The sequence below is a fragment of the Sphaerodactylus townsendi genome, linkage group LG03 (assembly GCF_021028975.2).
Source record: "Sphaerodactylus townsendi isolate TG3544 linkage group LG03, MPM_Stown_v2.3, whole genome shotgun sequence".
NCBI classification, from domain to species: domain Eukaryota; kingdom Metazoa; phylum Chordata; class Lepidosauria; order Squamata; family Sphaerodactylidae; genus Sphaerodactylus; species Sphaerodactylus townsendi.
The window spans coordinates 22,777,046-22,844,961 of record NC_059427.1 but is presented as its reverse complement, the minus strand read 5'-3'; the positions used below and the strand labels follow the sequence as shown (position 1 = coordinate 22,844,961).

Here is a 67,916-nt window from a genome sequence, read left to right as displayed (position 1 = left end):
AACTGTTTGTTTGCAAGCACCATTTTAACAACTGGTTCTGCCGAGCCTGCTGAATCCCACCACTGCATACCGCCCAGGGGGACATATGAGGTCAAATCTCCCTGGGCTGTGGCCATTTACTCACGTGGGGACGGTAAATCATCCCCCCCCCACCTACATGCCCCTCCACCTCCCCCCCCCCCGAGTCCAGACACTAACTGGTGCAAAAAAACATTGTTTGGTCATGGTGGGGGAGGGGAGCCTCCCATGAGCCCCCCCCCCAAAAAAACCCCTCAGATTTTGCACCCGGCTACATTTTTCCTAAATACGCCTCTGTTCTTATCTGTCACATCCTGATAATCTAGACAAATGCAGCTACGGTGATGGAAAAGAGAACCTTGCGATGAAACAAGATAAATTGACAAAATAGGAGCTTTAAATTACTGTTACAGCCTGTTTAACAAACTGAGCCCCAGCCTCTTTTTAAGTCCCGAGAAGAAATAATGTGAGTGACGTTAAAGACTTCAATTCTCCGGAAGGCAAAAAGCTTAAGGACATACGCTATATAGCAGACTGATTTCTTCCAGTCACATTTGTTGTGTGTTAATAAATGAAAGTCTCCCTTCGCCCGACTTCAGGGGCAAATAAAGTCTTGTTTTTGAGATAAATGCAAGACTAGGAATCCAGCGCCTGACATTCCCTCTAAGCTCTAAGGAGCTGCGCTGTGAAAGAAGAGGAGAGAAGAGAATGCAGGTTAGCTGTCAAAGATGGCAATTAAGGGAGATATCCTCCTCTAATGAAATTTCCTTTCCTTGAATATAAACTCTCTGGAAATGTAAAATCTCATTTTCGTGGTCCCAGAGATCCAGCTGGCAATCTGTATAAAGCTCAGTCTTCACATGTGCCTCTGAAGCAGGAAGCATTCTGTGTAATAGCAGAAAATAACAGGACAAACGGATAACCAAATCTCCTCACAATTGTGCTCTGCCAAAGCAAATCACTGTTTCTCAACAAGGACGGAAACACAAACGCCAATGAGGCTTCAGAAGAGTTTTGAAGGATGAAATTGCCCGAGTTTTTGTCAAGGTCTGCAGGATGGTGATAAAATAATTTCAAATCATCATGAAGGCCCTTAATGTGTGTTGCTGTTGTTGTTGTTGCCCACAAAGGGGGAAAGAATAAAGGAAGGATAAAACCGCTTTGCGATACATATGCCGTGATTAAAGCATGCAATTCATAACTGTCAGGAAATCTGTCTTTTAAAAATCTTAATGGCAAAAAAAAAAAACCCACACATTTTTTCATGGCTGCAAAGAAAGGATAAGCAAATTGCAGGAAATTCTCAGTGAAGGCTTGGGGTGATTGACAGATTAGAAAATCAGTATATTAATATGTGGACTTTATAAAGCATGCATTGGATGTTCCCAGGTGGGATGTAATTCACATGTGTGTATGTGCCTTATCTGGATTGGGCCTGTGCACACAAGGTGCTTTAGCCCCCCCCCCCCGCCCCCCCGACACACACACACCTTTTTGCCAACCTGAACCCTTCATGGGGAACTGCTGTTTGTGTAACCTCAGTTTGTGGGTTCTGTGGGGCAGAACTTGAAAGGAGTTTGCAGCAACTAAATTTTTAAACAAAAAGGTTTACTTTTCTTAACAAAGAACACATATCAAACATTAACATTTAACACTAACACTTCACAGTCCTGTTAAGTTGCAGTTCAAGTCCTTCTATTTACAGTCTTGTAATGCCAAGTCCATTCTTCCTGCTGGTGGTTGGCTCGTGGAGACTTCAGAGGCTTGGTGAACTGGATTCAAGAGGATGAAGGTCCCCAGAACAACTCTCACCATTTACATACACAGAAACCTTGAAACAATAAATTCTAACATTTACAATTTAGCAAAAATAAACAACTCCCTTTCCACTAGTTCCCAACAACATTGCAGTTACCTTAAACAAGGTTTAAGGGCTTGTAAAATCAATCAAGGTCCCAGCCTGGTAGCCTTGCTTCCTCCAACCTCATGAGTTCTGCAGCCTTCTGCTTCTTTTCAGACTCCACCCTTTTCTGGGTCATCCCATTCTTAACATAGGGGTTACATTTGCTCATTGGTTAAAATTATCCAGTGTCCTAACGGCAACACATAAATTTTCTCATTGGGTCTAACAGCGTCTCCACTTTCAGAAAAACAACATTGGAAGTGGTGGTAATTGAAGCTCCTTCTCCTTTGGCCTTGGGGTCCTGATCCAAATCAGGCCCTCAAGCACCTGAACAGCATGGGATTCCAAATACGCATCTGATCCAAAATTCTCATGGCAGCCATGACAACCTGTGGTGGGCTGTTTCAAGATCTGCCCTCCGGGACTTTCAAATGGTGGACTGGAAAGTTGAAATGAAATAGGAGAAGCTTGGTAGTTTAACTGCTGGCCACTGACATAGTTGTGGGTTGTTGGATTTTCATGAGAGAAAAGTCCGGAGGTCTGCTGGTCATGCAGGGAGTCCCTTAAGGATTTAGATGTTTTGAAAATAGACAGGGTTTGGATAATGTTCCTGTCCAAAGCGTTTTCCCCACGGACAAAATATCCTGGAATAAACCCGGGATCACATATCCCAGGGTGTTTTTATCCTGGTTTCTCCCTTTGCACGGCTGCCCGTCAGTGTGCTCAGGCCGGGAGGAAGAACTCCAGTGAATTATGCACAAGCCCCTGGTTTATTTTCATTTTCCACATGAACATTTTCGTTTACATCGTTTACGTAGATTCCGTTTTTCCGACGTTCTGATTGGCTGCAGCTAAGGGGTGGGGAGAGCAGACGGCGAAGTCAGAAAAATAAACCGGCCCACCTCCTGTGGTGTTTGCGTGGGAGAGGGATCAGCGTGGGCTTTTTCAAAAGAACCATCAATTTCATCGTTTTTTTAAAGGCCCCGAGTTAGGCCCAGAAGCCATGCCCAAACTGGCATGTTTCACCTCCTTATCCTAGGATATTTTGTCCGTGGGGAAAACGCCAAAGACAGTTAAAAAAGGGAGTTAGATCTGATGCCAGCAGCAGCTTAAAAACCAAAAATATTTTCGGGGTATAAGCTTTTGGGTGTCAAAGCTCCCTTTGTCAGATATCTAACAAAGGACCCTTGAATCTTGAACCCAAAAAAAATCTTGTTCGTCTCTAAAGAATTATTGTACTGGTACTTGAATCAAATCTTCTACCACAGATCAACGGGCCCATCCTCCTGAAATTAAAAATGCAATCTGCTCATATTATAAAGGTCTGACTGCTGTTTCTGTCAATTACAGTTAAAAGATAAAAGCCAGACAATTCCATGTTATAAGTCTGAATCAGTCAAACAAAAAACCTACTTGTAACTGTTCTCAACCTGCCTGGCTCCCTTATGAAAGGCGAACAAACCTAATATGGGGTGTTGTGGGGTTTCCGGGCTGCATGGCCGTGTTCTAGTAGCATTTTCTCCTGATGTTTTGCCTGCATCTGTGGCTGGCATTTTCAGAGGATCAGACACAGATGCAGGCGAAACGTCAGGAGAAAATGCTACTAGAACACAGCCATGCAGCCCAGAAACCACACAACACCCCAGTGATTCCAGCTGTGAAAGCCTTCGACAAACCTAATATGCACTAACCAAGGGTAGCAAAATGGGCAAACTGTAAAAGACCCCGAAGGCACAGTATTGTAAGTAAGATAGTAAAACTGAACTTATTAAAAAGTTAATTAAAAAGGAAATGAAAATGTACATTTTTATAAAAAGTGTTTTTTTTAAGCTAGAAAACACAAAATTTTCTAAAAACAACAACAGAATGAAAAGTACCAAAAAGTGCCGAATATGAAGGCAGGTCCGGCAATATCTCACTTGTGTCCCAGACTGGGCTGTTGTTTAAAGCTTTCTCAAATTGGAGACAGCCACACAGTTGGGTTCCAGATAAAGACACAGGAGACACTAGAAGGCCAACCCATGTATCATCAACTTAAAATATCAACTGAAACCTACACATCACATCACTCAACTCTACTCAGCAGCAGATAATTATTTCTACATTTGAATTCCAGGGCCTCCTTCTCATGGGTGGTATAAAGAAGCCTTTTACCCAAGGAGAGAAAGATTGGCAAGAAAAATGAGACTCTCCTAAAGCATTTATGAGACCCTCACATGGAGTTACCATAATAGGTGGGCTTGAGGCTTCTGTTGTCAAGTAGCAGGAACAAAGGAAATTATACACTTGAATACAGCTGACAGGCTGAGAATGGGTTTATTTTTGGCCTTAAAATATAGTTCTTGTTAGCCAAACTTCAACAATCCTGCCAGTATAGACCTTTCCCTTATACCACACACGAAACTCCCCTGATTTGTGGTACCTGGATTTTTTTTTTAAATTCCCCTGAATGGCAAGGAAATTTATTTTTGAAACTAAAGCAATCAAATGGGTTTGCATGATTAGTATGGATAGTACAACAGTGTATTAGTTACTGTCTTGTTAGTGTGGTATTTATTCTGCCTCTGTTTGCTTTTAAACTCTTGGGAAAACAGCTTTTTGGAAGAGCTCAAGTTAAATCTTAAATTGGGCTTTTTCACAGATGAGGCCAATAATCTGCCTGTAATAGGAATGTAGCAAGAACTTTATATTCAATTTCTGCCCCACATTGACAAAATTCACATAGGGCACAAGTAGTAGGTCCATTGTCCAATCATTCCTAATATATCCTTCCTGCAAGGTACACAGTATGGCATACATAAATGAGAGAACACAATTTAAAAAACAAACAAAAACCTCACAGCAATCTTGTCACTTCAATTAAATTGAATGTGAATAACTGGCTAAAATCACCTGATGGAATTTAGATAAATGCTAGAAACTATCCTGAACCTGCTAGGGAAGGACAGTGCAAACAAACAAACAAATAAACAAACAAACAAACAAATAATGTCTCATCATCACAGTTGGATATGAGTAGTGATTATTCTCCCATTAGGATATGGGATACTCCCACTCAGTCATGGACGCTGGCTTCTCACTTTACTAGCCACCAGTGCCAACATCCTGACTCCATTCAGAGGCGTAGCTGGGCCATACTGCGCCCTGCCCCACCCCCACACACACTTACCTTAGTTCAGCCTGAAAGTGCAGGCTGGAAAAGCGGCCTGTTCACTTGAGGCTGAAAACGGCTTGGTGGGAAGTGTAGCTGGTGCAATGCCCCCCCGTCCCCTGGTAGCGCCGCCTCTGCCTTCATTAAACTGTGGTGTGGGATTTTTTTAAAAAAATGCCCTCATTATAGTGATACTGCAGGAATTTCTCCTATGTCACAGAGTGACATCACACCATCCCCAAATACCTCCTCTCAAATCCTCCAGGCACCACTCCCGCCCCAGTCTCCCGGCATTTGCTGAAGCAATGCTGGATATCCTATGTGGAAGATCATTGGATAAACTTGGGCTGGTCACTCTCTCTTAATCACACTGTGGTTGTTGTGAAGATAAAATCGAGGATGGGAGCACAGCTACGTAAGCCACTTTGGATTCTCATTGGGGAGAAAAGCTGGTTATAAATATCTAAATAAATAAATAAGATGTGAAAAGCATTAAAAACCCAGAATCTCCTCAGAGGCACGAGTATTGGGCGTTCTCCATAGCATCACCCTTGAGAAACTGCAATGTAAGAATTAATCAGCCTTAGCCACAGCATTAGCTTTGAAAGGGATTGATAACCACAAAACCAAATATTAGGGAAACTATTTTCCCCTCCCTTCAGCATTTTCCCCTCTTTAGCAAGATATTGAAACACTGAATAGCAAATGAGTCATTATTGCTGCATAGCCAAGGTTGAAAATCTTCCCTTGCAGAATGCCCCGCTCATGGATTATTTAAGCGGGACGAGGGGGAGAAGTGAGATCTCTGTAATTTCCTCACTAAGTGGAATCCCCAGGGTGTTTACACATTACGTATCTTGGCCTCATTTGCACATTATCATGCCCTTCTGATGGGACAAATACAGAAAGTTTAAGCATCCCAGTCCGGCATGTGATGGAAAGATATACTGCTTTCTTTCACTATTATGTCTTTTTAAGAAACCAGTTTCCAAGGCTTGTTTTGAGATAATGTTGAGATTGTGTAGCTGCAAGACTGTGGAACCCTCCTTTCTTTCATCCGTTGTAATTTTAAGATGCTCTTTGGGTAACCTTTCCTGCTTTGATTTTGCTCTTTGTGGAATAAGCAGAAGCTGGCAAGTGTGAAGATGTCAGGCATAAAATGTCCATTAGATGAGAGACCTGCTCAGAGCCTCCTCTTCTGCACTTAAAAGTACTAAAATTAAATTTGCTTTGCATAGCTTTGTTCTGCTCTTTGTCAGGACTACATAGCAAACCACTCCCTGTAACTGGATGAAAACAGAGTTGAAGGGCTGGACTGCGGGGCCTCAGATTAAAGTCATGTCTCATTAGAAAGCAATCAGTACAGTCCCATCCTAATCCTACTTAATAATTGCTGGGTGGAATAGGATTGCTCCTAAATCCCTGTTTTTGGAGGAACACAGTACTACACTAGCAGGAAAAAAAATTACATAAACTTCAGCCCTCGCACTTGGTGGGACACGGGCACTGCAAGTGAGGGAGCGAGGCAGTGTATTGTCGAAGGCTTTCACGGCCAGATTCAACTGATTGTTGTGGGTTGTGTGGCCGTGGTCTGGTAGATCTTGTTCCTAACTGGTTGTAGTGGGTTTTCCAGGCTGTGTGGCCATGGTCTGATGGATCTTGTTCCTAACGTTTCACCTGCATCTATGGCTGGCATCTTCAGAGGTGTATAACAGAGGGAAGTCTGTGGCTGTTACCGCGCTGCTCTTGGTAACTTTTACTAGCTCCGAAGTACCCAGCTCTCGGCAGCGCCCAGGAACCCAAGCAAGACCCGACACGGCAAGTATAATAAAAAGAAGGTTTATTGAGATGCTGACCTAAGTGTCAGCACCTCCGCTCCACACGGCCACTGCGCTGCCTAGCAGCCTTACAACATCTTAAATACACTCTCTCCCGTCAGGAGCCCGGGAGAGACCAAGACAGCCCACCACCATTCATTAACAGAATTCAAAACAACCAATCATGCATCTGCAACATACAGGAACCAATCAGAGTTCGATGGGTATCTCCTTCTTGGATTTCACGCCGGAGTAGGGCGAGGCGATGACGTATGCCCTGGCGGGAGAATCACAAAGGGTCCTTCAGGTGTTCAGGGTCAGGAAATGGAGCTTGATGACGATGGCCCCTTATCTGCCTGCTGACAGGATTTGGCAGGGCGAGGCGCTTTCTCCGAGGTCCTCTTTTGTGTGCGCCCATCAGGGACCTTTACACGTGAAAGGACAGGCTCAGGTGGGGCCGAGGTGGATTCCTGCCTTGAGCCAAGGAGGTTCCACGCAGTCACAGATACAGAGAAAACTATAAATCCTATTTCCTATCTAATACAGTTGGCTTCTACCTAACTAACACAAAAATAAAACATAGTTTAATCCTTAGTCAAACAAAAGTCCAGAAGTGGAACAGGTTTACTTCTGGCTCCGCTATCATGTCCAGGGGGAAGGGAATGTTTTAGTGGGGTATAAATTGTCAGGTCCCCAGGTGGGGAACCAATCAGTAAGTGTTTGGGTGGAACTTGCTATGCAAAGGTGTGGTTGATAGTATTGTATTGCGGGTGGTGTTATCAAACTGCACCTGGAAGCCATCAAAACTCAATTTATCCATAGTTTTCTTGGATAGAGACTGCCCCAGGGTGGGAAGGAGAAAGCTGAAAAGGAGGTAAGATAAAAGGTAGGTTCGCTGATATATGAGATGAGAGAGTGGGAAGCAGGAAAAGGAGAGAGGCTATGGGGGTTTCGGGAAAGGGGAAATGTTAGGGGAGGAAGAGATGTGTTGCCCCCTGCAAGTCCTTGTGGGAACTGTGCTTATAATACCTAACTGCAGCAGCAACAGAAAAAGCAACAGAAAAATCAACAGCCAGGGAGTGGCTGAAAAGTATTAAAAAATTATATGACACTAAAGGTTTAAACACACACACACTTTCATCTGATCAGTGGCATGGAGAGGAGACATGGCCACTGTTGTGGGACTGGAGCTGAAAAATTAGTAGAAATCCACGATCTGGAAGCCTTTTGCCACTGTGCTTAATTGTCGGCTGCAGTGACAATGAGGAAATCACCAAGAATCATTGCCCTATGGAAGTTCAGGCTCCATCCCTGAAGACTGGAAGATGGCCAATGTCACACCAATCTTTAAGAAAGGATCTAGGGGGGACCCGGGAAATTACAGGCCAGTCAGTTTGACATCTGTTCCTGGTAAATTAGTAGAATCTATCATTAAAGATAAAATTATAAAACATGTAGAAAAGCAAGGCCTGCTGAGAAAGAGTCAGCATGGCTTTTGCAGAGGCAAATCCTGTCTTACAAACTTACTAGAGTTCTTTGAGGGTGTAAACAGGCATGTGGACAGGGTGAAACTGTGACATTGTCTACTTGATTTCCAAAAGGCTTTTGACAAAGTTCCCTCACCAGAGACTGTTGAGAAAACTCAGCAATGAAGGAATAAGAGGGAAGTCCTCCTATGGATTAAAACTGGTTGAGGAACAGGAAACAAAGAGGGTGTAAATGGGAAGTTCTCACTACCGGAGTGGTGTCCCCAAGGATCCGTTTTGGGACCAGTGCTCTTTAACCCATTCATAAATGACCTGGAAGTAGGGGTGGGTAGCGTGGTGGGCCAAGTTTGCAAGATGATACCAAATTATGTAGGGTGGTGAGAACTACAAAGGGATTGCGAAGAGCTCCAAGCTGACCTTGATAAATTAGGTGAGTGGGCTCAGAAATGGCAAATGCAGTTCAATGTAGCAAAATGTAAAGTGATGCTAGGGGCAAAAAAATCCAAACTTCACATAAGACGCTTACAGGGTCAGTGCTATCAGTCACAGACCAGGAAAGGGATTTAGGCATCTTAGTTGATAGTTCCATGGAATGTCAACCCAATGCATGGCAGCTGTGAAAAAGGCAAACTCTATGCTGGGGATCATTAGAAAAGGAATTGATAATAAAACTGCAAAGATTGTCATGCCCTTATATAAAGCAGTGGTGCTGACCAAGACTTGGAGTACTGTGTCCAGTTCTGGTCACGCACCTCAAAAGGATATTGAGGAGATAGAAAAAGTGCAGAGAAGGGCAAATAAGGATGATTGAGGGACTAGGAGCACCTTCCCCTATGAGGAGGCTGCAGCCGCTTGGGACTCCTTTAGTTTGGAGAGTGAGGCGGCTGAGGGGATATGATTGAAGCTCCAAAATTATGCATGGGTAGAAAATGCTGACAGAGAAATTTTTTTTTTCTCTTTCCTACCAAATACTCAGAAACTTCAGGGCATTCATTGAAAATGCTGGGGAAAGAATGAGGGACTCAATAAGAAAGGAAACACTTCTTCCACGCTAACGCAGACAAGGTGTTTTGGAATATGCTGCCACAGGAGGTGGTGATGGCCACTAACCTGGATAGCTTTAAAAGAGGCTTGGACAGATTAATGGAGGAGAAGTCGATTTATGGCTACCAATCTTGATCCTCTTTGATCTGAGATTGCAAATGCCTTAACAGACCAGGTGATCAGGAGCAACAGCTGCAGAAGGCCATTGCGTTCACATCCTACATGTGAGCTCCCAAAGGCACCTGGTGGGCCACTGCGAGTAGCAGAGAGCTGGACTAGATGGACTTTGGTCTGATCCAGCTGGCTTGTTCTTATGTTCTTATGTTCTTATGTTCTTAAGTTACCTCAGTGCACACCAAACAAGCTGCACCATCTCTTGCCACTACTGTTCAATGTCCAATTATTTATCTTTGTAGGATACAAGACAAGACATACGGAACAGATCAAACAGAGCCTTGATTCTGAGGTCCAGCACAGTGTCCTACTCTGAATTTGCAACACTCCCCTTCCACAACAAATTACCTCTCAAAGGGGACATCAGGGGAACTGTCTGTAGTTGGGAGGATGGGGAGCTAGGCTGAGCCATTCAGAATGGAAGGTTACCTAGGTGTAGACTTTTACTTGTTCACTCCTGTAATGGGCATCAAGTTACTAGCAACCCTTTTTCAGCAGCTAATTCAAGTCTCTGTGGTGTCACAGTTACAGGTGTTCCTTAATCTACAGCACCAGTGGCAGCAGCAACAATCAGTGGAAAATGTCTCTGTGTGGATTTACCACCATTTATGGTTCTAGCATGAATGTTAGAACAATGTCTTTGTGGGTTTACCACCATTTTGGGTTCTAGCATGGATCCTAGAACAATGTTCAGCAATAATCTTCTGCCACCATCTTTCCTCAGGTGGTGAGTTAGGTCAGAAAGAAGAGGGACTTCCTGCAAAAGCAGCAGCAAGGAGGATAGGCTACCCAAAAAGCAGGGAGACTACTAGAGGTCATCTTGCTGAGAGTATTCTCAAAGTCTGATCTGGAGCTAGCCAGCCTGGTGACTATGGAACTTCCAGGAATCCTGTGGGAATATTGGTCAGTGTTGCTGTTTTAGCACATGCTTCTACATTGAATCTTTCACTATTTATATTGCAGTTGGGAATGATGACTACTTTGCGCTGGAATTACTGCTGGTGTAGTGGCCACCAAACTTAGTGAGACTATTAAGACTGGGTTCTATATATCTGAATGTAGAAAAACCTTGCAGTCAAAGTTGTGACATGCTCAATGTGGAAATTAACTTCTGTGAGTTTTCAAATGGACTTAAAACAAAAGTGACAAATATTCCTGCAGCTATTAAGGGCTGTTCGGCAGAAAGATAGGTGCATGAAAGATGGGCCTCTGAATCTTTCACTCAATTAAAATTGTTCCTACCAAGCTGCTTTTGTATCCACTAGGGCAGGGGTGGGCAATTATTTTTTCCATGGGGCCGCATAAGAGGCAGAAATGTGTGGAGGCGAGACCCAAGGCAGGGGCCCGGTAGCTTTTGAAAGCCCACTTGGGCGGCAATGAGGCAGCAGGCTGGGGCCTCAAGCGCTCTCTAACTAGGCTGAGGCAGTCAAGGTCATCAGTAGGGCCCGGATGTGGCCCATGGTGCATTATAATGCAGGTCTGCACTAGGCAGGTGCAATTATTTTTTCCATGGGGCCGCATAAGAAACAGAAAATATTGTGGAGGGCCGGGCCAAAAGGCAGGGGGGGCGCTGCAGGCGCTTTGAAAGCTCCCCGGCAGAAGCCGGCAGCCAAGGCAACCGGCTTCTGCGGGGCTTTCAAAGACGCCTCGCTCCCCAGCAAGGCAGGGGGGCCAGTCAGGGTCATCCGGCGGGCCGGATGTGGCCCGCGGGCCGTATAATGCCCAGGTCTGCACTAGGGGGTAATTACGGGTGCCCACATTTCTGTTCTCCATGATGGTTATTACTATTGTTCTGTTTTTCACATACACAACAAAAATAGCCAGGGAGTGGCTGAAAAGTACTTACAGTTTTTTTGTTTGCTGTCAAGTCACAGTTGACCTTTGGAAACACCACAGGGCTGGGGTCCACAACTTTTGGAACTCTGACATGGCATGGTGGGCCCACAAAATAACTGCTGCAGAAGGCAGAGCCAGCCACAAAGTGATTGCCACAGTTTAACTTCAGTAATACAGTGTATATCCTTGAGCTTTGGTGGCAGCTGCTGCCAAGCTACATTTTAAATAAAATATATACATAGCCAAATAAATCCCCCATAGTCAGTCAGAAGCTTTGCTGAGCAAAATCCCTACCTGTCCCCCATTTTCCTAAAAACATTTGGTGGGCACCAAAAAAAGTGTCTACAGGTGCCACGGTGCCCAGGGGCACTAAGTTGGATACCTCTGCTCAGGGGTTTTCAAGCAAAAATAGATTCAGGTGGTTTGCCAGTACCTGTCTCTGTGTCACAACCCTGCTACTAATTGAAAGTATTCCATCCAAACACTTACCAGGACCAACCCTGCTAAATTTCTTGGTGAGAACAAGATAGCCTGGGCTATGCAGGTCAGTCTTAAACTGGAATCATACATGCATGGTAAAATGTGAGAATCAACTCAGAAATCTAGTTTCAGAGGACTTCAATTCCCTATTTTTCACACGTCTACCCAACAGCAGTAGAAAGGTGAAAAGAACTGTGAGTGATGTGTGAATTGAGTCCTAGTCTTCACTTCTGCTGTCTTGACCTTGAACAACAACAAAAAGATTTCTCTGTGTGTGTGTGTGGGGGGGATGAATGAACTCTAAGTTGCCAGCTGCTGCTTGAATTAGGAAGATGATATTTATTTATATTAATAAACACTGGCCATTTCCCCCCTCTCTTGTAAAGAGGCCAGCTGTTTTGTGAGCATCTTGAGGGAGATGGATTGTTGAGGTCTTCCAAGGAAGGACGGAACAAAATGCACCCGTTGGGGGAACAGTGCCAAATCTTTGAGGGGAAATCAACTGCTGTGAGGGGAAGGGGTGAAGAACTTAAGTGTCTCTGACGGGGGCTGAAAGCCAATTCTTAGAAGTGGTGGTTTGTTGTTGGCGGAGTTCAAACATTTAAACCGCAGGTGTCAAACCCGCGGCCCTCCAGATGTTATGGACTACAATTCCCATCATCCCCTGCTAGGATCATGCTGGCAAGGGATGATGGGAACTGTAGTCCAAAACATCTGGAGGGCCGCGAGTTTGACACTTATGAATTTTAAACAAAACAACTATTTGATTACAAAACAAAATGTCAGAATGACAAGCTTCTAAATCTAAACAAAGTTAAGGCACTCTAGTGCTTCTTGGGGGAGGGCTATCTGCAGGATGCACCCTGCAAAGAGAAAATATCCTCTTTATAAGCACGTACATTTTTTTCCTATGTCTTCGGCTTATGGATTCTACCTAATTTGTAAAACTAAGGTGGTTTCTGTACTGCACATTAATAACGTATGCAACACATTATTAATGAACTCGGTTTCCCCTGTGTGCCTCCATAATGGAGATTTCACCCCTCCAGGAAGCAGTCTGGGTTGCTGTGGCTCCTTTGGTTGCTCCCAAAAGATTGGAAGTTTAGCAATTTTTGAGGGAAATATAACGGGCTGAGCCTGTTTTGGAGAAGAGCCCTGGGCAAAGTAAGTTCTTCCCCAAACGGGATAAATAGCTTCTTCAGCCCGTTATATTGGGTCTGTGTGAAAACCACCAAACACTAGTTGTTCAAAGGGGCGGGACTAGAAATGCCAAGCTGTCCATCAAGGGAGGCATCTGAGGGGGAACGTCGGGCGACGCTGCTGTGTGCCGAGGGGGCAAATTGAGCCCCCCTCCGCAACTCTCTGTGAAAATATAATGAGAGGTGAATACAACTGCAACGAAGCAGGACTAGAAGAGAGTGAAATTTCCTTAGGCCCCAAAGCCTGTCTAAAGTGCTTGCTGAGGTGCTGCTTGCTGAGGTGCTACCTCCAGGAGGAGGGGAATTGCTTCTTGGTTGTGCCTGTAGGAGGCGCTGCTGGTGAATGTTATTGTGTGAGGAAAGTCACAGGCAAGGGTGCGTGGCTCAGTGGGTAATTTGGGCTCTGTTAGAGAGGTGTGCGAGAAACCTCACTTGTGAGGGGAAAGGGCTAGAAGTCCTCTTTTGCTCAGCTGGAGGCGTGTGGAGAAGAAGGGAACGTCTCTGTTCCAGCAGCCCATCTTTCCCAAACGCAGGAACTGCCTCTTTTCTGAGCCCTGAAGGGGAAATGCCCTCCCCCAAAAGAGTTGTCTTCCTAAAGAAGTAGTAGGGATACTGCTTCCAAAGAGGGGTAGCTGTGGTAGTCGGTTGCAGCAGAAATAATGATTGCAAAGCAGTTAAAAGTAACAACAAACAGTAGACCAAAACTGAAGTGTCGAATAATGCGGAGGCTGCCTCCAGCGCTATCTTGAGACCTTGCCTGACCTTTTCTGCCGGCGGGGGCAGCAAATAACTCCCACAGGGATGGCCACAACTTTGAGCAGATTTTTTAAAATTTATTTGTATTTGTTTGACGCTTGTACACCTTTCAGTCCTGACTCCTGGCCTACAGCACTCATTCCAGGGGCAAGACTGTCGTGCAGAGCCAGTGCTGTAGACCTTACCATCTCTGATGCTTGCAACTTGAGACCCATCAAAAATTTCACAGCTGTGCCAAAAAAGGCGAGGGGGAACTGTTTCTTTTGTGGGTCGTCAAGAGCATTCCCCTCACTAAGTCACCATATGTCTTGACCAGCTAGGTTTTCCTCTAGATTGGTGCACTTTCCTTTTCCATATTAGTTTAATCCTGGAGTCTCTATGCTTCATTCCTTATGATGGTTTTTGTGCTGAATATGATCAGGATATCCTTTTCTTTTTACCCCGAGGTATTTTAAGAGTCCAACAGCAGAGTGATTTGGTTGCAAAACAACTTAAGAAGACCCCCACCCCCGCAAGCATTAAAGCAAGATTACAAACTGGAGGAAGCTTCAGTTTATCGTTGAGTGTTCAAAAGATTGTAGGAGTAATGGTTTGTAGTCCTCAATTACCTTTGTCAGACTATGCAAATATATGCAGCATCCCTTATATTGGGAGGCTTGGATGAGAAATTTCACTCTCTTGATTAAAGACGAGCAGAAGTGAAAATGTTTGGCCTAAGTCCTTTACGGCAAAAGTATATTTCTGGCACACTTTCAAAGCCCCATCAATTTGAAGTAAATAAACACAGAGTAATGATTACAATGCTGCTTCAATGTATTTAGCCAAAGCACTACAGAATACCAAATAGTAAGCACATTGCAAACCATAATAATACGGATGTTATGAAACTAGCCCTGTTCTTTACTGCAGAGTTTTCTTTCTGCATGATGTTCTTTAGTATGCAAATTGCCTGCTGGGTTTTTAGAAGCTTGGATTCTTGTCAATTAGCTAAAGAGTTCGATGGGCCCTTTCTGACAATCATTTTTAACATGGTAAATGCGCAGCTGTTATGAATTTGTGAGAGATCCTGACAGTTTCCCCCTGGGTAATGCTTCTGATTTGGGCATATCGTATTTCCAAAAGACTCAAAACAGACATATTCTGTTGCTGGAAAAAAATGCTAAACACATCCACGCTGTGCTTGATTGTGACTTATTTAAAATGGGTTTGTGCAAATTATTGCAATCACCTGTTTGATAGTTCCAGTAACGTCCATCATGATGAGTAACCCAACTCCCCACTTTGTTCCTTTACCATTTTGTGAACTGTTTACTGCACAGAGATCATACAAGGAAACTGTATTCCTCTTACCACCTATTCACTTTAAAGACTTGAGCAGAATGCTGTCTGGGTCCCCTCCCCATTGTAATAGAAGAAGATGACGAAGCGTTTGGATTTATGCCTCTCTCTTATAAACTGTGAAGTCTCAAAGGCCGTTATAAACTCCTTCCCTTCCTCTTCCCATAGCAGATACAATGGTGGGATTCAGCAGGTTCACACCACTTCGGCAGAACCGGTTGTTAAAATGGTGCTTGTAAACAACCAGTTGTTAAATTATTTGAATCCCACCACTGAGCTTGTGAATTAAGTGGGGTCGAGATAGTCCTGACAGAACTCCGATTAGCCCAATGTCACCCAGCAGGCTTCATGTGGAGAAGTGGGGAAACCAACCCAATTCACCAGATTAGAATCTACATGTGAAGGAGTGAGGAATCAAAACTGGTTCTCCAGATTAGATTATGCCGGTCTTAATCACCGCACCATGCTGAGTGTGGAATTGATTCTCTGTTTAATTAATTTCAGGCTCTCCTGACTGAGGTTTACCAGATGGCTTGCAATAATTAAAACAATGCAACACAATCCAATAAATTTTCGAAACCTAGCAAAAGTTGCTTTGAGGATACAGGGAGGAAACCTAGGGTGGCATGATATGTGGAAATGGGAAACTGGAGCTTTTAGGTAATGTGTTTGCTGCTGGTCAAACTGATAGTTCAAAAGTTTGTAACCCTAGGGGAACCTCATGTACAGGGATGGCGCGGAGTAACTAGCCCCCCCACACACACACACATATTGTACATCACCTTTCAAGGCTCCAAGCTGAATCCCAGTGATGCAAGAAATGCCAGAAGGACTTGCCTTTGACCCTGGTGTGTGGATTAGATCTGAGAAGTGACAATGTGCTTAGGACATGCCCTGCACTGCTTCTGACTAGAAGCCAATGGCATGTCAAAGCCCTTGCCCAGTGGTACTAAAGCAGACGTTTGGGACACTTGGGTAGTGAAGCAGCCCTGACCTGTTAACCACGCTGAGCCTATTAGAGCAGGGGTGTCAAACTCCAGATGTTCATGAACTACAATTCCCATCAGCACCTCCCAACATGAGCATTGGCTATACTGGCAAGGGCTGATCGGAATTGTAGTTCATGAACATCTGGAGGGCCATGAGTTTGACACCTGTGTATTAGAGGAAGAGCAGACTAGCTAATCATGTGTATAAGGCAGTGTTTTCCAACCTTTTTGATGTCATGGTACCCTTGACCTCACTCTTCATATCTCACGGTACTCCTGCCTTCCTCCCCCCACCTTCCCCTCCCAGGGTAAAGGGAAGCACGGGGTGGGGGGTGGGAAGTGGGTGCTGACCTTGTGGTAGGCCCTGCCCCCGGGCCAGATCCATATTCTTGCTGGGAGACACCGCAAAAGTGAGGGGGGCCGGTAGCGTTGCCACAGTACCCCTGGAACGTGCTCACGGCACCCCAGGGTACCACGGAACCCTGGTTGGGAATCGCTGGTATAAGGTCCCTTGATATTTCCTACATCTGTCCCACTGAAATTAACGGGACTTATTCAACTCTGGCTGGGTGTGCACAAAAAGTACTGACAAATCACCAGAAGGAAAGCAGTATCGTGGTTACAGTTTTGCACTAGCATCTGTGAGAACCAAGTTGGAATTCCTGCTCTGCCATGAAACCTTTGTTTAAAATAAGTTTTTTTTATCAATTAAAGAAATACAGAAACCAAGAAAAAGAACTGAGAGATGAAAACGAGTAAACATGTCAATCTTTGCAACTGAAAAAACTGATTATAATGAACACACAATCTTATACAGTCAGAGTCAAACATTATCTATATCAAAATTAAGTATAAAATGGATCTGCATTTAGAATCTTATTGCTAAAAAATAAACAAAGATTAAATGGTATACTGGATAAAAAGAACTTTAACAGTTAATCATTTAGGCAGCCTAATTTTAACTGCAATCTTATTGTATATTTTTTAAAAATAAATTAATAAACAAGTATATATACTTATGTATACATTTTTAAACCCTATTACAATGGCTTGAGGAGTCTCTGCCATGGAATCTTGTTGAGTGACTTTGAGCTCATTGCTCCCTTGGATCCTGGCTTACTCCACAGACTTATTGTTGTGATGATAAAACGAAAGAAAGAACAGCAATAGTGTAAACCATGCTGGGTCTCTGTTGGGTGGAAAAATATATAAGTAGCTTATAAATCAAATCAAATAATAATAATGTAAAAAAAATTAAGTTGAATTTTTCAACTACTCGTGTTGATCTATCCAACTGTGGCCATCTTGTACCTGCCGTTTATTTTTTTCTGTCCATTCTTTTTAATAAAAGAGGTATTTTTAAAAACATCCCACAAAAAACAATCTTCACATATTTGTCTTTGTTTTTTTTAAACAGACAAGCCTTAAAAAATGAACGGGAATGTCTGGAATATCAAAGACATGTTTACTACTTCTGCAGCCATGGGGTAAGTGATATAGAGGAATCCTAAGCAGAGGTATACCCTTCTAAGTCCACTGGGTTGTCCTGTTTATTGTAATATTATTATGTAATGTTATTATTCCTGTCATTGTGTTTTGACAGTTTTTGAATACCCTGGGATGAGGGAAATATTGTGGGGCAAACCCGCTTTAGGACTGGGAACCATGCGGAATTCTTGGCTGCACAGGGATATTTCTCTTGCTCAACCCAGGATATTTTGACCATGCAGAAATGACCACAGTGATCTCAGTCATAGTGCCAGTAGGCCCATGGAACCAACCCAATGTGTTCTCTGGTGCCCACTTCCTTCTTCCCCAAAGTGTCTCATTCCCCCAGAAAAGAGCCAGTCCTGGCTTTCCTCTGCCTCCTTGGTGCAGGAGATACTTTAGACAAGCTCAAAAGGCATTACCTTTTTGTCTCCAGGGTAATTGCCATCATCTGCCAGTCAAACAGATAGTTTGCAATTAATAGTTTCCCTTTGGGGAATAGATGTGTCTATCATACAGAGATGCTTGAGTTGGAACTTCGCTTTTGTTATTGGCCTCATCTTTAGTGATGACCATTTTCAGGTGGTACCTGGCACCTACTCTCAAAATTCCAACAGTGCCCACAGATTTGGGACCCCTGCCCTGGAATAAAAAATTAGCCCAGATTTGGACCAATAGCTGTTCACCTAAGTGCCCCATCCATGTCAGCATGTAATGTCAGAGAACTGTGAACACGTAAGAACTGGCTGGCTGCATCAGCATCTATCTAGTCCAGCACTTTGCTCAAAATCAAGGCACGAAACTGATGCCCTCCCCTGTTTTTGCTTTTGTTTTGATCTGAACAACTGTTCTTCAAAGGTGGTTGGAAATTCCATTGAAGTATTTGCCAAGGCTAATACTCAGCCAAAGGGTGCTGAGGTTAACTGAATCTAGGGCAGGTAGGAGGTAAGAAAACGGCTGTTTCCTGCTGCGTCGTCCATGAGTATGGCTTTTGAAATTAAGCTCATCTGAGCAATTGTTGTGCCTATTGAATTTAATATGTACTATCTGAATTTATTCTTAATGATCAGCCCTCTGTTCTTGATATTCAAATAAGAAGGGGCTGCTGCCTGGGTTCATTTTAATTGAAACCAGTTTATTAGATTATTTGAGACTTACAAACAAAAACACTACGTACAATTTATTCATCTTGAACCCCACAACCTTTTGATGTTTTCAACACATCATTTGCAGGCGAGGCTTCATTTATAAGGTTCATGCATCTAGAATTTATGGTAACATGCAAGTATTTGAATTTGAGGCGACATAATTGCTGAATTTGGGGCAATATAAAAATCGCTGCTTTGTTGGCAAATATCAGGCTGCAAGAATGCAAATCTGACGGCATACTTTAATTTTACTTGAGGAGCAATGTTAAAATGCACGTGAGATATTATTTGACTGCCAGATCGAATTATCAAAAACTTTACGAGCATTTTATCTCTGTGATTTCCCTTGTGCTGTTTATTGTAGAACTCATTATGTGAAAAGGCCTCTCTAGTAATGATAAAGACAGTGCAGAAATGAACCATGATGTTCAGAATCTAGTTATTATACAACCGTGCCTTATATTCCACTGCATTTATAAATATAGGCTTGAGTTCCTCATTAGAAAGCACAGAAGTGTCGTTTCCCCCAACTAGGATTGTAGCAAAATAACATTTTTTCTAAGGTTGTCATCATCCAGAGAAATCAGCGGCAGGGGAATTGAAGCAAAGTACCAATCTTTAGATCTGTTTCACTATCAAGTTGAATCAGATTAATCCCTCTCGCAGCTGCACTGCAGCTGAGTGAGGAAATTTTGGCCTACTGGGTTTATGTTGGCTAAATTAACCCTGTTAAACTGTCAGTAAAATTTTCTGCATTAGGTGCTGAATCATTTGCTGCTTTGCTTTTGGTGGTGGTGGATGAGGTGGAGATTTGTTTTAAATGGAAATAAATTAATAATAGTTTTCTTGCACATTAATGTACTCACCTCAGGCAAATGAGTTGATGTAATTTTGTAAGGCAGGAGGTATCCACAGAGCGCACATGCATAAGAGTAAGTTAAATTTTCTCTGGCATGATTTACTCTTTAAAGGAAAGCATGTTGCTTGATCGTATTATCTTCGAAGAGCTTTCAAAACAAATTTTACAGGTCTCTGGAATTTAGCTTATTTGATTTGTAACGTATCTGAACCAACTGTGTTGCTGATATTGTTCTTCCACAGTGAACTAATAACATAATTTGCATGGCACAAAATGCTGGTATTAGTTTTTTACAATGCAGCAACCCCCAGACTATTATCTGGGGTCAGTTATGAAAATATTGGATTTAGCCAGATTTTCAGCTGGTGAAAAGGGTTCCCCTTTGACCACCAAAAATACTATGCTGTGGATCAGTGGACCTGCACAGACAAAAGTTGCGAGAGATGGTAAGGAGAGAAACTGGGCAGTATTGAGTGACAAAGCTAATGCAGTGATACTCATGTGGCTCTTTAAAATGCCCCCTGTAACTCTTCTGAGCACTGTCCCCCAATGTTGTAGTGGTGTAGGAGGTTAAGAGCTCGTGTATCTAATCTGGAGGAACCGGGTTTGATTCCCAGCTCTGCCGCCTGAGCTGTGGAGGCTTATCTGGGGAATTCAGATTAGCCTGTGCACTCCCACACACGCCAGCTGGGTGACCTTGGGCAAGTCACAGCTTCTCGGAGCTCTCTCAGCCCCACCTACCTCACAGGGTGTTTGTTGTGAGGGGGGAAGGGCAAGGAGGTTGTAAGCCCCTTTGAGTCTCCTGCAGGAGAGAAAGGGGGGATATAAATCCAAACTCCCACTCCTCCTCCTCCTCTTCTTCTTCTTCTTCTTCTTCTTCTTCTTCTTCTTCTTCTTCTTCTTCTTCTTCTTCTTCTTCTTCTTCTTCTTCTTCTTCTTCTTCTTCGATGTCTCAGGAAAGTGGGTGAGGTCCTCTGCTGGTGGGTGGGTGGGTAGTACCCACCTAGAAAAAGCCACTACCAGAAGCTGCAAGCCACTCTGAGGTGCAAGCCAGGGATGGGTGTGTGGCCTTCTTAGTTGCTGGTAACTGCAAACGTGGCTCTTCAAGAGAGTGCTCCAAATAGGTACCACTGATCTAACCCATTGTGACAATTATGAAAGGACATCTAGGCTTAATTCAAGGCTCTGCTCATTATCTTTAAAGCTCTAAATGGGACCAGGAAACTTAAAGGACTGCCTTCACCAATATGTTCCTGTCCAACAATAAGTTTTGTCTTCCAACAAACCCTTCTCCCTGTGCCCTCACATTCTGAAATAATGAAGAGCACCTGGGTGTTACCCTACCATCATGTTCTGACATCACTCCATGGGTCAGTAATGACCCAATGCTTGCACAGGGGACTACCTTTTAACTCCAGGATTCACCTGACCTGACAAGACCTCACCTGGCCTTGCTAGATTGAGGTGCCAGGCCAGAATTTTTCATCTAGTTGCTGGGGTGGTTTTTTCCCTGTGGGATGAGGATGGTTGGTAGGGATGCCAGCCTCCAGGTGGGCTGTGGGGATCTTCTGCAATTACAGCTCATCTCCAGACTACAGAGGTCATTTCCCATAATGCATGCTTTGGAGGGTGGGCCCTGTCTCATTCTACCCCACTGAAATCCCTGTCCTTCCCAGGCTCCATCCCAAAATCTCTAGGAGTTTCCCAACTTAGATCTGGCAACCCTATCTCACAATCCCTTGCTGGTGGCCGGGATGGGACTTCACAATTCTGAGGGCTGGGGTTTTGAACTTTAGCCTGGTAAATTTCCATCAACTGACCTCTCTTTCCCTGACCTTAGTCCTTTCTTTCCTTTTCTCCTCCCTTTCTTTCCTTTATTCCCTAGTTAGGATAGTTTTTAGGTGCTATTGAGAAATTGGTAAAATGAGGCTGATTCCATGCAACATAAATAAAATGGGATGTTGTGTGGTTTCCGGCCTGTTCTAATTCTCTCCTGACATTTTGCCTGCATCTGTGCCTGGCATCTTCAGAGGATCTGATGGTAGTAAAGCAAGTGGAGTGTTCAGGGTGGGAGAAAGAACCATTTGCCTGTTTAACAAGCGTAAAGGGTGCAATTAGCAAGCTTGATTTGCCTTTGTTGGGTGGGATCATCCACCCATTTAGCATGTGAGTAACCATGAAGAAAGCATAATCAATTAGTGAGGGCATCTGCTTTATAGTAGCCTGGCCTTTTGATCCCTTTGATTTCTACTACAATGCAGATGCCCTCACTAACTGATTATGCTATCTTCATGGTTACTCACATGCTAAATGGGTGGGACATTACTAGGTTCTTGTTCTTTTAATGTGAAACTCAGTTTGTCACCTCTTGTGGGCAAGTGGAGAGGGCTTGTAGTAGAATATGCAGTAGAATATGCAGAAGGTCCCCTGTTCAATTCCTGGTGTCTCCAGCCAAAAGGATCAGGTAGCACATGATGTGGAAGACCTCTGCCCAAGACTGTCGAATGAGAACTGTGGCCAGTCAGAGGAGACCTATTGGCCATGGTAGAATAATCATAAGGAAACGTTATGTGTTCATAGTGATGGCTCTGTGGTAGAAAAGGTAGTTGTAATATACTTACTATGGGCATAAAAAAACCCATATGGAGTGTTGTAGCCATTTTGACCGTCTTGGGAATAATGTTGATGTGAATTCATTGCAGCTTTGCCTCTTTGAGCCTTTTCCACTCAATGCTTATAAATAAAAAATGTCCATAACAAATGTAGGAAAAGGACAGTTTCCAATCCCTTTTCAGATGTGGTTTGTGCACAGCATAAAGCTTTCTTTGCATCTGGTACACAGCAGAGCTCATAGCTGGATGTTATTAAATTTAAAATAACATTTGCATATGTATTGCGTTTCTACAGTCAAATGCTTCTCCATCTTTTCCCTTGTGATGTGTTCGTATTCATGTTCAGACATGGCTGGCACCCTATAAATTGACCAAAGAGAAAGAAAATCTACTGTTTTGTTGGAATAGGGTTGGTGATATCAAATAAGCATGTCAGTATTTGATTTGCAATAGAAAATGTGATCTGAAAGACTAGAAAAATTTATTTGGCACATACTAGACATCAACATTCAAAATGTTTCCTTAACCAGGGGACAGCTATGTGAAAGTGATTTCTTAAACTGAATGTTGTGTGGATCTTTGTCCTTTGTGTGTTAAAGCATCAAGTTGCAAAAGACAGGAGAATTCCACTGAATGTACAAAGGATGCACACACAGTTATGAACTCATATGGCCGTTTCCGCACAGCACAATTATTCCAGGATAGACCTGGGATTGTACATACCGGGGCTATTTTTTCCCGGTTTCTCCCTCCATCCGGCTCCCCACTTCTTTCCAGGAGCCAAGGCAGGACCAAAAGGTAATACTCCAGTTTGTACGGCCTGGGTCTTTTGTATTTACCCCATTGACAAAAGACAGAGGGACATTCCTCCCCCCGCCCTTTCCCCTGCACGATCCACATCGCCAGCTCCAAAGGCAAGAGGGAACGGGGAAAATATACTGGGTCTGCTCCTGTGGTGTTTGCACAGCAGCGGGGTCATCCTGGGATCTTTTAAAAGAACTGCCAAACTGGTGATTTTTGAAAGTTGCAGGGCAAAGGAAAAATGGTGGAGCAACACCAGGCAGCTTCGGGAACCGTGCGCAACAGCTTCGGGAACCATGCGGAATTCCCAGCTGCACAGGGATATTTCTGTGCTCACCCTGGGATATTTTGACCGTGCAAAAATGGCCATATACTGCTAGCTTCTAGGAGGTGTAAGTTAAGATATGTCTCGGTTCACTCCTGCTTTTTGAGGAAGAAAGTGTATTGCTGCAGATGGTAATGCAGACTGGTTCTGGTTAGGGTTGCTAGTTCTGACTTGGCACCAAATCCCTGGAGATTTGGGCATGGGCAGGGTTTGGGGAGAAGATCCATAGCAAGGTTTAGGGTCCACTTTCCATGGGAACTGATCTTTGTCATCTGGAGATCAGTTGTAATTCTGGGAAATCTCCAGACCCCTGGGGTTGGCAACCCTAGTCGAATCATGCACGTAATTACAGTAGAAACTTCCAACCAACCTATTGTTATACGCAAATCCTGCAAAATATGAATCCCATTATACGCAAATCCTGCGAAATAAAATAGTCTGGTGAAGCCAGTTATGGGTTACATGCAGGGCTGTGTATACGCTTTGCCCATTCCAGTCAAAATGACGTGCAAAGGCAACTAATACATTACATTTTCCTTGCACCGTCATAGGGTTTGTTTATTTGTTTGTTTGTTTGTTTATTGTTTGGATTTGTAGACTGCCCCATCCCCGAAGGACTTGCAATCAGACATACATTGCTTGTTCTGTGCTTGATACTCAGTTCAGCTTCTGGCTATGGAGCACAGGGAGAAGCCCTCAGCCCCACATTATTTTCCTGAACTGAAAGACCCGCATTTGCTCTGTTTTCCAATCGCAATTCCTCAATCTTGTTTCACATTGGCAAAACTGGGGTGGGGTAGTGGGGATGGACTTAAGCCCCGCATGATGTGATCCCAGTCAAAACTGAGCTCTCATTGTGCTTATGAACCGAACACTGAGCATACACTTGCAAAGCGTGTCTGATTGACCTGTATCAGGATTTGAGGATTTCTGACATTTCAACCAGACAGGTGCAAAGCCTTTCTTAACAACCACAAAATGCAGACACTGCTTTTATTTTGTTTTTGAAATTAGCTTTTCAGGGTGCTGGATTCAGTGATTTTTACTATCTTCTGTTCTCCCATTGAATCATTAAATATCTACACCTCTTGTCCGTTTGAAGAAACATCAGCGACAGTATTGTTGCAACTGTTCTATATACTATCAAGAGCTCTGAAAATATGTCCTACTCCCAAGTTGTTTCAGATGAGGGTCTCCAAATATGTAGATTGGTTGGAAGAAGAAGGGGTATTGCTGGTAATACTGGTGACTGTGGCTTTTCAGAATTGTCTAAGAAAAAAAGTCTCCTATATTAAGTTTGGAAATGTTTGCTGGTTTTATTATGATGAATGGTGAAAGGTCTTTTGCTTCCAAATGACATTTTATCCACGGAATATTTTCAGATATTTAATATTGCTCAATAATAATTTACTGGTGGTCTCCGGCCCTAAGGACATTTAGCCGATTTCCGCCAGGGCCTTTTCAGTGCTGGCATCCAGAGTCGTAGCTCCAAGGGGGTGGGGTGTGTGATGCACCGGGCACGCGCCCCTGTGGGGGTGTGGCGAGGGCATTCTGGGGGGGTTCTGGGGCGGGACGGGGCGGGACGGGGGTGGAGGACGGACCAGTGCACCCCTTGCTACACCTCTGCTGGCCCCTATTTGGTGGAACTCCCTCTCGGTAAACATTGGGCCCTGCAAGACTACAACCAGTTCCACAGGGCTTGTAAAGACCGAAATGTTCCGCTGGCTGACAACTGAAGACATCAGTCCAAATTTTTTATCTAGTCCTGGAGTCCACTTCCCCTGCCTCTTCTACCATAAGACTGGAGAGAGCGGGGATTAACATATGGGTAATATGGGTGATCCATACATAATGTCACCATCTTTGTAATTTCTATATGGGAAATATTTTAATTATTATTTATTAATGTGAAATTTTAACTATTGTGTTTTTGAGATGTGTGTTAGTTGCCCTGTCCCAGCTCAGACTGGGGAGTGCAGGGTATCGAGTTGAATTTTTAAAAAAATACTGTTCTGTTGTGGGATTTGGACAGTTTCAGCAGTGATGCAAAAGCAAAAAAAATGGCTATCGTATATATTTAATTGTATTCGTTATAGTTGCTCAGGGCTCATTTTTATCCACTTTCTTGTTACAGATCTCATAAGCCATCCGGCTGGGCCAGTGCAACTACCGATTACAACAGCATGAGTGATTCTCAGTTCCTTTTTGGTTCCCAGTTTTGTCCAGAGAACTCGCAGTCAGGATCCACACCGCTTGAAGTCAGATCAAGCAAAAGCTCCCAGCAAAATTCTCAGGAGGTGAGTCTGATATGCAGAGTCCCTGCGCTGTCGCCAGTGCAAACTTAAGCAGGTCTAATCAGAAGCAAGTCTCATTGAGCTCAATGGCACTTCCTTGCTACTAAGTTCGCTTAGGATTGCAGCCGACATTGTCTTTTAGAAAGCAGTCACAATTGAAATATTAATTTAGGGTTTATTGTTACATTTATCAATCTGTATCTCACTCTTCCTCTGTGGGATTTATAAACTTTGGGGCAGGATAGTCTGGGAAACAGCAGTTCAAGAATTTCTGGACCACACCCTCAGGTCTGGTTTGGAAGGATCTTTCAGGGTTATTCATAACAGAGCCTGTGAGTCAGAGCCATAGTGAGGGGGAACAGCGCCCGGGGCACATGCCATGCCCCGCCTTCCACACCACACCCTGGAACGCCCCTCACCGCCCCTGCACTAGCGCGCATCCAATGCAAGACGCCCCCCCGTCCCGTGAGTGCTACACCATGCTGTGAGTGACAGAAGTTCGGCCTTACCCCTCTCTTCTACTTACTGTCACTGAGTTCCGGTTCTTCATGGATTTTTCTTCCAGCTCAGCTTTAATACTGCACATGGGCCAGACCCAAAGAAAAAATGTGCACATATCGCCCCCTCCAATTTCATTTGGTCAGAATCATAATAAGTGTGTCTAACAATAATGAAATGTATTTTATTACATTGTTCTCACTCATAAGAAATGCTGGTGAAAACTCCTCTTCCTACCCCTCCCCCCTTCATTGCCGATAAACAGTGAGTTGGATCTCCCCGCCCCCACTGTTCCTGGGGGTCATTTCCCTGCTGAAGATTAGCACTGCAGGTATCATTTGGGGATGTGGTGGGGTGTGTATGTTTGTGTGACAAAGCTGTGCAGCAGAAATGCTGCAGTGAATCCAAGCCAATTATAAGGTAATAGCATTGTGGATATGTTTTGCCCTCAAGTCACAGCTGACTCATGGCGACCTCTGTCGGGTTTTCATAGCACGAGACGTTAGGAATGGTTTGCCATTGCCTGCGTCCATGTGGGCTAAGAGAGTTCTGACAGAACTGTGACTGGCCTAAGGTCACCCAGCAGGCTTCACATAGCAGTTGTCAAACTCGTGGCCCTCCAGATGTTATGGACTACAGTTCCCATCATCCCCTTCCAGCGTGATCCTGGCAGGGGGAAGATGGGAATTGTAGTCCATAACATCTGTAGGGCCACGAGTTTGACACCTAGGAGTCCCTGTTCTCCAGATTAGAGTGCGCTGTTCTTAATCACTACACCCGCTCGCTCTAAGTAACAGCATTAATCACCTAATTTTAATGGCAAAAGATGGCTGGGTTTTGTCCTGTATCAATGGATGTCTTCGACAAGCAACTACAGTATAAACTGTGTATTCTGCATTTAAAATAAAGCAGCTAGCAAAAATAATTGAAATTCTGTTCCAACAAATACCAGATTATTAAAGCTTAATTATGCAAAGCATGTAAATTAGCACTAGTTTGGGTATTTTACATAATGCATTCTGTAGCCTTGGGGAGGGACAAGAAACCACACCAGAATCCTTGCTCATTAAACTACCTTATTCAGACCTGATTCTGGCTTCTGTGAATTCATAAGATACTGGCCACAAGTGTCAGGTTTTTCTCCATAGCTTACAAGGGTTAGAGATGTGGGGATTTAAAAAAAATATGTAGCTGAGAGATGCATTCTCTCAGCCTGCACAGAGGCCAGCAATGGCAAACCACCTCCGAGGTCTCTCATCCTGAAAATCCTATAGGGTTGCTGTAAGTCAGCTGTGACTTGATGGTGCTTCCCACCACCACGGCTGAGACTGGGTGGCAGATACCTAATTCCACACGTGTAAAAAACCTTTTTAGATATGTGGAGCATGCATAGCCCTGAGTATAAGGCAAGTGAGCAAACAGTTTTCCATGGAAGAGAAGCATGTGTGAGCAGCTGCTGTATATGTATTTCAATTTATATTTCTTTCCCTGTTTACAGGCATAGCTATTGATTGGCTGTTTCCACGCCTGAAGTGGCCTTTGTTTCACTTGTGAATGTACTCAGATCTTTGTTTATGTGCAAATACTGCATTCTCTCATCTTGTGGCAAGAGCTGTGTTTTCATTCATTAGGTCTTCGGAGAGAAGTGGGGAAAAGGCTTTCCACAAAATAAGCTGTGCTGGAGATTACTCTGATTAACTTCCATAAATATAGTGTTTATCTGTTCCATTGCGGTGGACTCTGCTGTGCCAGGTTTTTCCATGGCTTCGACGGAAAGGAATCTAACCCACATTCCCCATTTCTCCCAGTAATGCCACTAGTGTCAACTGCAGGGAAGCAGTCGTTTGCACTGAATTCCTGCATCCTGCTTTAACACCACACACACACATGCACCCGCCTTAAATTATGGCGTTTGAGATTAGCAAGAGCAATGCAATTCCTCCTGTAGTCTTTCTGCTCTGTCTGCATTTTTGCAAACTGTTTCCCTACATCTGCCTCTTCAAACAGAGAAGATAAATTTCACCTTTTTTAAAAAAGATGAAAGAGGGCAATCTAGCTGGATTTGCATTCTGCTTAAATTGAAAGATCAAGGGAACAAGGTTTCCATTTTCTTCAGCCTCAGTTCATATCATCAGAAGCAGAGATTTTTCTGCTTGAATAGCAAACAAACAAACTGGAAAAAGCTGACGTTGAAAACAGCCTTGGTGTAAACATTTCTCCCAATGTCAGCACCAGGTTTCAGGAACGAGCACCACTGCAAACCTGGGAAGGCCATATATTCTACAGCAATCAACCACCTGCCTCACCTTAATAGCAGTAACATCCATCACCACTGACAGGATGTCACCCTTTCGCACTGCAGTCACAACAATAACATTTGCAGTTCCATCCTCTGCAGAGTGACCCTCTTCTAAGCCTGTTGACTTCAGTGGACTTAAAAGGGCGCAACTCTGTTTAGCATTACATCGCAAGCCACTTTTCTTGCAGATATCAAGGCACGAGAAAGCTCGTTCAACCAATGCTTATGATTTTTTTTTTAGTCATTCCTCCGACACTTATTGACAGCTGTTCTGAAAAATTCCAAGCACAACATGAGAATGGCCGTTCATGAGTAGCGGCTGACTAACACATCAGAAGCAAAACGGGCAATTGTAGGACTGATCCTTCGTGGTTGCCTTTGTATTTATTTCTATACAGTCTTCTTACAAAAGATGAATTAAAGGTGGTTCATGGGAGTAAGCACCGAACAATAAAACAGCTGCAGGAATAAGTGTAAAAACAGAACAATGGGCAGAGATAACAATAAAGCAGAAAAGGTAAAAGGGAGAAGGTAGCCTGGGGTCGATTTGTGAAAGGCAGAATATAAAAGCCAAAAAAATAAATACGTAAGCCAGTTGATTCCAGTCATGAAAGCCTTCAACAATAGATTCTAAATCTTTTCAAAAATATCCTGATGTATACAATGTGTCCCAGGAGTTATGGCTGCGGAGTTAACCATGGCAAGATCCCCATTTCCTTCTTAGGCCTCTTCTGCACATGCAGAATAATGCACTTTCAATCCGCTTTCAATGCACTTTCCAGCTGGATTTTACTGTGCGGAATAGCAAAATCCACTTGCAAACAATTGTGAAAGTGGATTGAAAGTGCATTATTTTGCATGTGCGGAAGGGGGGCCATAGTGTCAGAAGATCTGACATGTGAAATGACCCTCAGGGTTCCAGTACATACTCATCAACCTTCAAAACATATTCCAGTCTTCTAGTTATCCAGTATACTTTTATCCTGCCCTTCCTCAGTGCAGCATGCATGGTTCTCCCTTCCTCCCAACAAATCTGTAAAATAGTTTGGCCAAGACAGAGAATGACTGTCCCAAAAATATGTAGCAAACCTCATTTCAGAGTTAGAATTTGAAAAAAAAAGGGAGTGCTTTCACACCTGCTGATTAATGTGCTGTCAATCCACTGTTAATCCCCTAGCAGCTGGATTTTTACTGGATTACAACAAAATCCACCTGCAAACCTTTGCAATAGTGCATTGAAAGTGCATTGTTCAGCAGGTATGAAAGCGGTCCTCTCCCAAATGCTATTCCACCGGTATTCAAACCACTACACTACACTGGCTCCCTTAGACACACATTGGTCCTCTTGCTTGGCAGCCTAGTCTTAAGAAATTGTTTTTGGCTGTAACAGCACAGACTTGTCCCATGTCCAGCAACCAGGGCAGAACCATCTGACTTTACCTTGTGCCTCAGGGATTATCCCTAAGAGAGGGAATTGCAGCTTCTCCAGAGGGCTGCTCAGGAACTTTATCAAGCCTTCACCAGCATGGCCAATTGGCCATGCTGACAGAGGCTGATGGGAATTGTAGTTCCTGAACATCTGGAGAGCCGCAGGTTCCCTACCCCTGTTCTAAGATGTGCACCAGGATGCCCTAACTTTTCTCTCTCTTCCATCTGCTATAATGCACGTCACAGCCCCACCTGTCTAAATCTCTCTGTCCTGCTGATGCAACATAAGGATCCCTGCCCAGCATTACAGCCACTGCCAGGGATTTGTGTCAGAAAAGTGGGGCCAATGTTATGCTGGTGGTGGATCTAGGATCAGGACTGACTATTACTGGGCATGCTCTGTTTTAACATCAGGGTTACCCTTATGTTATTGGGACCCGCCATCCTTCCCTTTTTCTGGTTTTGGGGGAGGGTTTGCTAAGTAGGCTTTTTGGCGCCTGTATTGTATTACCGCTGTTTTAAATGGGATTTTATTGTTTATTTAGTAATTTAAATTATTGGAGCCTAGGTAAATTGTTTTTATTGTTTGCTCCTCGTTAGTACTGTATTGGATTTTATGTTGTAAACTGCCCAGAGCGGATAGGGTGGTATAGAAAATGAAGTAATAAATGAATGAATGAATGAATGAATGAATGAATGAATGAATGAATGAATGAATGAATGAATGAATGAATGAATGAATGCGGAGAAATCCATCCTACTTTGTTTACCATGAGAGGGCGATATGCAAAAACCTCTCAATAGGTACAGTCACCATTTTGTGTGAATGGAGAACTGTGTATATTTCCCATATGTGATCCATGCAAACTGGAAGCTCTTTATAAAAATGCGGAATGGCAGTCATGTATACTGAGAGGCTAACAGGTAATATGCTGTCCCAGTACCCAAGGTATGATCACCAAAATTGCAGTGCCTGAAAAGAGCTCTTCATATTCAGGAATACTTATAAATGCTATCAACCATTTAATGTAGATACATCTCCTTCTTCACCTTTCTGAAATGTACATGCTATTCTAATGCAGCCCCTACTTTAAGCACAGGTCACAGACTTCTTTTTATCATTGTTTCCAAAAGGAAAAAAACCCCACACACCTGAAAACATAAGCAAAACAAACCACTTGACAACCTTTCTTGTTCTCCTTTTTAATTTTTTTCAACCTGGACTACCTTATCTTGCATCCTTATGAAGCAAGTCACTACAGTCCAAGGCAGGTTGTCACCAGATGAAATAAATCCTTCATGGTCTCTGTGACAATATTCTGTGGTATGAATAGAAATGCTGTGCTTTTAATTTAAATGCGGTAAAGAACACAATTATTGTCAAATGAGTGAGTTGATGAATAGTTTGGATAAAAATTGATTTTGGGGTGTGTGTTCAAGGAACAGATTTGTAGTCGGGGGATTTTTAAAAATTTAATTCTTTGATTCAGTTGTCATTTGTGGCTAGGAGTGGTTCTGACCAGGGGGAGGGTCAATGACTCAGCCTCTCAGAGCAGATAATATTGATCTAAATGTTTAATGAAGTGCAGGGGCGTACTGCCTAGGGAACATATGGGGTCAAATGTCACCAGGCGGTGGCCATTTAGTCATGTGGGGTGGGGCAGAAAATCGCCCCCATGCCCCTCCTTCTTCCCCCCGTGTTGGAGTCTGGAGGTGACCTCGTCTCAGACTTGCCCAGTTGCCCCACTCCAGCTACCCAGCAATCTACCTCGAGCTGGAGGGCAAGCCGGGAGTGGAAGGTTAGGGTTAGTGCTGAGCGGCCCCTCAGCAGGTGGCACAGACATGAGCCACAAGAGCCCGGTGACCTCAGGCAAGCCAGCAGGCCTGAAGACGGCCCCCACGCCTGACAGGGAGGCTGTGGGTGGGGCTGGGCAGGAGTGGGCTGGCATGGAGATGGGCTGGTCTGCAGAATAAGACGGGGCGGGGCACTAATTGGCTGCAGGGGGTGGCATGTGCACAGAGGGAGGACAAGGAGGATAAAAGGGGGGATGTGAGAAGGTGGGGGGGCGGCCACCCATGAGGGGCAGCAGAAAACTCAGTTCTTGCTCTGGGCTCCATTTTCTGACGAAGTGTGAGTGTGCCCTAGCAAGTCCAGTGGCACCAGAGATGCCAGCTCTAGGTTGGGGAACACCTGGAGATTTGGGGAGTGAAGCCTGGAGAAGGCAGGGTTTTTCGAGGAAAAGCAACCTTGGCATCGTATAAAGCCACAGAGTCCATCTTCCAAGGCATCCATTTTTTCTCCAGGTGGGGCTTACCTCTGTAGTCTGGAGATCATTAATAATACTGAGACCTTGTTACCGCGATTTGCCAGGTAACAAAAGTGATTTCAGCTCAGCAACTTAATGAGGCGCAGGAAGCCGGCGTTTCTTCAAAGCAGGAAGGATTTTATTGCAAGTGATTTCTTGGCACAGCTCAGCAAAAGGACCCCGACATGGCTGTGCATCAGTCCCTTTTATACATTTCCCAGTAACCCAGAAAGGGGGTGTGGGGCAATCCCACCCCCATAGTGCAAAACCCAGGAAGGGGGCGGTCTCCTTCCATCTAATACAAAGAAAAAAATGGATCCTGTGGAACACCAAAGCGGAGAAAAAACAATCTCTTTGCACATGCTGATGAGATCAAATCCCAGAAGAAAAGCTTTACACCTTCTTGCCTGCTGAGGTGGTTCCTTTGGGAGTGTTAGACAAAGACAAGTTTAAATGATCCAATGAATTCTTGATCCTGAAAGTAAGGATGTGAACAGTCCAATGAGCTTCTGGATCCTGAGAGTAAAACTTCAAACAGTCCAATAGCAAAAACAGGGTGACATCTCTTCCAAGGCTGGGTGACCCTTGGGTGCTGGCAACAGATCTGGATTAGGCAAGTCCAAAGAGGGTCGTTGTTCTTTTGCTTCAAAGGGTTGGCTGGGCGTTGGTCTAAGCAGAAGCATTCCAGAGTCAAACTTCCCTCTTGGTCACTCTAATATCAGACCTTAACTGGCTACTGCTTTTACTATTCTCAGACACAAATTTCAAAAATAACATTTCTAACTTAAACATTAGGAAAACCTTAAAGGATAAACACACATAATTATACTTATAAGCAGGACTGTACATCTACCTACTGGCAGGGCTCACTTAAAACTAATAGAACCTTAACCTAACTGAAGAACCTTATTAAACTAAAATCCTAAACTGCAGGCATAAACTTAACTAAGAGGAGCTTTTACTACATTCTAGAATGACACAAACATAAGGGAAATCATATAGCATTGGCACAGTCATGCATATACATTCTTTGTGAACCTTATGGAGGCTTCTGAACCACACAAGTCTCTGTGTCCGGGTATGGAGCCAGTGTAGCCAGGCAACCTGACTTCAGGAAAATATTTTGTTTATTTTCCCATCGGTAACAACCTCTCCAGTCCCCACCTGGAGGCTGGTAACCCTAAGTTGCACCCTAAACACTAACAACAATCACTTCAACTCACAAGAGTTCATATTGAAATATATGTTGTTGGCTGTTAATTTGGCACTGAACTTTTCTTCTAAACTTATAAGGCAGCTTCATATGAACCAACCCAAATTGGTTCTGGTGAAGCTCCCCACCCCTGCACAGAAGGCAGAGATCTGACCTGTGAATTTCACAGCCTCAGATATCTCCATATTGGATTGTTGCAATGCATTGAGTGTCTCTAAAAGTGTTCATAATCTCAGCAAGTTCAAAATGTGGTGGTGGCTGTACTGCTGTGCTAGGAGCTTTGCTCAGGCTTGGATCCTGTGAATGAGTTCCACATATGTTTCCCTCTGCCTGCGATCATGCAACTCATTTCATCTTCTGCAGTACTTTGCATAAAATGAACAGATTCCAGTGAACCTTTCCGGAAATGAAAGTGTTCGTGGCAGAGGAAGCAAGAGACGCTGGGACTGGAGAAAAGAAACATGTGCAGAATGTATTCCTAGGATACGTACAATTTTTTTCTGAGCTACATTCAAGTGTAGGTGTTCGTCTTTGTTGACTGAAACAATTTTCAAAGCTCATCTTTCTGGCAGAGGTTGCATCTAGTTGATTGAGATGCATCCCTGACTCCGTGGCCAAGCTACATAAAATATGTAGAAGGTGATTGTATCTAGGTGGTTGAGATGCATTCCTGTCAATGTAACTGCTTTTAGGTATATATGCTTTGGCTGCTATATGTTACCACTGCGGTAATGAAATATTTTTGCTTTAATGTTTTCACACGCTCTCTGCTCCCATGGGAAATGGGATGTTTCTGTTGGTGGGGGTGAGAGACCAGGTGACTTTATCTCTATCTATCACTGACCTTGGGGGCCCCTTACAACTCTTTCTTGCCATAAACAACGGCCCTTTACACACAAGGCCCTGGAAACATTTGCAAAAGTTTGCAAAACATTTTCAAACCCCTCCATTGGTCTCCATTCACCCCTCTAAAACTTTTTCTGGCTGCCATTTAGTGGAGGTTCCATTTTTTCTTTTACTACTTAGATTCGTAGCTGCAAAATTTCAAAGCCTCGTGCTGTGATTATTAAGGCGTCGTGTCTACCCAGCTTCGTAGACAGGACCCTCCCCCCCTCTATCTGTCTGTCTGCCTATCTATCTAAACTGATGGAAATACAGTGCGAGACGGCTGGCTAGAAAATAGTGCCAGCAAAGAAGTCCTGGGACTGTAGAGAGTGGTAGGAAACATTTTAAATACCACCATACAGCAAGTAAAAATGGTTCCACAAAAGAAACGCTGCTCCAATAAAAGAAACTTTTTTCAAAAAAAGTTCATTAGGTAACAGCATCCAAATTAAACATTTGGGTAGGAAATAAAATGTTTTGGGCTAAAAGCACTGCAAAACTCCTCTCAGGAAACATTTGATTTCCTGTCTCAAAATGTTTTATTTGTGTTGTGTGGAAAGGGTCACAGATTGGAGGCAGCTTTCAAACCTAGCTAAATACAACAGTACCGAAAGCTTCACTAAGGCTCATTCCATACATGCAGAATAATGCACTTTCAAACTGCTTTCAGTGCTCTTTGAAGCTGTGCGGAATGGCAAAATCCACTTGCAAACAGTTGTGAAAGTGGTTTGAAAACGCATTATTTTGTGTGTGCGGAAGGGGCCAAAGTTTCACAGCAGCAGGTTCCATGTCTTCCATGGGCATAATCTGCCTTGATGGTCATCAAATACCTGCCTTAAAAGGACATACGCTGCCTGTAGAATTGGATCTGAGGGGGATCCCTTCTCTATTCCAACAGCCACAACTATGGGAAAGGAGTGAGCCCAGTTTGATAGCCAGAAGAATGACTCTGATAGGAGGAATCTCTGGGGGCTAAACTACACATTATGGTTTTTAATTTTTTAATTTTTAATTTTATGGTTTTTAGGATCAGCAGTGGCGTAGGAGGTTAAGAGCTCGTGCATCTAATCTGGAGGAACCGGGTTTGATTCCCAGCTCTGCCGCCTGAGCTGTGGAGGCTTATCTGGGGAATTCAGATTAGCCTGTACACTCCCACACACGCCAGCTGGGTGACCTTGGGCTAGTCACAGCTTCTCGGAGCTCTCACAGCCCCACCTACCTCACAGGGTGTTTGTTGTGAGGGGGGAAGGGCAAGGAGATTGTCAGCCCCTTTGAGTTTCCTGCAGGAGAGAAAGGGGGGATATAAATCCAAACTACTCCTCCTCCTCCTAATTTGGATGGTGGACTCTATGGCAATTATACCCCATTGAAGTCCCTCTCCTCACGAAACACCACCCTCTTCAGGCTCCATCCACAAAATCTCCATATGTTTCCCAACCTGGAATGGGCAGCCCTTACTATTGTCTTCATAGAAGAAGTTTAGGGTTATGAGAAGCAAGGCCTTTCCTACAACCGCACACTCTTTATGGAATATTTTGCCTAGAGAGGCTGATATGAGGTCATTCCGCTGACTGGGCTGTTGCTGCTGTTCTGATAAGTTATTGCTGTGTAAGAGGGTTGCCAACTCTGGGTTTGGAAATTGCTTGAGATTTCAGGAGTGGATTTTGAGGAGGATTCAGAGCTGGGGGAGAGATCCCAATGGGTTACAATAATGCCATAGAATCCACCCTCCAAAGGAGTCATTTTCTCCAGAGGGACTGTCGTCTGGAGACCAGTTGTAATTCTGGGAGACATCCAGGCCTCACCTGGAGGTTGGCAACTGTGTCGTGCTTTTTAAAAACCGCGTCTGTTTTGGTGGATTGCATATGTTTCAGCTTTCTGTATGTTAAATACCGTAAGATCCACGAACAATGTAGTAGTGTTTTTAAGGAATAAATTAGTGATGCACAGAAAAAGAGGGAGCACCTGTTAGTAAAATTCTAGGTGCTATAATTTGGGTATCACTTTGGGACCAATCCTGAACTACTTGGAAATAAGTCCAGACTTATTCAATGGGGCTTAGCTCCAGGAACGTGCTGTTAGGATTGCTGCATTCATCTGCGTTAAGTACAATTTCATTTTCTTTTAAAACAGAATGAGCCCAGTATTTTTGCCAAATACCAGTCTAAGCCACAGCTCTTCAGTGGAGATGGGAAGGAAAGAGGTTCACTGAATTTTCCTGCCGGGAGATTCAGAAGTGCCTTGGAGCAATTTGAAGATAATAAGAAAAAGATCAAGGAGAAGCATGATAGGTATGTAAGCATCCTCTGCAAGCTGTGAAGGCAGTAGATTCCTTTGCATTGAAAGTAACAAAGTTACATAACTCCTACTACAAGACATTTTTCTTTAGAGATAATTTCAATTTGCATAAGAAGCAGGCTGGAGAACGTCAAAGTTTTTGCCAGTTACTGAAATACAAAAAAAGGAACCATTCTGAGCCAAAAGCATGATCTAAGCAAAATTCGATGACTGCAGAACTCCTATACCTGCATTGCAGTTCCATTCTGCATTTTTATACTGCTGATCTACGCAGCTTTATCATCTGTATGGTCCCTACTCCTGACTTTGGCAAGTGACTGTATGAGGATATTGGGGGTGGGGTGGGGGGGGGAGTTAACCAATCTAATTGGCACTGCCCAGAAAAATCACAGCCATGTTCTGAACTTGTAAAATATAAAACAGAGCCAGTACAATGTAGTGCTCAAAGTGTTGCACTAGGAGCCCAGTTCAAATCTCCATTCTGCCTTGGAAAAGCTTTCCGAGTAACCTTGGGCCAGTCACGCACTCTCAGCCTAACCTAACAGGAGTGGTGTGTGAGAACAAAATGGGGGAGAAAAGAATGAGGTAAGCTGCTGTGGGATCCAACTTGGGACAAAGGTAGGGGAATGAAGCATCTATATTAAACAAACAAACAAAAACTACTAGCCCTAGTTTCTGAATTATTTAGGAGCGTGTGGGCCAATTTTTCCCCAGGCTCGCTAAATATAGTGGGACTTTTTCTAACTGTAATCATGCAATAATGCTACTGTGTTTCCCCAAATATAAGACAGTGTCTTATATTAATTTTTGCTCCCAAAGATGTGCTATGTCTTATTTTCAGGGATGTCTTATTTTTCTGTGTTCTGTTCGTCGGGCATGGTTCCAAACAAAAACTTTGCTATGTCTTTCTTTTGGGGGATGCCTTATATTTTGCACTTCAGCAAAACCTCTACTATGTCTTATTTTCAGGGGATGTCTTATATTCGGGGAAACAGGATAGAATGTTTTATCAAAAACTGGCAATCTCTAATTCAGGACTAGACTTTTCAGCATGGATTTTTCCATTGGCTCTGACCCCAACATTGTTTCAGTTTATCCCCTAATTTCCACACACATTTTGGTGCCTGAATGTCATGGAATGATGCTATCGCTATAGCAAAAGGAAATCACACATGACTGTGAAAAGCATCTTTGCCTTTTGATTTCCTGGAGGGCTATGCAAAGGTGCCAGGATGCAACTTCAAAGGCCTAAATTACCTCGTAGCCTAAACAGAGTTTTCCTGAGAGGGGGGAAACAAAGATTTTTGGATTCCATCTTGAGACGTGGTCAGAGAAGCATCTGTGCGCCATGGGTTCCTGGAATGGGGACAAAGACCTTCCAAAGGGAATGTGTTCAGCTGAGTAACTGCATTTATGTTTTATTTCTTTTATTTCTGTTTTACAATAAATCTTTGAGAACTCAGCTGGTTGGCTCGCTAAATATAGTGGGACTTTTTCTAACTGTAATCATGCAATAATGCTAGAATGTTTTATCAAAAACTGGCAATCTCTAATGCAGGACTAGACTTTTCATTATGGATTTTTCCATTGGTTCTGACCCCAACATTGCTTCAGTTTATCCCCTAATTTCCACACACATTTTGGCGCCTGAAGTTTTCACTCCCATGCAACCACCCACCCGTTCCCTCCCCCGGTTCTTTTGATATTTCTCTAGAAGCTGGTTTTGAGTCTGTTTTCTCCTAGTGCAGAACTGGGCACAACGCATAGGACACTGAACCTGAGGAAAAACACAGACATACTATTTACGGGAAGGTAGTTGCAGCTATATATTTAGGAATAATTCATAAGACCGCCCAGCTTTGCAAGCACAAGAGAACTCGCAGTGACAAAATGCTGAGAAAAAGATAAAGAGCCCAACAAATTTGGCACCTGGCTGCAGGAACAAGGGCTGCATCTATATTAACTAAAGATAAAACAACAGCACAGCTCTTTCAGGAATCGAAGCCTGAGGAGGTAATTCTGCTGCAATTTGCAGTTCCCAAGCTCCTCTCTAGCAATTAAACCCACTGAACTGCAGTTAATACCAGACTACATATAAATTTAAAGTGGAAACACTAGTGTAAATGAAGAAAGGCTAAAGTGCAGATTTAGCTGAACCATGGAAAACCTTCTCGCTATAATCCTGAACACAACCTTTTTAAAGTCATGTGGAAACAGGCCAATAGCTAGCCGGAGCTTCCCTAGGAAATATTTCAGAAGAACCCTGAAAACATCACCTTTGTACCTGCAGGAAACACCCATTCAGAAACAGGAGCCACCTGGTAAATAAGTTCTTATATATGGCCAGGATACTTCCTCCCACCCCGGCTGCCTGTTGGCAACCCTAAGCAAACCTCAAAACGTTTGGCTGCTACAACCCAAGCATCTTCCATCATTGGAAGATTGTGAGGGTCTTAGAGAGAGGTCTTTCATGTAACCCATTACTGGACCCTTTTAACTGGACATGGCTGGGCTCTAGCTAGGTTTGCCAACCCTACCTTGAGCATTCCTGGAAATTAGGCCAGGTGCCTAGGGAGGAGGAGGAGGAGAAGGAGGAGAAGAAGGAGGAGTAGGAGGAGGAGGAGAAAGAGAAGGAGAAGGAGAAGGAGAAGGAGGAGGAGGAGGAGGAGGAGGAGAAGGAGGAGGAGGAGGAGGAGGAGGAGGAGGAGGAGGAGGAGGAGAAGAAGGAGGAGGAGGAGAAGGAAGAGGAGAAGGAGAAAGAGAAAGAGAAGGAGAAGGAGAAGGAGAAGAAGGAGAAGGAGGAGGAGGAGGAGGAGAAGGAGAAGAAGAAGAAGAAGAAGAAGAAGAAGAAGAAGAAGAAGAAGAAGAAGAAGAAGAAGAAGAAGAAGAAGAAGAAGAAGAAGAAGAAGAAGAAGAAGAAGAAGAAGAAGAAGAAGAAGAAGAAGAAGAAGAAGAAGAAGAAGAAGAAGGAAGAAGAAGAAGAAGAAGAAGAAGAAGAAGAAGAAGAAGAAGAAGAAGAAGAAGAAGAAGAAGAAGAAGAAGAAGAAGAAGAAGAAGAAGAAGAAGAAGAAGAAGAAGAAGAAGGGCTTACAAACCCCTTTCCCTTCCTCTCCCCACAACAGACACCTTGTGAGGTAGGTGGGGCTGAGGGAGTTCTGAGAAAACTGTGACTAGCCCAATATGCTATGAGTTCAGAGCTGTGAGCAATAACTGTAATGAATCATTGGTGTCATATATACAAGTTTCTATTCCTTATAGCCATTTAGGTTATAGACAAGACCACATGTTATAACTGGAATTGCATTCACATATAAACCCATGAAACTGCCTTATAGGTCCGTATTGTCTACTCTGACTGGCAGCCGCTCTCCATGGTCTCAGATAGGCCTTTAATATGACCCACTGCTGGATTGTTAGTTGGGACCTTCTTCACGCAAAGCAAATGCTCTATTTCTAAGCCATAGCCTGTCTCCAGTACCTTCTGTCTTTCTATGTCTCTGGCTGTTTCACTGGCAGAAGAGTTGTGCAGGAAGGGAACTCTGTGTTTCCCCTGTGCTAATCACACTGTTCATGAACCGTTGTTCTAGTCTGGTATGCAGGCTAGCTGGGATCAGTCTAAGAATCAAGACCATGGACAATTGGCTTGAGAGGACTGGATTCTGTGCTTCCAGTTTCTTACAAAAGAAAATCATGCAGATGTGTGCTAAAATTATGAGCAGGGAATGAGTGACTAAATCCCATGTTGCTGTCAGTCCTTGTCCAGCACTGTTCACACACTGAAAAACACTCATCTGAACAGGGAATTGGATGTAGAGTAGGTCATGCAGGAAGCTGGGTAAATAGTTGTCTTTTCCAGGGAGAGAAGAGAGAGTGCATTATTTGCCCAAGTCTGTGGAAAATATTGAAAGTGTTGTAGAAAATCCATTAACTTTCCACCTGCTGTTTACCAGGAGATTCTGTTCTTCTCAAATTTCCCATGAAAACTGTTTGATAAAGAAAATCAAAGAAACACATTATGGCTGATCAAAGGTATTGCAACGCCAGTGCTCATATTTAGAATAAAAGAAGAGGGAGATTCTCAAAGACTCCTGCTGGTCCTCATTTCCTACCCTCTTGTTCTGCCACTTTTCTCCAACATGTCTCATCTCCCAATTGCCCACTTTCCCCTTTGCCACTCACCTGATTGTGCAGCTATTCCCCTCCTGCTCAGCCTGACCAGTTCATCTAATTTCCTCCATCCTTCCGAAGCCACCCAACTGGCCGTCTGGGGCTTTTTCTGCCCCACCCAGTTCCGAAGTTTTAAAATATTTTTGTGCAGCATTTTGGGTTGCTAAACAACCTAAACTGTTGGCTGTTTTTTTGTGTGTGTGCGTGATGTTGCTTATGACTGCTTATACAGTGGAACCTCGGTTTTCATTGGTAATCCGTCCGAAAAGAATCGATGAAAACAGAAACCGATGAAAACCGAGGCAAACTTTTTCATAGGAATCAATGTAAATCCAATTAATCCGTTCTAGGCACTCCAAAAAACATACCAAAACCACATTTTTTGGTGAATAAACATAGTGTTTAATGCTGAAAACAGTAACAAACAATAACAAAAGGTTATCGGTCAGCTTCAGAGCCAGTGGACCAATGTCGCATCAGAAAGCTGTCCAAAGAGGTCTATTTCTGATGCCTCTTTAAGATTTGTCTGAAATGGGGCAAGACATTGTCATTAAACAAGTTGTAGACACGGCCTGCAACAGCTTTGTCCGGGTGATTTTTCTCCACAAACCCCTGCACCTTACTGCAAATTGATGAAAAACGAGGCAAATCGATGAAAACCGAAACAAAATTTTCACTGAAAAAATCGATGAAAACCGAAACCGATGAAAACCGAAGGCAATGAAAACCGAGGTTCCACTGTATTTTAGAATGATGCATGGGAGCTCTGGATGAATTCCAGGGCAGATTCTTGGATCCACATGGGAGGGAATCCCATCACTATTCAATAGATATATGATAGGATATTACTAGTATAATGAATATATACTGAGGGGGAAACTGCTGAGCCTTTAAAATATCTGCACCTTTATTATTGATCGTGTTTTGTGAGCAAGTGTTTAATCAGAGCAATGTGTTCTGTTTGACAGGGCAGCCCTCCCTTTGGCATTCTTCAATATATTCTTCATTAGAAAGAGAAGGATTATAATGATCCTTTTAAAAAAAAACCCACAGAAGGTTTTTGCTGAGCAAGGCAACAGCTTCAACCCCGAGTGTGAAGGATTTCAATGAATTTTTCTGTAGACTAATGAATAATTCCAGCTCTGTATACTCTGTTTAGGGGGGTGGGGGGTGGGATGAGAATATCTGAAAAAGAGACCTTGTGTTCTTCTTGACAAAATTTCCTGAATGTGTTCTGGCAAATACAGTTGCTTATTTCATTATCATTCAGAAGCTTCTGATGAAGCAGATATTGATAGAAGGAAAACAGAGATCTTTCATAATCAAGATAGAAGAGGAAATATCTGGTTTCTAAATACAGTTGAAAATAATTGCTCTGTGGTTTCTTTTTGGGTTGTCATAATCCTATCACTCAAAGCATCATTCCGTATAAATGCCATCTGCATCTGTGAAGAACAGTTCCCATGGGCTCTGTTTTCCCAAGGCTACATTTTTATTTTATGCAATGACGGAAGACAATCCAAGAGTCCTTGTTTTTCACTACCTATGATGGAGTCTAAAAGGTATCTGGATTGGGTTCATGGTGATACTTCTAGCCTTCCCATCCTCATCCTCTTTCTGAGGTTCTGCACCTTCCTCATTTCCCCCCTTCTCCATCTAGGACCCAGCCTGCTTCCAATTGCTGTCTGTTCCTCATTGCCTCCCCTTGACAATATGCTCCCAGCAATATGCAATAGTAATTTATGATGATTGAGGCTGAGATCAACCTTGGGAGAGCCATGCTTATCTCACCACAACCCCGGGTTCTTTCCCCTCCAATGACTCCAGGCCAGCTGAGTTCTTAAGGATTTATTGAAAACAGAAATCAATGAAATAAAAAATAAATGCAGTTACAGAGATTGCTCAGCTACACTCTTACGGTTCTGTTGGGACCTCCTGCCAAGAGCCTCTTAGCTTAGCCCAGGATAGAGTGAACCTGGTCTTTGTCCTTTACTGTCCAAGAAAACTTCCCTCCCTGCCATGCGGTCCCCCAAAGTCTTTGAAGCTCCCTTTTGGCTAGCTTCCTGCCCTGGGTGAGTTTCTATGGCTTTTGTAGTTTCTCCATCTGGCTATCAAAGGCCCTTTTAACATGTAGGTGTGATGCTGCTAGAGCTACAATACAATTCCATCACATAATTGTATCACAGTTTGTTGTTTTACTATCTTACAGTGATTTCTTGCATCCAGGGGTTCATGCCCAAAGGCCCCTTCCGCACATGCAGAATAATCCACTTTCAATCCACTTTCACAATGGTTTGCAAGTGGATTTTGCTATTTTGCACAGTGAAATCCAGCTGCAAAGTGCATTGGAAGTGGATTGAAAGTTCATTATTCTGCATGTGCGGAAGGGGCCCACATATAAATAACATTAAAAACTGTTCCAGAAATTAAAACTTTCTGCCAATAATCTTCTTTTAAACATGGTCACTGGTAGTCTTTAAACGACAGCAGGGCAAACACTCGTCAGGGATGCTAGGGTGAACCTGCATTGAGCAGGGGGTTGACTAGATGGCCTATATAGCCCTTTCCAACTCTATGATTCTATGATTATAAACATGCCTCCTGATAGGTCCATGTGTGTTGTATTATTACAAGCTGAAATAGTAAATGGGACATTCTCTTCTGCATTCCTCTGTGCCTATACAATCTGAAGTGAAATCAGACTTCTCCTTTGCTTTAACCACATTGTATAGGGAGCCAAATAAATCAGAATTCAGGAGATCAATAACATCTCTGAGCATTTTTATGTTCACCTTAAAGCAGCTGTTGAAAACCTGATTTTGCCTGATCTTAACACCCACACACCCATCCACATGTACACACACCCTATAGTAGCCCCATAACAAAACATTGCCCTTAATGGATTCTTTACAGAAAAAATTAAAAACCAGTCATCTGTCTCCCGCGGCACACATAATTTAGCCCTCAGTGATTCTTGTTATTGGAGTTTATTAGTAACAAGTGACGCAGAACCATCACTTGCATCCCAGGGCTCATGCCACTTCATGCATAAACTGTGAAGTCATTTTTATGAATGAAGGACTTGGTGAACAAAGTTATAGGCATTGCAGTCAGAAAGTCATGCTATATCTTCCTGTAACACAGAGGCATACAAATATGCATTGGCTCCAGTTTTAATGTGTTTTCGATATCTCAGTACACATGTAACTTTAGCTTTAGTGGCTTGCTCATTTTTCATTTTTAAATGTGGTGATTGAAGTTTCACCAAGCATTCTCATCCATCCAGGGAAAGCCCTCAAGTTCGATACCTTACACCTGCCCCTAGCACTATGCCCATTCTATGAATACCTTTCAGCTGTTTCCCCCAGAATCCTCTTCCTTTGAATTCCTTTCATGATTCCTTCACTCTAGTTTGCAGGTAAGTCCTGATGTCATCCTTGCCTTCGGATGTTCAGTTTCTTTTCTATTAGGTTTTCCATATTTTATTTTAATAAAAAGGTTACCATAGGCTTTTAAATCATCTTCGTCAATTAAAAATAGCTTGGTGAAATATTCATTTCTGCAATTACTAGCATATTTGGTTTATCAACATTTCAGATAGACCAGCCTACTGGGGATTCCTGCTGATGGAATATATTTGGAGTATAAAGTTGCCTGGAGATAAACATTTTTATTAGGCAATTAAGACCTTTTAATTGTTGGGATTTGCAAGTGTCTGTCACAGCCAATCATGAAAATGTAAATTGTCTATGTGTAAACAGAATGTTGAAGTCGCAATAGGTTTAGCTGACCTATTGATTAGTTGTTGACCGGTTTGATTGCCATTGCTTACATATTTGTGAGCATGTCTACCTGAAGTTACAACGTTAACTTGCTTTCTTTGTTCTCTCAGTCAGTTCTTGCCATGTGCTGAGACAAGTGTAAATATGTAAAAGTACAGCATTTATTGTTTTATCTCCATGTTACCCTACCCATTTAGCTAGTAAACCATTACAGAATGCAACTCGCTAGGATCTATATTGGTGTCTGCTAAACTCTGCTAATAATGTATATCATCCAACAGTAACGTTTGCCTTCTCATGAGGCTATACTACTTTTATCTCATTTGCATCCTGAGTTTTTGCATACAAATTCAATGTTTTCTATATATTTCCCTTTTAGTGAGGTTTTAAACAGCTTAATTGTGAACACCAAGGAGAATCTTCAAAAGGTAAGTAAATACCAATTATAAGTTGAAAATAGGAATAGGAGATAGTTCCCTGGATTCCCCTCCCTCCTTCATTTTCTAGTTAACAAGAATAGTGGCCTTCTTGCCATCCAAATGATAAAATATAATTGAACCGTTTGTTTTGATGCTTTTCGATTTAGCTGTTACAGTATATTGAAAATGCTAATGGAAATAAGTACGTTATCAGTCTCTCAGCTCTCTGATTAACTTTTTTCCCCTCAGTTGCAGTCATTCTTAGATAAATCTGAAGAAACTCTGAAATCCATGTTGGATGGTTTCGGCAACCTTGCTAAAACCAGTAAGTTGTTGAATAATTCTGTTACCATCTGAGGGTAGGATAGGGTTGCTAAGACTGGGTTTGGAAATTTCTGGAAATTTGGGGGTACACTCTAGGGCAGTGTTTCTCAACCTTTTCGAGGTCAGGGTGCCCTTGACCTCACTCTTCATATCTCACGGTACCCCTGCCGCCACACCCCCACCTTCCCCTCCCAGGGTGAAGGGAAGCACTGGGGGAGGTGGTGGCTGCTGACCTTGTGGCAGGCCCTGCCCCATGGGCCAGCTCCATGTCCTTGCTGGCACTGGTGGGAGACACCACAAAAATGAGGGGGGGCGGTAATGTTGCCGCGGTACCCCTGGGACATGCTCACAGCACCCCAGGGTACCACAGAACCCTGGTTGAGAATGGCTGCTCTAGGGCATAGATGTCAAACTTGTGGCCCTCCAGATGTTATGGCAGGGGATGATAGGAACTGTAGTCCATAACATCTGGAGGGCTGCAAGTTTGACACCTATGCTCTAGGGAGAGTGTGGTTTGAGCAGGGGAGGGACCTCAGCAATGCCATAGAGTCCACCCTCCAAACCAGCCATTTCCTCCAGAGGACTGATCTCTGTAGTCTGGAGATCAGTTTTAACTCTGGAAGACCTCCAGGCCTCATCTGGAGGCTGGGAACCAGGTCACACAAAGTCATCCCAGGAAGCACACTTTTTTGTCAGATCCTGATCATGGCTTTCTTCCCAGAAGCACGGAAGTATGTATTTAAATTAGGTTGGGAAATGAACCAGAAAAACTTGGGTGCCATATGTATCGTCAAAGGCTTTCACCGGTTGGGTTTACCCCTTCCCCGAGTCCCAAGTGTATAAAAGACAAGCCATTTCCTTCTTTACTTGGTTTATCCCCTCATGCTAGACTTATTCCAGTGTTTACCTCACTCCCATGTTTACAGATAGTACAAGTGATGGGAAAGGAAATGATTTGCCCAGGAGATTTGTGGCTGGGATGGGGAAGGAATCCGTGTTTGTTTTATTCGCAGCCCAATGCAAAAGGCAGGGCCCCCAGACATGGTGCTGTGGTCATGCTGGCTGGCTGGTCCCAATCAGGCTTACTGGTGGTGTGGGGAGGCTATAAACAGAAAGATGTCTCCCAGCCGCCAGAAAGCCCCTATTGGGTTTAATGGACTTATTCCACCAAAAAGGTAGCATGAGTCCAAAGTTCCTGCTGCCGGCCCAATGGGGACAATGGCCTGATGGAAGCTGACTAGCATTGGCTCCTCCCCCAGCTATACCCCCAGTCAGACTGTGCCAGTGGCAGGGGCGCAGGGATACTGGCACAACATTCAGCACCACGGCCCATCATTGTGGAAGGCTGCAGTGACCACCTGCCGGTGGATCTTCCCCTCCATCAGGGCAAGTGCCCTGGGGAAGGAAAATCTCCCAGCATGCCCCATGCCTTTGGATGGGGCCACTAGATACTTATAGGCTGCTTTTATCCTCAGTGTGGCCCCCAAATCAGTTTTACAATGTCATCCCGCTCTCTCTTTTATCCTCACAACCACAACCTGATGAAGTAGGTTAATGTGGAAGAGTGTAACTGGTCCAAAGCCACCCAGCACACTTCCCCAGCAGGGTGGAAATTCGAATGAGAGTTTCTTAGATCCAGAGGTGGGATCCAGCAGGTTCTCACAGGTTTCCGAGAGTAGGTTACTAATTATTTGTGTGTGCCGAGAGGGGGTGACTAATTGGTGATTTTGCCACGTGATTTTTGCCTTAGTTACGCCCCTCCTCTCAGCAGTAGTGCACAGAACTTGAAGCAGCCTGTGCTTGCATGCATTCGTTTCCCACCCAAGAACCAGCACAGCGGCTGTGTCCTTGCCACAGCACAGCCCAGGAATGCCCTGCCCCCGGAATGCCTGGCCACGCCCCCATCGTGCCTCGCCCAGCCCCGTTGGCGCTACGCCACTGTTTGGATCCCACCACCATGGGAACCTGTTACTAAAATTTTTGGATCCCACCACTGCTTAGATCCCAGTCTGCACTCTGACCACTACACTACACTACACTACACTACACTACACTACACTACACTACACTACACTACACTACACTACACTACACTACACTACACTACACTACACTACACTGGTAGTCCACACACACCCATACTTTTTTTGTAAACCTTATCTTGAAGTTGTGTCATTGCATTTTAAAAGACAAAATCTGCATCCATGTGTGCGAACGCACACACGTATGCATTTATTTTTTAAAACCGGCTTGCCATATATTTGCCAGCTATTGTTGGCAAAGTTAGCTACATAAGGTTATGTGAAATGCAGATTTTTTTTTTGAACTGCAGGGTTCCATAGGAACATTTTCCTCATTCAACAAGAGTAAACAATGCCAGCTATAATGAGGCAGAGCTCCAAAAATTTCATGCCTTATTCAGTAATGGTCTTTGAAGTTAGAGCTCCAGGAGACGAAGATTGGCTTATTTTGTACATAATAAAGTATGCATGAAATTCCTCAGTGAAAACAGATTAGCCTGATTCTGACAGCACCTGATTGCCGCCATCTTTTGGTTGTTGCATAAGGCCATTTTTCTTTCAAGGCGCCTGGTGCGCGCGCGCACACACACACACACACACACACACACACACACACACACACACACACACACACCCATCATCCAGGGGCTGTATCATAGGCAGTGCTGAAGTGCAGACAGAAGGAAATGGACCTTGCATGCCTGGATTCAGATCCATGCTGAGTTCATTGTGTCATCTTTGCATGAATCTCTGCACCTCTCAACCTTAATCCCCCATTTCAGCTAAAAAAGGGGAGGAAAAATGAGGAAGAGAAGGCTATGATTCCGGGTAGTTACTTCTATAAGTATAGTTGGGGTTTTCCATCAGGCAGCAGAGGAGGTGTCATGGCTCAGTGCCTTTGCAGAGAAGTGAAGAGACTGTCCCCAGGTAGTAGGTTGGGTAGGTAGTATCCAGGGTCTCTACTTTAGACCCTGGGAAGTCACTGTCAGTCAGAGTAAGTAAAGCTGACCTTGGTGGATGAATGGGTTCTTGAAAACACATCGTACCAGGTACAGTGGTAGGATGGTGGGTGGTGTTAAATGATCATTGGGTCCCGTTGTGAAGTTGTGTGCTTGCAGTTCATTGCTGATTTACTCTGAAATCCTTTAAAGCACTTTGAATAGTTTTAAAGGTATTGTTTAAATAGTAAATAAAGTTTGGCCATGTACTGTGACATTACGGGGATTACCTTTGAGCCGCTTTCCCCACTTACCTGCTGCTGCGCGCTTTACTCTCTCTAAGTAGCCTCGGGTCCCCCCTCGCACCTCCTTAATACAGGGGTGGCTTACAACGCTAGCTGGGTCTTCGACGCTGCCGCTTGTCGTGGCCCTCAGCATGTAATATTCCTGGCTTCTCTTTGAAACGGCGCGCTTTTGATGACCCCTTCAAGGCTGGTCGCGGGGGGAAGCCTCAAGGGCGCCAAGCAACAGAAATGACGCGCACTGGGAGTAGCGCGCAGCAACCACTCACCCAGGTAAGTGGGGAAACGACCCTTGACTCCTTCCCACGCACTCTTATGCCCATCTTTGGCCCCTTCCGCACACGCAAAATAATGCGTTTTCAAACCACTTTCACAACTGTTTGCAAGTGGATTTTGCCATTCCGCACAGCTTCAAAGAGCACTGAAAGCAGTTTGAAAGTGCATTATTCTGCATGTGTGGAATGAGCCGAAAATTCTGTAATTTTCCTGAGCAAAGCTCCCAGATTTCTCTCAACTTCCCTGAAAACTTCGTCATCCAGTCTGGAAAAGAACACTTGGCATTTACTGTAATCATGAGTCCCACTGCAGCAGAATGTTGTAGGTATGATTAAAAACGAATCACCCACTTTCCCCATATTGCTTCCTCCTTCTGTGTGGAGTCATCTGTGCATAACTGACTGCTAATAAACACTGCAGTTTGACTGGGATCACAGTGATAGTTAATTATTTTCTCCACCATCTAAAATAACCACAGCAGAGATTTGGAAAGGTATCAGTTAAAATCTGTTCCTTTCGAAATTCAAATGCCTGCATCTGGTCCAAGACGAGTAAATCTTACTCCAGATGACTCACATTTTAAAGCCTGCAGCTGTCATTATAAACCACCGAGATAAAATTGTACGGATTATATTTTATTGGTGGATTGGGAGGCAGCAGGAAATGGGGCTGCTCTATTAGACTTCCCAGGGTGTCAGATAGGTAATGTCCTAGTCCATGGCTGCTGTGAATATAGCACCTCTGTTTCCAGAGTATGGCATCGTAGAAAAAGGGCAGCTCATTTTAACTGAATTATTTAGAAAGGGGGTGGGGGGGAGAAGCTGTTGTGCAATTCAGAGCCATTTTGCTCATAACTACCTTCTCACTTCTTGCCTATGTGCCCAGTTTTGCAGCCCTTCCACTGATAATTTCACAGACATGCATGCCTTTGATTTAGCACAATGGGATGCCAAAATGGATAATGGCATAATGACAGCTTTGGCAGCCAGCCAAGCTTTCCCCCTGCTGGGCACAGCTGTCCATTCACTGGCAGAGGAGAGGGTGAAACATGCAGCCCAGGTGACTTTTACCATCTTCATTTATTATAGTGCATATTGTCCTGTCAAATTAAGCATCTGTCCGTGGCCAGAGTCAAAGACTGCCTTTAGCTATTCCATTTCTCTAAGAGAAATATTAGAGACATAGTATAGCTTGTTCTCAGATCTTGGAAGGTACGCAGGGTCAGTACTTGCATGGGAGACCACCAAGGAAGACTTTTTAGAGGAAGGTAATGGTAAACCAGCTCCTCTTAATCATTTGCTTTGAAAATCCTATGGGGGTCACCTTAAGTCAACTGTGATTTGACGGCACTTCATACCAGTCATGTAGCTACACAGGGCTGGGAGGGGGGGGGACCGCGCCCTGGGGGCGCGCCATTGGGGTCACATGGGAGGTAGAAAATCACCCCCACACCCCTCCCACTTGCCTCGCCAGGCCTGGTGGAGGCCGCTGCTTGGCGCCCCTGCCCGCCCCTGCCCACTAGTCAGGGCCTGTGCCCTGGAACAGCCTGGTGGGACTGGGCTGCAAGGGCTGGGCAGCCGCCCAGCCAGACTGCTTTTTCAGCCAGCTGCTCTTTGCATTTTGCCCCAGGCACCATCCTCCCCCCCCCCCAACGCCACTGCTTCACACACAAAGAGAAATATTAAAATTGCGCCCCAAAGAGCTTCCTGGTTTGGTGGGTTCCATCAATCTACACTGTTCCTGACTGTGATCCATTGCCACAGCTGGTTGCTTCCCTACTGAGTTTCCCCAACTTTTTACTATTCCCTTTCTCCTTTTTATTTTGAGGCCTAATATATCAACCCCACCACATCCAGATGGGATCTGCCATTGGACAAACCATCTTCCATTGCGTTCTAGTGGACTTCTTTAACCGTCCCCCTCCTAGTGTTACCAAGAAGGATCCTTTCCTGACTGCCCACCTTTGCTCTCTGTAACCTCAGACCCTTTTCTCTGTCTTTGAATCCCATTATTCCTAGCAGCAGAAGCGCATTCTATCCAGGTGGTGCAGAGAAAGAAAAACAGGTGATTGTTGCTGCTGCTGCTGCACAAAAGTGCTGACCTCTGTCACCATCCAGGCCTTTCAGGTGCACGCAGGTTATCTTTCAAAGAGAGTTTGTAGCACATTCCCTCCCCCTGCCCCACAAGCCCGGCTTCTTCCCGATTGTAACAGATGAACATCATTTATCATCAAATCAAACATTAACTGAATGTCTGCATTTCTCCCCACGCCCACATTCTCTCCGCTATCCTTTATTGCGGCTCTATCCAAATGATACCTTACTGTTTTCTAAAATATTTTTGTGCCACTTTTGCACAATTCTCGTTGGCTTCCTATGGTAAAACTAAATAGTGTTCAGTGAAAAACAAACAAGTGCAACAAAAACAAAGCTAAAATAACAGTGTCTGGCAGTGCCATCCTAAGAACACTTTCCTGGGCGTAAGCTCCACTGAATATACTTTAGTAGGATTCTGAATAGTCCAACTAGGATTGCATTGTAGACTGCCCATTTGTTCAATTGATAGAGTCCTGTTCTAAGCAAAGTTACATCTTACTGAGCCCATGGTCTTCAATAGGGCAGGGGTCCCTGACCTTTAGAGCCCGTGGGCATTTGAGAGAATGCCAGGTCCCAGTTTGAGGTTGGTAACATTAGGTGATAGAAACAGAAGTGACATCGGCATGCTGGATTGACACACATCTTCTGCCTGTTTATTCCCACTGGTGATCCAGGCACCAGAGCAGTGGCGTACCTAGGCAAGCTGGAGCCCTGGGCAAAACCTTAATTTGATGCCCTCCCCCAATGGGCGGCCACCCTCTCCCACCGTGACCAAACAATTATTTTTCTCCACCAGGTCGTTTCAGAGTCACCATCACATTATAGAACATGCCCCAACTCACAAATCTGAACACAGCAATGGGCCATGCCACACAGCAGAAATAATTTTTGAAAACATTTTCAAAATGCTTTATTACTGCTAAGAAAACATTTTATGGTGTTGTATCCAGTCCCCCCAATCGGGGGAAACAGCATCACTTTCAATGTGATTTAAACTGGGGACCCCAGATTCTCCATTTAAGGTGGATTTACAAGGAGAATCTGGGCTCCCTAGTTTAAACAAGTGATGCTGGAATCCACCCCCAAACAGCATTATTTTCAATGGTGTTTAAACTAGGGAGCCCAAATTCTCCTTTTAAATCCACCTTGAAGGGAGAATCTGGGGTCCCCAGTTTAAACAACATTGAAAGTGATGCTGTTTTGGGGTGGATTCTCCCCCACCCTGAAACAGCATCCCTTTCAATGTTTAAACTGGGGACACTCAGATACTCTCCCTTTAAATCCATGCCGAAGGGGGTGGATCTAAATAATAATAATACCAATGTAACGCTTTATTAGGCATTGAGAGGGATAAAAGAAAGAAAAGAAAGAAACAAGCACATTGTCAGGAAGGGGTGGATTTAAAAAAGGAAAAATTCCTGGGGAAATTTGAGGATTGCCTGCTGTCAGGGTGCAGCAATTAGGTTATGATATAGGCATGCCAAAATTTCAGAGTATCTTTGTGAGACCCTGCTGACTGATACTTCTGGGTTTGGTGGAAGTTTGGTTCAGGGGTCCAAAGTTATGGACTCCCCTCAAAAGGTGTAGCCCCCATTCCTGCCTATTAGCTCCCATTGGAAACAATGGGGGGGATGAGGGCAATCCTTTTGGGAGTCCATAACTCTTGTCCGGGTGATATCATCAGGAGAGTCTTCCGAAAAATCTCTGAAATTTTGGTGCTGCTTACCTAAAAACTGTGCCCTCTGCAGGCCAAAAATGGAAAAACACTGAAAATACAAAAAAATCCCAAACAACCCTGCAGTTTTTGCACCCCCCACAAGGGGGCGCCCTGAGCAACTGCCCACTTTGCCCAATGGGAGGAACATAGCATAACAGAATCCAGACATGAAACCCGTCCCAGCAGCAGACTCTCAAGGCCGGACCGTTAGCAGAGCACGTGCAAAAGCGAACGCAACTCTGAACATGTCCCCCTCCCAGCTTGATAACCCAACATCAAAGAATGGGTTTGACAAGGTTTTATCTCTTAAACTTTTCATATTCTGTTTCTTGCCTGGGGATCATTTTATCTTCAACGTTTTGGGTTGCTAAGTGTGTAGTTTATGTTGTTACACCCTGGCTGTTTTATTGACACTGGCGTTAGTGACATTAGCTTTGTTCATAATGGCTTTGTTTTATTGTCTTCATTATGAGCTGCCTTGAGCAGCTCATTGGAGAAGTGGCACAAAACATTTTCTAAATCAGTCGATAAATCAATCGATCGATCAATTAAAGCAATTTAGAAATTATGCCAGGCAGTAAACCAAATGAAATTATATAAATGTTAAAATCACAGACATTAGATTTTTAAACACAACAGGAAGAGCATTAGTTGCCTGTTCTCCACAACTGTTTCTGGCAGTTCTCCTAATTTTATAAAGCACAATAGCCATATAGTGGGTACTTTCAGGCTATGCCTTTTTATCTTGATTACTACAGGATATTCTCTGCTGCCATGTAATTTTTAGCAATGATCATCTCCGGAGGTCTCCAGTTATATTGAATATTATATATAGCTGATTTTGTAAGAAGTTCCTGGATATGTTGGTCATGTAAACACTGTATTGATACTGCTGCTGCTGCTGCTGCTGTTGTTATTATTATGTATTTGTTTACTTATAAAATATATATGCTATTGCTCCAGAGAGCTGTCCAAGGCAATTCACAAAGGAACAATGATGCAGTAAAATCATAAAAACAGCATCAGAATTATCAACCATAAGCAAGCCATAAAAACAAGTCAGATGCATAAACATAACACTCAGTTGCCTAAAATGTTTAAAACAATCCTCAGGCTATAAGAAAACAAAAGATGGACACGCTGCTTTCTTTACCTCCCTTTTCTGGTAACAATTAATACTAACGTGTGAACACTTTCCCTGTCAGCAAAATTGTTGACATATCAGTAGGAAAAACTTCCATCTTGCAAACTGGCTTGTAATTCAGATGCTATTCTGTATACATACATACAAAAAAAGAGATCCTTTGTACAGTTGATGGCTCCCTAAAAATAATAGTAGTAACATGCTGGGCTGCTGTCACAAAGTACAAATAGGCCGATTATACACAAGGTCTTTGCTGCTTAGTGGAGGCCAGTGTTCCTCACAGCAAGATTTCTTGTATGGATGTATTTTTTGGAGCCCTGCTTTCACTTTCTACTCTCTTCGCAGCAAGCGAAACCACTTATAGCTTGATTTAAACCTTGCTTCACTGTCAGAGCAGGACAGATTTGCCAGTGGGCACAGCTTTGCCCTGGACAGTTTTTCTCTGCCAATGGCCAGCCTTCTTACTCCCTCACAGCACTTTGCATGCCTTCCCCCTCACTCCACCTTCCTGCTGTCAGCTCCTTCCTGCTTCCCTACGTGCTCTGATCAATATTTATAGTAGGGGATGAAGAACCCCCCCTTATCTCAGTCTCATGTCTGTGCTCTGTCTCTTCTCCACCAACACAGTCACAGTACAGCACAGCCTCAGTTGCCAGGTGTCCTGGAGCCTTCCCCCTCACCCCTCACCCCATTCCATGCTGCCAGCTCCTTCCTGCTTCCCTAAAGTGCACATATTGAGAGATTGAGAGATTGATCTTTTGGTTCAAAATAACAACAGCTTATCCATTTGCTAGTTCACTGTAAAAAAGTAGATGAAGAAAGTTTATTTTGCCTGGCGATCCCACACACGTGTCACATTTCCTTTTTTGTTGTTTTGAGGGTGCTGTCTGTGAAGCTACACAGACACAATTAGAGAACCATTTCTACCATTTCTAGATGTCTTAGTCACCTGCAAACTCAACCAACAATTGGGCCACATAGTCTACAGAAAACCTACACACACTGATAGATATCTACATAAAAACTCCAATCATCACCCAGGACAGAAAAGGAGCACAATAAAAATGCTGGTAGATTGTGCAAAAAGAATCTGTGAACCCCACCTCCTTCAAGACAAATGGAATCAGCTAAACTGGGTTCTACAGGCTAATGGTTACTGTACTACAGACATCAGAAGAGCTGCAAGACCAAGAACAGACCACAGGAATGAAGATAAACAGCCATCCAGAGGGAAGATGTTCTTACCATGCATCAAGGGCATCACTGATCAAACAGGGAAACTGATGAAGAAACATAACCTCCAAACAATCTTCAGACCCACCAAGAAAATTCAACAAATGCTACGTTCAGCACAGGATAAGAGGGATCCTCTAACTTCTGCAGGAGTCTTCTGAGTACCTTGCAACTGTGGACACGTCTACATAGTGACCATGAAACGAAGCGCCCAGACACAAATGAAAGAACATAAAAGGCATTGCAGACTAATTCAGGCAGAAAAATCAGCAATAGCAGAACTCGTGATAAACCAAACTGGACACAGAATATTATTTGAAAACACAAAAATTCTGGACCACTTTGACAGCCACTATATCAAACTACACAGAGAAGCCATTGAAATCCACAAGCACATGGACAATTTCAACGGAAAGGAAGAAACTATGAAAATGAACAAAAATTGGCTACCAATACTGAAAAACACTAGAATCAAGACAATGGTTAGTGAACACCACCCAGACACAGGATGTCTCTGCAGGAAGCAATTAAATGGGTTAAAATGCCAGGCAACTGCTATGCAAATGCCCTCACTAATTGATTATGCAACTTCAGTGTTACAAACATATGCTAAAATGGGTGGATTCCACTTAACACATGCAAATTACACTTGCAAATTGCACCCTTGACACCTTTAACCAATGCAAATGGTTCTTTCTCCCACCCTGGACATTCCACAGGGATATATACTCCACTTGCTTTACTACCATCAGATCCTCTGAAGATGTCAACCACAGATGCAGGCAAAACGTCAGGAGAAAATGTTACCGGAATGCAGCCGTACAACCCGGAAAATCCACAACACCCTTACAACTGGAGAAGCTGCAATATGCGCATATTTGTGCCATCATAGCTTCACAGACATCCCCCTCAAAACAAAAAAAGGAAAAAAATGTTGGTATTTGCAAGTGTCTGTCACAACCAGCCATGAAAGTGTTAACTATACGATTGTGTGTAAACAGGATGTTGAGGTCACATTCTAATGAGCTGACCTATTGATTAGCTATTGACCAGCTTGAATAGCCATTGCTTACATGTCTGTGAGCACGTATACCAGAAGTTATAAAGTTAACCTGTTTTCTTTGTCCCAGTAAGTTGCTGTTGATGACCACTCAGATAGCCATGTGCAAGACCACTGAAAATATGTAACAGCACAGCATAGTATTTGTTGTTTGATTTCCATGTTACCCTACTCCAGTAATGGCGAACCTATGGCACGGGTGCCAGAGGTGGCACTCAGAGCCCTTTCTGTGGGCACACACAAACAGAGTCGCCCCCCCCCCCCACATCTAGGCTGGCCTGGGCTGCTGGGCTCAATTATTAGCATTAAACCTAAGACCTAATTTTGGGGAAGCAGTGTAGGTAACCTTGTTAAGCACTGTTAAACCCCACTGATTTTCATGCGAAGAACTAAAGCGTGATCCTTTACCTGGGAGTAAGCTCTGTTGCTGGCAATGGGCCTTGCTTCTGAGTAAACCCTTCTAGGGTCATGATTCACCTGTTGGAAGAGTTGCACGGTTGCTTCAAAGCAAAGCCACCGACTACCACCAAGCTTACTCCCGAGTAATGCACGCCTTGTAGCCAACCTCAGTATTCAGGTTAAATTGCTGTGTTGGCACTTTGCAATAAATAAGTGGGTTTTGGGTTGCAATTTGGGCACTTGGTCTTGAAAAGGTTCGCCATCACTGCCCTACTCTTTTAACTAGTAAAGCAGCTTGTTAGTATCTGGGTCTTTATTGGTATCTGCTAAACTCCATGTATACCTACCAACAGAAAACGGCGTCTGTGGGATTGCTAGGCAAAACAGACTTTGTTCATGTACTTTTTACAGCAAAATCATGCACAGGTGAGCTGCAAGCAGAGGAAACCTCCATGGAAAACCATCACCAAATGGCAGAGGCAGGAGAATCTCTGCAGCAGCACACAAATTGGCAGGTGCAACTTTGAAATTCCCAGCAAGCGGGGAAGAAAGAACAGTTTTGGCTGGAAACGCTTTGTGTTCTCTGCCCAGAGCAAATACAAAAAGCCAAAACGGACCTTTTAAAAAACATCCGCAGGACGTTTTGTTTCTGCTGTGTGGAAAGGACCACTGTGTTTTCAGCCCACAGTCTTGTTCGGTAGTGTATTTGCTATTAGCAAGAATAACTAGTACGGAGGAAAGGATGCGTTTTTATTTTGAGAAACTCATCTTTTAGGATGTAGCAGCCAGGTTTTTAATTAGACCTCTGCTCTTTGTGTAGTTTTCGAGCGAGGTTGAATAGGGTCAAGTGATATGCTTGGTTACAGCTGTGGCATCAGGGAAAGATCTGACCGTGTCCCTGCCACAAAAAGCAGGTATATAAGATCTCAAAAAGCTAATAATGGGAAATACTGGTATTGTAATAATGTAAGGCGGGGCGATTGTAACAAAATCTGGTACCACTGCACAAGAGTAATGGTCTTTTGGAAAATGCTATTAAATTCAATTGAGGAGATGGATGAATTATAGAATACCCAAGGATCCAGGAGTCTGCCAGCTGAATTGTGAGGAAGAAGCAGTTACAGTGTGTATATGAGAGATAATTCTGAATTTAATAACAGCTGCAAGATTGACTGTTGGAAAATAATGGCAAGCATCACATGTCTTGTCTAAACAAGAACAGGAAGGGGAAGCATGGAACAAATTAGAAATGGGGGAAAAAATGACAGGTAGAAGAGAGATACCACTTAGGATTCCTGAATATTGTTTATTAGCTAAGTAAATGGATTTTTGAAAAGAATACTGGCTGTTTTGGGTTTCCAGGTTGTGGGGCTGTTTTAGAATAGTCTGACAATCTATAGTTAAGCACGACGTACCATTTTCTGTATTATAATTGAAACAGTTCAAAGAAATGTTTTTAAGAGGGGAAATTGCACAATCCACCCGAGTGCTTTGCTTAGGCTCTCACTTTTGTACAGTTGTAATTGATTACAGTGCACTCAGGAACACTATGTGACACTGCAGTATCATCTACCCACCTGAAAAATTCAAGTTTTGCAGCATGGTTACCCAAATTCTGCACCAAGCAAAACAGGATTCTGTGACTCGTGGAAATCAAATTTGCACCCGGATGTTGTGGGTTTTCCAGGTTGTATGGCCATGTTCCAGTAGTATTTTCTCCTGGCGTTTCAGCTGCATCTGTGGCTGGCATCTTCAGAGGATCTGGTGGAAGTAAAGCAAGTGCAGGCGAAACGTCAGGAGAAAATACTACTGGAACATTACCCCCAACTACAGGGAGATATACCATTGTAAAATACAGATGCTGGGATTTTTTTATCCATTCTATGGAAACTACGGGAGCGTTGTTGGTGACTAAGGTGAAGGGATTATTGGTGAAGTGATATTGAACATAAGAACATAAGAACATAAGAACAAGCCAGCTGGATCAGACCAAAGTCCATCTAGTCCAGCTCTCTGCTACTCGCAGTGGCCCACCAGGTGCCTTTGGGAGCTCACATGTAGGATGTGAACGCAATGGCCTTCATAAGGCCTAGGCTGTTGCTCCTGATCACCCTGGTCTGTTAAGGCATTTGCAATCTCAGATCAAAGAGGGATCAAGATTGGTAGCCATAAATCGGGATTTCTCCTCCGCATAAATCTGTCCAAGCCCCTTTTAAAGCTATCCAGGTGCTAGTGGCCATCACCTTTCACCTCCTGTGGACGCAGCATATATTCCAAACACCAATCACACGTGCTAAGGGTAGAAGAAGTGTTTTCCCTTTAATTAGTCCTAATTTTTCCCCAGCATTTTCCAATGAATGCCCCTTGGTTCTAGTATTATTGTGAGAAAGAGAGAAAAATTTCTCTCTGTCAACATTTTTCTACCCCATGCATAATTTTCTTGTAGACTTCAATCATTATCCCCCCTCAGCCTCCTCACCAAATCCAGCAAGAGTCCCAAACGCTGCAGCCTCTCTCCTCATAGGGAAGGTGTGCTCCAGTCCCTCAATCATCCTTTGTTTGCCCTTCTCTGCACTTTTCCTATCTCCTCCAATAATATCACTTTTTTTTGAGGATCGCGGCTGACCTTCAGAACTGGACACAGTTACTCCGGCGCGGTCGCATCTCACTGCTTCTTTATATAAGGGCATGATACAATCTTTGCAGTTTTATTCTGAATTCCTTTTCTAATGATCCCCAGCATAGAGTTTGCCTTTTTTCACAGCTGCAGCCATGCATTGAGTTGATATCTCCCATGGAACTATCAACTAAGACAGCCTTTAAATCCCTTCCTGGTCTTGTGACTGTGATAGCACTTCGACCCCCTGCTTAAGCGTGTATGTGAAGTTTGGGATTTTTTGCCCCTATGGTGCATCATCATCACTTTTACATTTTGCTACATTGAACTGCATTTGCCATTTCTGAGCCCACTCCACCTAATTTATTTATCATCAAGGTCCGGGCTTGGAGCTCTTCAAGCAATCCTTTGTGGTTCTCACCAATCTCCCTACATAATTTGGTATCATCTTGCAAAACTTGGCCACCACGCTACCCACCCCCCTACTTCCCAGGTCATTTATGAATCAGGGTTAAAGAGCACTGGTCCCAAAACGGATGGTCTGGGGGGACACTCAATTCTCCCTACATCTCTCCATCTACTGTGAGAACTTCCCATTTACACCCACTCTTTGTTTCCTGTTCCTCAACCAGTTTTTAATCCATATAGGAGGACTTCCCCTCTTATTCCTTCATTGCTGAGTGTTCTCAACAGTCTCTGGTGAGGAACTTTGTCAAAAGCCTTTTGGAAATCCAAGTAGACAATGTCCACCGGTTCACCCCTGTCCACATGCCTGTTTACACCCTCAAAGAACTCTAGTAAGTTTGTAAGACAGGATTTGCCTCTGCAAAAGCCATGCTGACTCTTTCTCAGCAGGTCTTGCTTTTCTACATGTTTTATAATTTTATCTTTAATGATAGATTCTACTAATTTACCAGGAACAGATGTCAAACAGAGAGCTGTCAAATTGGAGAGCTTCCTTGGCACACTTGATGGCTAGTGCGCCCTTGTCAATGGTGTAACGTTTATTTATTTACTGGCATTTCTATCCCGTCCTACACTTGAAGGTTTCAGGGTAGATTACATCATAAGACATTTAAAAAACACCTAAAAACAATTAGTTTGGGCCTAAGGGATAGAATGAGCTATTCTTGGCCCTTGATATCTTGGGCTGAGACCCCTCCCCCAGCCCAATTCAGAAGTATTGGTGAAGACCATGCAAGGTGAATCTAAGGTCATTTCCCCACTTACCATAGACCACCCTTTGCTGCGCAGTACTCTCAGCGTGCGTCATTTCTGGCGCGCTCCCGGGCTTTCCCACAATCCTGCGTTCTGCGCAGGGTCATCAAAAGGCACCGTTTTGAGGAGCGCCAGGAATGATGCCCGCTGAGGGGGCGCGAGAGCGGCAACGTCGGGGTGGCTGCATTGTCGCCGCCCCTGTAGTGGGGAGTGCCGCAGGACCCCGCGCTACTTGGCGAGAGTAGCACGCAGCAGATGGTAAGTGGGGAAACGACCAAAGCCAGGATTTCATAGGACTGGCTCCTGCTATAGTGCTGTCCTAAGCATATGCAGTGCTTCCAGCCAGGTCATGGTCCCGGTTCTTAAGGCAGTCAGCAAGGGTGCCACAAGGGTAGTGAAGTGTAGAAAGAAAGAACTGGTTGTTGTATCCCACAAATCTGAGGAAACAACGCACCTGCTTCTCAGCGGAGGACAGAGGACTTTGTTCTAACAAACAAAGCCAAAATGGATCTTTTTAAAACGTCTTGTCTGGAAGAGGTAATATCTGTCCCCGGCATACTATGAACATCAGGTACTTTAGCTCCTGGAATTCAAGTCAGCTCTTCTTGGGGTTGGCCTTGATTTGTCCAAGGCACAGAGTGCATGCTCCAGGTGTTCCAAGTGTGTCAACCAATCTTGACTGAAGATAATAATATAATCTATGTAGACCTGGAAATCAGCTCCATGAAGTTCTGGTGGCATCACTTTGAACTGGGACAGTTCTTGAGGCTTGGCAAAAGCTGTCTCTTCCCAGTCCTCTGGGACCATTGGGATTTGCAAATAGGCCTTGGTAAGGTCCCAGGCCAACAAGAACTGTGCCTTGCCCAGTTGGTCTATCAAGACCCCTCTTTTGTTGCCCACGCACTGGCTATATATCTGACCATCTGCCTACCCCCTCCTGCCCAGGGTTTGTCCACTGGGGTTTGATCCCAGATGCCTTTTATTATCATTCATTTTTTGTAGGTTACTGCTGCTATAGTTTTAATAGTTTTAAGGTTTTGTATTGTTTTAATTGGGGCTATTCGATTTGTTTTATTGTCTTGTTATTTGCTGTTGTACACCGCCTTGAGCCCTTTGGGGGTAGGGCGGTTTATCAAATCGAATGAATGAATGAATGAATGAATGAATGAATGAATGAATGAATGAATGAATGAATGAATGAATGAATGAATGAATATGTCAGCACAAGGCATTGGGTAGGCATTGAATTGGGCCAGTTTATTTACCTCCCTATAATCAGTGCAGAAACGAATGGACTCATCGGGCTTCAGTACCTGTGCTACTGGTCTATGCCAGGTGCTATAGGAGGGTTTGATTACCCCCAACTGCAGCATGTGGGGTTTTTTTAACCTCTTGGGCTAACATGTCCTACTGCTTCTGCAGGATTCCGGTGGTGAGAATTCAAATAATTTAACAACTGATTGTTTACAAGCACCATTTTAGCAACCGGTTCTGCCGAAGTGGTGCGAACCTGCTGAGTCCCACCACTGAGGATTGGTCTCCACAGTGCCCTGGTTACCCTTCTGGGAAGAGTAGGGATGGCATGGGTCAGGACAGTAGTTCAACCTGGTCAGGAAGAGAACACCTAGGGGCTTGGCCTGGTTATCTGATCTTTGGCTGGGAAAGGTTCAGGGGACAGGCCTAGACCATGATGTGGTCCTGCCCCAGCATGCTCTGAACCCTATTCAGGCCTGTCGGCAGCCTCCTTACCCTAGTATTTCTTTGGATCCACGACTTCACCTGACCACCTGGGACTCAAGACGGCTGTCAGAGGCTGACCCAAGGTCATGGCTGGCTCTTTGGCTGGGTTGTACTGTGACAGCAACATCTTCCCCTGGCTGCGATTGGTTAGGAGGAGGTGGGAGTGGCCACTGTGAGTTTCTGGGAAGCAGAAGTCTGGTGCCACTCATACAGCAGCCGATCATTATACCACTATACAATTACAATGTGTTTTGGTCATTGGTGGAACTGTGTGGGTTGGACAGCTTGGCGACTAGATGTGTGGGAATTTCACAGTAAAGATTTCCAGGAATCGATTATCTAATAAGCAGGTAGGTTTTATAGTGAATTCCTTACAGATCATTAGAATGAGCCCCCTTTTCCCTTGCTTGGATATGAAAATAGCCTTAGCTGAAGTCACACAAAGTTTATTAATACTTTGTGGATTTTCTGATTTTCTATTAAATGTTACTTCTACTGCCAGCTTTGTAATTCATGGCTACCTCCTGGCTGTGTCACACAAGTACCTTTTCATTCCCGACTCCATTGAGAAACCTTGAGAGGCATTTTATTTTTACCTACAGATGACAGAATAAATGCAGTTTGTATTGATTTCCATGTCTAGTGCAAGAGACATCTCAATCCCATTATGAATTGGTTCTGAATACTCTGAAGGACAAAAGTGGAATAGAACAGACATTACTGGGAATGAAGAAAGCACTAGAAGATGTAAGTGTAGGAATTGATCTTCATTTGGCTGAACTTTGCATTTTCTTTCTTATTATCAAATTGTAGTCTGTTTCAGATCCATCTTGACATTTTTTGCTAGGAAATAATAACCAGTTTTTCCACTGTAGTTCATGAACAGGGAGATTTATTTACTGCAAATAATAAGTTAAAATTGCAATTCACTGTCAGCAAAATACTTTTTGCCAATTGCAGAAACATAACATTTCATTTGGGCACCCCTCTTTGCAATCAGTTTACTTCAGAATACCTTCTCTTGCAAGCTCAGGTATACAGAAGGAGCTAAAATCTACTATTTCTGTGTACCCAGTGTTCTGGACAAACTCCCCTGTCATGCTGTGAAGAAACTTCCCATAGGAACTTGACATTTCATGGAATTGAAGGGATCTCTTGCAAGTGTGACACTCGTTATGAAAGAAATCCCCCACGGCATTATTAATAAAGATGAAAGGCGAAAATCTCAGATCTTAAGTTTATCTGTCATAGCCCTGGTCACAGAAATGGTTCAGTTCTGAATCAGAACATATGTTTGCTGGCAAGACATACACAACTGGAAACAATGCCTAAAAGAGCCTGTAAAAGTTACTCGATGTCCCCCAAAATGGAATTACAAAAGTAGACAATAGCAGTAAGACAAAATAATACAATTATCAGTGGAAATAGACTACATTCATGTTTCCTTTAGAAAAGTGTCCCCTATTCCATTGTACTCCCTTTGTAGACATTCCATCCTGAACAATTATGTTTTTGCAGTTTGTGGAAGGCCAGAAGTGTGGTGGCTTTCCTGAGCTTCTCATGCAGGCCATTTCACAAAGTCAGATCCACCGCAGAGAAAGCACGTGTGCATGCAGCTGTCAATCTTACCCACTTGCTGGGTGGCACATTCAGAAAGCTTTGTCTTACACTGTGTAATCCACCCTGAATCTCAGGAAGAAAGGTGGGCTGTAAATGAAGGAAGCAAATGAATTTTAAAAACTTGCCAATTTGGATTATAGAATCATAGAGTTGGAAGAAACCACAAGGGCCAGCCAGTCCAACTCCCTGCCATGCAGGAACACACAATCAAAGCACTAGGATCAAAGTTTAGGATTGCTAGTCCAACGCTAGCAACCCTTGGCAGGCACAGGGGGTAGGATGAATTTGCAGAAGTGACATCATTACATTGGCACAATGTTCTAAGATCAACCCTGTTGTAAAAATGTAGAGATCTGGGGGAATCCTGGTGCAGTCCACTCCTTTACCGCTTCCAAGTTCTTGCCAGAAGTGTGATTGTGGTGTTTCCCCCCTCCATTTGGATCCGGCAGGTACACTGAGCAGCTGGAAGAGCTGTGTGACCAAGGGCAGGAAATTTGATAAGTCTAGTTTGAATGTACCTGACCTTCCTCTAAACTCAGGTGCACCCGAGGAAGGAAAAAGCCAGTATGGTGTGATGCCGTGGTGGCGAACCTTTGGCACTCCAGATGTTATGGACTGGCAGGGGCTGATGGGAATTGTAGTCCATAACATCTGGAGTGCCAAAGGTTCGCCACCACTGGTGTAATGGCTGGACTGTCAGACTGGGGCTTGATAGACACATTTTGAATACCCACTGTGCTCTGGAAGCATACTGGATGAACTTAGATCAGTCATTCTCTCTCGGACTTACCTACTTTGCAGGGTGGTTGTTGTGGGGATAAGGTGGAGGATGAGAGAACCGTGTTGTAAGTGTGCTTTGGGTCTCCATTGGAAAGACAAAGTGGGAGATAAATAAACATAAATAAATAAAATAAGCCTGAGCAGGGACCCACAATTTCTTCAGGCGAAGAGCTGTTGCTGCTGACTGTGTGTGTGGAACAGTGGCAGGACTCTGTCTTAGAAGACCTGGAAAGGCAAGAAACAAGCCTTTAAGCATCTCTCACCTTCTTCTGGCCTGCAGGTGGGAAGGAAGGTATCTCTCCCCTGGGTTTATATGTATTTCTTTACCAAGAGGACATGTAGCCTAATATTTCTGATCTTTAATAAGCATCTCATTCGATGGTCAGCACAAGTGTGACATTTTCCATCCGTGGAGATAATTTCCGTGCAAAGTTGTGTGACAATAACATGAGTTTTCAATTAGGAAAGTTGTATGCGTCTAGAAGCCAATGCTTGCGTCGGTTTCCAAATGCGTCATTATGGCAAACATTTGTGGAACTGTCGTAGATGATGCACAAATGCTTTCTACCTCCCCCACATCCTACTTGAAAATGACTTCAGTGTAAGCATGCAAAGAACCCTCTTGTTTGATAGGGAAGCGCAGTGAACCATGGGTGCATAAGGACTTTAGGATTGATCGTGTTTCCGTTCTAGAGTTTTAACACACATTCTCTCATGATTCTCTTTTGCTCAGAAAGATGTGGAATTCTCAGATCTGAAATCCAGCCTACAATCCCTGAAGGACAGTCTGGAGCAATTGACAACTCAGCAGAGTGAGCAGCACTTACAGCTCCGTGAACAGCTGGGCAACTTGCAGCTCCCTACCCTTTTGGCAGAATTGCGGGCATTCATTTCTGCACCCAGAACACCCAGTCGCGTAAAGGACGATGCTTCTCAGACCTCGCCAGATAGGCTATCAACCAATCGCTCTCCCGCTTTGCAATTAAACGCTCCTCCTGGAAGCAAGTTCGTTCCTATTGTTAGCGCCTTCCGAGGAAAAGAAAATGCGAACAAACAGCAGAAGAGCCATATTCCAACCCCAGGCCAGGATGGTGACAACAATGCCCTTTGTACTTGCCGCTCAGGTGCAGCTGCCCCTGAAGATGGCAGTGGGCAAGGCTGGCTGCTTACTCAAGAGCTGTGTCAAGCTACGCCAGTGAGGAAAGTGATCAAGAGAAACGATCAAGCAAAGAGACTCGGTGCTGTGAGGCATGCAGCGTTGAACAATGTGGGCATGCAAACCCATGCACAGAATCACGAGAAGCCAGCTACAGCCAACCAGGTGCAAGGCAAAAGTATTGGCAGCCGGGCAAAAAAGGGAAGATCCCAAAAATGCAACCAGAGGAAAAGGCAGCATTCTTCCCGGAAAGGAGGTTCCAAGTGCACCGATACCGACCCGAAACAAAAAGAAACCAGAAAAGAGTGTGCTGAGTTAGAGAGGCTGCCTCATTCTTACCGGAATTTAGTAAATCCAGCAAACCTTTCACTTGTCAGTCAGCAAAAGCAGCGCCAGACCCAGAAAAGAAAGGCAGAGAAATCCAAGCTTTTGCTCTCGTCTCGTGAAGATATGCAGCATGTGCCCAATCAGCGGGAGATGTCTGGAGTTAAAAAGGGCATGGATATTTCCAGCACAAAAAATAACGCTTTCTGGGCATGTTCCTCCCCAGAAAGTTATTTATTCCAAAACCAGCTGAGATGGTTCAATCTCTCTGAGAATCTCCCACCCGCCTGTACTGCGCTAGCCCAGGAGAAGACAACAACACACTGCCCATTATTTTTTGACAGTGATTTTTCTGATTAAGGTTTTGTTTTCCCCCTTTCTTTTAATGCATATGCCAGATGTTGTGTGTAATGATATGTTTCAAATATAGTTAGAAAAACCTTTGCACATTGTAAGTGGTAACATTTTTCTTTATTCAGAAGCACCACAATGTCATGCTGAAAGGGAGAGAGTTCGGGTAATTTAGAGCAAAGTGATGTACTCCTTGTCCTTTTTTAAAAAAAATTGTTTTGGGTCTGTTCAGATGTTCTTTCTGGGAAATATTATTTCCCAGAAAGAGTCTCAGGCTGTATCCATGCATCTTGGGACATAGAACTGGGCCACTGCCCCATAGCAAGTTTTCACAGCTGAATTTTCCTGTGTGGATAAACCAATTCAGTTGCAAACTCTTGCAAGAGACACAAGGATAATACGAGTATCTATCTAGCTATGTGTCCATGCTGCCTCAGATTTTTTCATGCCATCCCACATCTTCTCAACAAGCAATTTGATACAGGCTGCACAATTTCCGTTTGAACACAATTTCCCTGAACCCTTTACCCCCACCCCAAAGGAAAGGGTGATACAACACAAATCTGTCTGGAGGGAGGTACCATGATGAAAGCCAGCCAACCTGAGATTTTCTTGCTCCCTTGATTGTGAATATGCTAAAGATTCTTGCCAGGTTGTATTTCCCCCCAGTAAGAAATCTCTCAACAAGGCTCTTGGTAATCCTCCACACAAGGATGCCACCCCACCCGCCCAAAAATTGCTGCCATGCTTGTTATGCACAAAGAGGCTGTACAGTCCGGAGAACATTTCTATTATGGGACTGGGCACAGGAACGATGTAAAATATGTAGTTGGTTCCTATTTGTATGATGTGTGCCAATTTGGAATGTATTGATTAACCAACTATAATTAAAGCCCCATGGACTGAATTAACTTCCTGGTGGAGTACCAGTTGGGTTGAAAAGATCTGCACATGAAGTGGCTGCATCACGCCCCAGGAAAGTGCTCACACACGGCACTGTGTATGTGTGGAGGAGCCTCCGTGAGGAGAGGTATTTAGAAGAAGGAATGAGCAAGCATTGAGACACTGATAGCCCCCAGTGTGAATGGCTTTAAAGAAGGCAGATTCACAGAGAAGAGCTCCATGAATGGCTGCGAGTCATGGTGACCAAAAGCAAACAGCATATTCAGAGGCAATAAACTTTTGAATACCAGTGTGGTAGGATTACCAGCTCCAGGGTGGGCAATACCTGGATATTTTGGGGGTGGAGCCTGTCAAAGACCTATCCCCGGCCTTTGAGGTGGTAAGCACCATGGGCTCTGAACCAGAAACTCAAAAGACGTAAGAATATTAAAATTAAATTTTAATTAAACTCTTCTCTGCTGGTTTTCAGAAGCCACTGCAAATGGGGAGAAAGGGCTGTCTACAATCTTCACGGCTTGCCATTTGCTTTCATAAGTTCTGAATGCATCCCAAAATTTGTAGACCACCCTACCCAACCATATGGCCCTAGTTAAGAATCACTGGGCTAAGCTGTTCCGTAGCTAGCAAAGCTTGAGAACATGGACCTCTATGACTGAGGGAACATGGAACATGACTGAGAGAAA

At 43.8% G+C, this 67,916-nt stretch overlaps 1 protein-coding gene and 1 long non-coding RNA gene across 2 annotated transcripts; one reads left to right on the top strand and one right to left on the bottom strand.

The window, feature by feature from the left end:
* Positions 1-17,623: 17,623 nt before the first annotated feature.
* Positions 17,624-66,348, top strand: IHO1 (interactor of HORMAD1 1). Its single transcript, XM_048487307.1, has 7 exons — positions 17,624-17,679; positions 25,560-25,722; positions 36,482-36,639; positions 44,975-45,023; positions 45,264-45,339; positions 62,743-62,846; positions 65,233-66,348. Exons 1-7 carry the CDS (start codon positions 17,624-17,626, stop codon positions 66,337-66,339), a joined length of 1,713 nt encoding a protein of 570 aa, XP_048343264.1. The 3' UTR covers positions 66,340-66,348.
* On the bottom strand, positions 37,921-57,267 carry LOC125429781. Its single transcript, XR_007244049.1, has 3 exons — positions 57,257-57,267; positions 54,266-54,272; positions 37,921-38,117 (listed from the first exon to the last, which is right to left on the bottom strand). It is a non-coding gene; the product is annotated as an uncharacterized LOC125429781 (long non-coding RNA).
* Positions 66,349-67,916: the final 1,568 nt, after the last annotated feature.

Excerpts from the sequence above, each read along its gene's own strand:
- IHO1 (XM_048487307.1), top strand. The coding sequence starts at position 17,624 with ATGAACGGGAATGTCTGGAATATCAAAGACATGTTTACTACTTCTGCA. Across the intron at positions 36,640-44,974 it reads ATCAAGGAGAAGCATGATAG|TGAGGTTTTAAACAGCTTAA; the intron begins GTATGTAAGCAT and ends TTTCCCTTTTAG. Across the intron at positions 45,340-62,742 it reads CGGCAACCTTGCTAAAACCA|TGCAAGAGACATCTCAATCC; the intron begins GTAAGTTGTTGA and ends TTCCATGTCTAG.